Source organism: Engraulis encrasicolus, chromosome 2, assembly GCF_034702125.1.
Source record: "Engraulis encrasicolus isolate BLACKSEA-1 chromosome 2, IST_EnEncr_1.0, whole genome shotgun sequence".
NCBI classification, from domain to species: domain Eukaryota; kingdom Metazoa; phylum Chordata; class Actinopteri; order Clupeiformes; family Engraulidae; genus Engraulis; species Engraulis encrasicolus.
The window spans coordinates 5,268,326-5,340,414 of NC_085858.1; the positions used below are offsets into that span (position 1 = coordinate 5,268,326).

The window sequence follows — 72,089 nt, forward strand, 5'->3', positions numbered from 1 at the left end:
TATGGTCATATCTAGGGATAACCACCTTTATCTTTTTACATAAATAGAGCTTTAATATAAAACCAATTTAACGTCAACCTAATGTACTAATTAATATGTTTTTATTCTCTTTATTTTAAGGCATAGGCATGTAATTTAAGGCACGCACACACACACACACACACACACACACACACACACACACACACACACACACACACACACACACACACACACACACACACACACACACACACACACGCCTCCCTGTCAAAACAGTGATGTATACCACCTGCATTTGGCAGACTGCCCAGACTTGGCCTCTGTCAGGTGCAGCTACTAACACACACACATTCTTCCTTTTCTCCCTAAGTTCTGCTCTGGTCAAAATGGTTCGAGACCCGGCCTTGGCATTTGGCAGACTGCCCAGACTTTGTTCTTCTGTCAGGCGCAGCTGCCCTCACTAACACACACACACACACACACACACACACACACACACACACACACACACACTCCGTTTCTGTGTCTCTGTTCAACATATAAGAATTAAAGTATTAAAAGTAAGAAATGAAACATGCAAATATAATAGAAATAAAAGTAATAATAGTAATATAATTATAATGCAATTAGTATAATATACGGTTCGTTTTTACTGTCCTTTAGGTGCAAGCACTAACTACTCTGTCACTCTATATACCAGATTTCCTCCACAATTGTCTCCCTTTTTATACTTTTATGCTCCATTTGAGTAGGTATGTAATATTCCCATGTGTCCCCCATGGGCGTTTTTAGACAGGGGCCAGGGTGGGCCTGGGCCCCTGTAGGATTGGTCCTGGCCCCCCCTAGGGCCCCTGCGCCAGCCAATGATATAAAATAAATAAATAATGTCTAACAGTTTTGCAACATGCATTGACGGATTCCAAGTGGAACACACACAGGAAGGGACTAGGAGGGTCAGTTGTCCCAGGCACAGAGGGGGTACAGAATTGGGTCCCAGTGACATTACACATGTTGGGTAGGGGGGCCTTCGTCAATACTTTGCCCCCAGGCTCGGGTGAGGTGCTGCCACTGCCCCTGCACGCACTCGACCCGATTCGCGCGATGTTCCACCTGCTGCAAGCAGCGACCTGCAGACTTGTGAGCTAGAACTTCTTCATTTTTGGAGCTATCATTGCTGGACTTAAATGGAGTTGGATAACATGCTGAAGTGAGGAAACAATTAGTATTAAGTTTTCTGTAGGTGAGGAATAAGCCGGTTTTAAACGGAATGGTGGCATGCATTCGGTTTGGGCACTTAGGCTACTGTATGTGGCTGAGTTAAAAGGCAATTCTATGTGGTGCTATTTTATTCATTATTAATAGTTCTCAGATTCATAACGGTATTTAATTGCCATCCCAACTGTGTGTGCTGCAGCTAGCACTGCTACTAAGGCTGCTTATGAGTTTTGTCATAGGCTAAAGTAGCCTAGCTTAAAAATGCAATGGACAGACAAGATACATTGCTACATTGCTGTTTGAAATGATTTGGGGGCAAAATAGGAGCGAAATGCATCGCCATATGACACAAACTACCCGACAAAATACCTTCTACGTTGAATTTGGCCTTTAATTCAAAGGAAATATTCACAGAATGTCAGTAAATCCGTTTGTTTTCCGTGTCTTCAGTCTGTTTCGTTTCTGTTCCCACTGTTCTGTCGCTACTAGTCAAGCGCAAGCAAGCAACACGACGCCGGACCTAGGAACCAGTGTTGCCAGGTGTAGAACGTGAAATAAGCAACTAGTGTTGCCAGGTGTAAGAGAAATAAGCTGTTTTGGGCTGTCTTAGAAAAAAGCTGCCAGAGAAATCAGCAGCTGCTTATAATCATTTAACCCTTCTTCATTGAAAGATATACTACTGGGACTGACTGCCCCATGGTGGAGATTTAAGGCTATTTTATGCAATTCTGCATTTTCTCTTATTTGAGAGTTTGTGGAGACTTTGTTGGATAGGGAAATATAAACTGTAAATTATAAAAAATATTATTGAAATGAAAAAGTGATAAAATAGAAATGGAGAGTCATTTAAATGTATGTTTTTCTCTCTTTTTAAAATTTAATTTCTTTTCGTTAGAAAGGTTTTGGGGGAAATCGGCACTTATATATATATATTTTTTAAATGTGCAGATATTGTCATCAAGAAAACTGTGATACACATTTTTTTTCAAAAGCGGCCATCCCTAGTTTGTATGTTCTTGCCATTAGATTTTTTCCGTAATAATAATAATTGGTATAGCACATTTCAAACAAGGCATGTAGCTCATTGTGATTTAAAGGGACACTGTGCAGGAAATGGTCAAAAAAGGTACTGCAACTATGCTGCTCATTGAAACTGGGCTGCCTGTTGCCAAATTTGATCTTTACATGAAAGTTTACTAAGTAATAAACTAATATTTTCTAGTATGGCCCAAGTACAGTAATTTTTGCAGCTAAAAATGTATATTTCTGGAAATTCAAAATGGTGGACCATGGAGAAGATCCCCCTTTTCATGTATGAAAAGTGCAATTTTTCATCATAATCATCATAATGAATACTTAGAATTTGATGCTGGTGGTAAGTATTCATGAAAAAGGTAACATTAGTGAATGGGCAGCATGAATTCTGGAAATGAACAACTAAAAATCTCACACAGTGTACCTTTAACAGTTAGATTAAATATGAAATTGGTAAATTGGTTAACCCATTGATGCCAAATACTGTGTAGGTTATCATAGTGCCAGGATCTGCATGATGTAGCTTTAGACTCATGAAATTCAAAATTTTTGTAAATGAAGAAAGTTTGTATGTTAGAGCTGAATGAATGGGTGATAATACAAAATTAAGCAGCTTTTAATTCAATTAATTACATGCTTAGTATGTGCTTCAGATGCTGAAGCATGTGTTTTTGCAGGTATTTTAGGCAATACTGGGCTTAGAAAAAGGCCGATATTTCGGCAAAAGTAAGGTCGAAGAATATAAGATACATGGGCCCCCCTCAAAACATGTGGGCCCCTGTCAGGCCCCTGTGGTAATATTGGGCTAAAAACGCCACTGGTGTCACCCCCACAGTCTTACAAATAAAAACAGCCAGGGTCCTCACGGTGTACACGGTCCAGCTGCTGTCTCCTCCACACCTACAAAAAAAATATTTTTATATCAAGGTGGGAATAAAGGTTGTACACAACATGGACAGCGGCTGCACGCACAGCAAATCCATGTACTCCAATACCAATGTCTGATGTCTGAAAGTGTTTTTTTTTTTCTTCAAAATTCTAATTGAACCACATCCTGTCTTTGCTATATTATCATCCAATGAAACTAAAGTTGGTGTACATAGATGGAAAGTCAACTAGAACCAAACCACAAATTGCAGATTTCTACTTTCTAAGAACAATTTAAGAAACATTATTTTGTAACATCCCAGCAGATCATATATGACATTTCTGATTCAGGGCAGCATAACATTTTCACAGGAGCGAATGCGTCTACTGTGATAATTCAGTCCTCATTCCTGCCCAGACACAAAAAAATGTTCATGACAGTAATCCATATTGTCAGCAATCCTGACAATAGTCCATTTGAACGGCACTACTGGTAATTAAATCATATAAAAAGTATTGTTGCAGGGCCATTCAGGTTCATTCTGGTGGTCACACTTTAATGCTTTTCATCATGTAGTGTACATGAGATGCTTACATTTCACAATGACTTTGGCCTCTGCTGAGATAATGCCCAGGGGACTTATAGCCACACAAGTGTAGTTGGCTGACTGCTGCACATTCTCCAGCTCCAATACACTTTGTCCAAGTGGCGTTGAGTCCGTAGGCGTCGGGTATGTCGGTGTCAAATAGAACATCGGCGTCCGTTCCACAGACCCGAGCACCCATTTGACGTAGGGCGTTGGCGTCCCCACTGCCACACAGGTGAGGTTGACACTTCCTCCTGGCATGACCTGGTGGTTGGTGGGGGGGACGGAGAAGCGAGGGGGCACACGGCGGTTCTCTGGACGGTCCAACAAAACAAAAATATTGAATAAAAAAACACAATGCTTGGTAGTACACAATACACATACTGCAAGGCAAAAGGAAACAGATGGAAAAGTACATGTGCATGCCTTTTACTTTTAGACTTGATAATGTATTCATTTGCTGAGACAGCGGACTTCAGCTATCAATCAGACCAGGGAAATCTAAAGCAAGTCTCGCACAGGGCGGGTGTTTTTGACTTTATTTATGATAGGACAGTGAAGGTGGTGACAGGAAGCGAGTGGGGAGAGAGAGATGAGGAAGGGCCAGAAAAGGGAATCGAACCCGGGTCAGCCGCATGGTAGACGAGTGCCCTACCATTTGGCCATGGCAGGGCTAGACCAGGGATATCAAAAGCAAGTTTCACACCTCCTGCTATTTCTGACCATGACAATGAGCATTACACATAGGGCCAGTGTTTAACTTAGTACAATGGAATAATTACTACAACTATGAAACCATAAATTACGGCGAAAATACTCAATATATTTTGTGTGCGTTTGTGGATGCCACCAATTTTTAAAGGCATTTGCAATGCATTTGGGGAAATCGGTTGTACCCCTCTGTTTGAATTGTGCCCCCAGAAACCTCAGTTTGAAGGGGTAGAAAGCCCTTATCCTTACCCCTACCCTTCTGTCTGAACGTGAATTGGGATATCCCTACCCCTACATGTGAAGGCGCAAAACGGAGGGGAAGGTTAAAGGGGTAGGCCTAAAGCTAAAGCCTGGCTTACACTGTGCAACTTTTGCCCCGACTTTTTGCTCAGTCGCAGGTCAATCGTGAGTCTCGCATCGTGTAGTGTACATGGGGTAACGACAAGCGATTTCCAATCACGATCGTGCAATCGTAGGGTCGCAAGAAAATCAAAACTTTGAAACGTTTGAAATCCTGATTGTCCCTCGTGAGTAAATCGCACAGTTAAAGCAGTGCTACGACCCGATTTGGCACTTCTCATGCACAAATTGATAGGACAGACCGGATGGCTGTCATGCATTGATTTGCCAAAGAAGGGTCAGACAGCATTTCATTAATGTCAACAAAATGGCAGTTACAGCGCGAGAAATTCTGAAACCGGAATATATCCTCTTTAGTTGACTACAACAGCCATTCTCTAATCTCTCTAGTATGCTGTTCAGTCACGAACACTCACTGAGTAAAACGGAACCAACTCCCGCCTCGTCATTCATCGAGCCTGTTTGATCCGTCCTGCCTGTTGTGGCCATCCGTCCTGCCTGTTGTGGCCAATCCCCACTCCCGATGTGTGTGCTTCTTACTCTGTTGAGGCCTACATTTCTAAATGTTAACAGTGCTCTGCCAACGCTTTTACATCTCAGTCTGTAGACTACTCTCGTGACTCTACTATCACTCACTGCGTTACAGCGTACAGACTTCAAAGCCACTGCTGTCACTCCCCTCTTCCGAGTCAGCAGCGGCGCCCTCTGCGACTCGGTGAGACGAATCCTGACTGAGTTGTTGGTAGCAGCAAATCCCCTACGGATCGGATCAACGCTTAAGTTTAGTTTTTGCCACGAGTGTGCAAATCGCAAGGCAACTCGGCAGCAGAAGCGAGTGGTCATCTGCTGCTCGCCTCCTGTCTATCCCTGCTCAACTAGACTTCTGCTCCCAAATATTTGACTTTTAGTCTTCTTAAATACAAACACACATTATTTATTGCAAAATCAGGAACATGCCGTGTCACTGCTGCCAAAGGCTGTTCGAGTCGTGGTCGCATGTTGAGGAGACCCAGGTGGGTCAGATCGCAGCATGAGTTTAGGAACTGTGACATTCATAAAGTGAGTTTTGTTGATCAAACTGTCTTACTCTTTGATTTATCAACGTGAATTGATAAATGGGACAACAAGGGTGAGGCGCATAGCCACTTAACGGCAGAAATGCTTTAAAAAATACATTATTATTATTTATTTTTATTTATTTTAAATAAGTGATCCGAGTGATCCGTCTAATCCGGATACCCTCCTTGGAATGATCCAATCAATCCGGACGCCTCAAAGATTCGAGTTAAGCACCTCTCATTCGAGTTAAGCACCTCACATCTTGAGCGCATTCTCATCTCCAATTCGGGTGCGCAGGTACCCTCCTCTGCAGATCTGGGAAACATGCCTGTCGTGTCGCACAGCGGGAGCATTCTGCTCGCATCCGATTGTCGGCTCGAATAGTGTGAGGTCGTGAGATGTGAACTTTTAAATCGTTAAATTACCTCGTGCAGTGTGAGAAGCAGCTTAATACCCACGATTGAAAATATCGCACAGTGTATGCCCGCCTTAAAGGGACACTGTGTGAGATTTTTTGTTGTTTGTTACCTTTGTATGTTACCTTTTTCATGAATACTTACCACCAGCATAAAATTCTAAAGTATTCATTATGACTGGAAAAATTGCACTTTTCATACATGAAAAGGGGGATCTTCTCCATGGTGCGCCATTTTGAATTTCCAAAAGCAGCCATTTTTAGCTTCAAAAATGACTGTACTTCGACCTTACTAGAAAATATTTGTTTATTACTTAGTAAACTTTCATGTAAAGATCAAATTTGGCAATAGGCAGCCCAGTTTCAATGAGCAGCATAGTTGCAGTACCTTTTTTGACCATTCCCTGCACAGTGTCCCTTTAAGGGGTGAAATGTGATTCACACGCAGGCTTGGTATATACAGCATCGTTTAAGGAAGCAGATATAAAGGGACATGTGCAGGCCTTTTTAACAGCATGATCAAGTAGCCCCCTGCCCCTGTACTGCCAACTCATGTCTTACCTCTCACATAAAGGTTGGCTGGAGCAGAGAAGCGAACACCTTGAGAGTTGGATGCTGCACACTCGTACTTCCCCTGGTCCATTTCCTCTGCTTTGTCAATCTGCAGAGCATCTAGAGAGGGGAACACACACACACACACACACACACACACACACACACACACACACACACACACACACACACACAAACACACACATACACATACACACACGCACACACACACACACAGGCAGTATGGACAGTATTGCAATTGCTTAAATATTTATAATACAATTATTAACACAGTATTTCAGTTACAGTATATGTAATTGAACACGTTGGTGCATTTTACAAGATTGGAAAAAGTCTAGGCTAAAGTAGTTTGTAATTAAATACAATTAATATTAATTTATTTGTAATTACATTATATATAATTCTATTCAATTATACTTAACCCATTTGCGAAATGTCGATGTTATAACCTTATTGTCACCAACATTTTAATGGCTATGTCTTAATCTGTTACTTAAGGCCCCCCGTACTGTCATAGCAATGTTGTTATGATGCAGTTGAGTATGTTAAGGAAATACTGAATAGGCCCGCCGGCGACCCCATCTGCAGTAAGAGGCTACTATCGAGGAATGAAATATTGTGTATTTCACAATGCAATACTTTGCACTATATAGAGTACTTCATACACCAGGCAGATCAATGTTAAGTTGACATGACTTGTTTTGCCAAACTACACGTGAGGGCATTCCAGTTCAACCATGCAACCGTCTGAGGACCGTGAAAATGAGAATAATTTCTGACTGACTGAGCCAATCAGGATCGCCGGGTGGGATCTCCATAGATGGGCCAAGTTACGGCTCTTCTGGCACCTGTTGTTCTCAGCTGCGTCACGGGTTCAATGCAAGTGACTGAAGTGCCAAGTCAGTAAAGAGGACAGGATGGTAGTCAAGTACTACTAAGATGTCAGTAAGCACTACTCACCTGATTTCAGCAGTGTGATGCGTCCGCCACTTGTACTGGGATCGACTGGCAGGAAGTCCTTAAACCAGGTGATGACAGGCTCTGGCTCGCCACTGGCGGTACACAGCATGGTGGCTGTACGTGAGCGCTCCACCACCTTCAGTTGAGGACCCATATCTATGGTTGGGAAGCCCTGGGGAAGCTTGTCCTCTGAGACAGAAAGAGTCATGCTTTCCATGAGTATAAAATGCTAATAGCAGTAGTTCTCAACCTTATTTGAACAAATTCCCCCTTGGCCTCATCATAAGCCTGCCAGAGCCCTCTTGACATTATCATAAGCCTACCAACACCTCCCTTATCATTAAGATTTTGTAGTTGCACTCCCTGACGAAGCAGTTTCTGCTCTGGGCAGACAGGCACTTCCTCTCACTGAGGGCTTTGCATGTGAAGGAATTCTTAATGTCGGAGCAGATGTGCTTTATGCCTCACCTGTGCAAGGAGGCAGCCCCCAATGGCGCCCCAGGGGAGCAGTGCTGCGGGACGGTACCATGCTCAGGGTACCTCAGTCATGGAGGGGAATGGGGGAGAGCACTGGTTAGTAGTAGTGGTAGTAGTGCTTACCTGTGCTTCCAACTAATCATGCACTTACCTGTTAGTATTGTGAGTTTAATGGTGACAGATGCTTCTCCTTCTGTGTTGCGGGCCACACACTCGTAGTTGGCCTCATCCCGTGTGGCTCTCACAGGCTGGATCCTCAACACAGCTCCTGCACCCTCATCAAACTCTATGACCTGAACAACAAGTACAGAGCACAGTGAGGAGGACAAAATAACAAGTGCATTGCATAATGAGGAGGACGGTAACACTTTATATAATGTCCGCTTATAAAGCATTAATAACACTTAGTAAATAATGAACAAATGATGAAGAAAGCATTTTCAAATGTTTGTAAATGACTTGTAAATGTTTGTAAATGTTATGTTAATATCTTATTTTTATTAAATATTTACAAATTGTTTGTAAATCACTAATAATATTCTGTTAAAAGATTTGTGAAATCGTGAACATATTATTTGCAGATATTTTATAAAGTATGAACAAAATGTAGCTAATAATAAAAACATTTGTTAATGGTTTGTTCATCATTAGTTAATTGATTATTAAGTCTTTATAAGCTGACAGTAAAATAAAGTTTTACCAGGAGGACAAACCAAACAAAAGCAATCCGAGACGCCAAACAGCCAAAGAGTGTGTGTAGACATTTGTCCGTGTTTGGCGCCCCCTGGAGAAAAACACACAAATCGTGCGTGCACTGACAGATAAGCACGCAGATGGTCATTGCCATACCTGCCAGGTAATTCATATGCCTTTGTCAGTAATTTGGACTTCATCGTGTGCGTGCGTGCGTCGTGCGTGCGTGCGTGCGTGCGTGCGTGCGTGAGTGAGTGAGTGAGTGAGTGAGTGTGTGTGTGTGTGTGTGTGTGTGTGTGTGTGTGTGTGTTTTTCCATGACGTACTTCAATACGGGGAGAATTGATTTTCTTTCCATTTTTCCTCCACTCAACCTGTGGTCTGGGTTCACCTGTTGCCTGACACAGAAAAGAGACTGTTTCCCCTGACACGACTATCTGGTCTTTGGGAATCTGGATGAATCTTGGATTGTCTGAAAGAGAGGAGGTGAGGGAAGACATTTTAAGCCCTGGAGTGTGTTTCTCGAGAGCATAGTTGTTAGCCATTTCAACGGGAAATTGCATTGCAAAAAAAATAAGAGAAACACACCCCAGAACTGTTGTCAATTACAAGCAAAAAAAAGTGACAAGATGTCAGACAGCCAGGGAACCAAGCATTCCACCCTGTCAGTGACAATCGTGTGATTTGTCTGGCTCGTCAGGCTAGTGTTGCCCTTATTCAGAGATGTACTCAGTAAAAGTAAAAGTACCGTTTCGGGTGCACTGTTACAGATGTAACTACTATGTGATATCATACTACTAGTGTTGTTATTACATCAGCAACAGCAGTCCTACTTCTGCACTATTACCTCCGCCAGGAGGTTATGTGATCGCCCGAGTTTGTGTGTGTGTTCGTCACGCTGCTATTACATGGCCTGCCACAGGGCGCGCAAGGACCACTGAGGAGGAGCCCTGAGCTGGTGTACCTTCACGCAGCCACACCGGGGCAGAGCATTGAAGTGAAATTCTTACCGCAGTCAAAATCGCTATCAAAATGCAGCCTTAGCTACAGCCTCGCAGATCGTTTAAGTTCACAATACTGTCACAAAACATTCATATAAAATGAAGCTCAAAGAAAGGCGCGCGCGAATTGCGTTAGTCCGCGGTGATTTGCTGCTTCCCCAATCCCCGCGCACTGAAGCCATCAGCACTACAAAACATTCCATAGACTAGTTCCTAGACTTCATGACGAATGAACGCTGGAGATGCGGCGAACAGTGATATTCAATATGAAATAGAGAGCAGGCCCGGGTGCCGATCATCTGCCCACAGCGCCAAGACCAACTCGCAATAACCCTCATGAATGGATTCCCATAGGCTACATGACTTGCTATTCACAGGTAGGAGGAACTTCTCCAACAAGTGTAGTGTCGGGGTAGGCAATGATTCCGCTAGCTGCGACCAGTCGAGCCGACATGACTCTCACTAAGCAATTGCGTTTGTAGCACAACGTTGGTGTCAGGATATTGAAACAGCTAGAAATGATACAAGTGGATTTACCTCTGAAAAGTTGACATGTGGATTTACCTCTTGACATTATCATAAGCCTACCAACACCTCCCTTATCATTAAGATTTTGTAGTTGCACTCCCTGACGAAGCAGTTTCTGCTCTGGGCAGACAGGCACTTCCTCTCACTGAGGGCTTTGCATGTGAAGGAATTCTTAATGTCGGAGCAGATGTGCTTTATGCCTCACCTGTGCAAGGAGGCAGCCCCCAATGGCGCCCCAGGGGAGCAGTGCTGCGGGACGGTACCATGCTCAGGGTACCTCAGTCATGGAGGGGAATGGGGGAGAGCACTGGTTAGTAGTAGTGGTAGTAGTGCTTACCTGTACTTCCAACTAATCATGCACTTACCTGTTAGTATTGTGAGTTTAATGGTGACAGATGCTTCTCCTTCTGTGTTGCGGGCCACACACTCGTAGTTGGCCTCATCCCGTGTGGCTCTCACAGGCTGGATCCTCAACACAGCTCCTGCACCCTCATCAAACTCTATGACCTGAACAACAAGTACAGAGCACAGTGAGGAGGACAAAATAACAAGTGCATTGCATAATGAGGAGGACGGTAACACTTCATATAATGTCCGCTTATAAAGCATTAATAACACTTAGTAAATAATGAACAAATGATGAAGAAAGCATTTTCAAATGTTTGTAAATGACTTGTAAATGTTTGTAAATGTTATGTTAATATTTTATTTTTATTAAATATTTACAAATTGTTTGTAAATCACTAATAATATTCTGTTAAAAGATTTGTGAAATCGTGAACATATTATTTGCAGATATTTTATAAAGTATGAACAAAATGTAGCTAATAATAAAAACATTTGTTAATGGTTTGTTTATCATTAGTTAATTGATTATTAAGTCTTTATAAGCTGACAGTAAAATAAAGTTTTACCAGGAGGACAAACCAAACAAAAGCAATCCGAGACGCCAACCAGTCAAAGAGTGTGTGTAGACATTTGTCTGTGTTTGGCGCCCCCTGGAGAAAAACACACAAATCGTGCGTGCACTGACAGATAAACAAGCAGATGGTCATTGCCATACCTGCCAGGTAATTCATATGCCTTTGTCAGTAATTTGGACTTCATCGTGTATGTGTGTGTGCGCGCGTGCGCGCGTGCGTGCGTGCGTGCGTGCGTGCGTGCGTGCGTGCGTGAGTGAGTGAGTGAGTGAGTGAGTGAGTGAGTGAGTGAGTGAGTGAGTGAGTGAGTGAGTGAGTGTGAGTGAGTGTGTGTGTGTGTGTGTGTGTGTGTGTGTGTGTGTGTGTGTGTGTGTGTGTGTGTGTGTGTGTGTGTGTGTGTGTGTGTGTGTGTGTGTGTGTGTGTGTGTTTCCATGACGTACTTCAATACGGGGAGAATTGATTTTCTTTCCATTTTTCCTCCACTCAACCTGTGGTCTGGGTTCACCTGTTGCCTGACACAGAAAAGAGACTGTTTCCCCTGACACGACTATCTGGTCTTTGGGAATCTGGATGAATCTTGGATTGTCTGAAAGAGAGGAGGTGAGGGAAGACATTTTAAGCCCTGGAGTGTGTTTCTCGAAAGCATAGTTGTTAGCCATTTCAACGGGAAATTGCATTGCAAAAAAAATAAGAGAAACACACCCCAGAACTGTTGTCAATTACAAGCAAAAAAGTGACAAGATGTCAGACAGCCAGGGAACCAAGCATTCCACCCTGTCAGTGACAATCGTGTGATTTGTCTGGCTCGTCAGGCTAGTGTTGCCCTTATTCAGAGATGTACTCAGTAAAAGTAAAAGTACCGTTTCGGGTGCACTGTTACAGATGTAACTACTATGTGATATCATACTACTAGTGTTGTTATTACATCAGCAACAGCAGTCATACTTCTGCACTATTACCTCCGCCAGGAGGTTATGTGATCGCCCGAGTTTGTGTGTGTGTTCGTCACGCTGCTATTACATGGCCTGCCACAGGGCGCGCAAGGACCACTGAGGAGGAGCCCTGAGCTGGTGTACCTTCACGCAGCCACACCGGGGCAGAGCATTGAAGTGAAATTCTTACCGCAGTCAAAATCGCTATCAAAATGCAGCCTTAGCTACAGCCTCGCAGATCGTTTAAGTTCACAATACTGTCACAAAACATTCATATAAAATGAAGCTCAAAGAAAGGCGCGCGCGAATTGCGTTAGTCCGCGGTGATTTGCTGCTTCCCCAATCCCCGCGCACTGAAGCCATCAGCACTACAAAACATTCCATAGACTAGTTCCTAGACTTCATAACGAATGAACGCTGGAGATGCGGCGAACAGTGATTTTCAATATGAAATAGAGAGCAGGCCCGGGTGCCGATCATCTGCCCACAGCGCCAAGACCAACTCGCAATAACCCTCATGAATGGATTCCCATAGGCTACATGACTTGCTATTCACAGGTAGGAGGAACTTCTCCAACAAGTGTAGTGTCGGGGTAGGCAATGATTCCGCTAGCTGCGACCAGTCGAGCCGACATGACTCTCACTAAGCAATTGCGTTTGTAGCACAACGTTGGTGTCAGGATATTGAAACAGCTAGAAATGATACAAGTGGATTTACCTCTGAAAAGTTGACATGTGGATTTACCTCTTGACATTATCATAAGCCTACCAACACCTCCCTTATCATTAAGATTTTGTAGTTGCACTCCCTGACGAAGCAGTTTCTGCTCTGGGCAGACAGGCACTTCCTCTCACTGAGGGCTTTGCATGTGAAGGAATTCTTAATGTCGGAGCAGATGTGCTTTATGCCTCACCTGCGCAAGGGGGCAGCCCCCAATGGCGCCCCAAGGGAGCAGTGCTGCGGGACGGTACCAATCTCAGGGTACCTCAGTCATGGAGGGGAATGGGGGAGAGCACTGGTTAATTCCTCCCCCCACCAACCTGGCGGGTCGGGAGTCGAACCGGCAACCTTTAGGCTACAAGTCTGACGCCCTAACCGGAGCGAATCATTATTGACGGGTGGCTCCCAGCTGATGACCCTGCAGTTACCCTGTTGGCACCGTAGTAGTGCTTACCTGTGCTTCCAACTAATCATGCACTTACCTGTTAGTATTGTGAGTTTAATGGTGACAGATGCTTCTCCTTCTGTGTTGCGGGCCACACACTCGTAGTTGGCCTCATCCCGTGTGGCTCTCACAGGCTCAATCCTCAACACAGCTCCTGCACCCTCATCAAACTCTATGACCTGAACAACAAGTACAGAGCACAGTGAGGAGGACAAACTAACAAGTGCATTGCATAATGAGGAGGACGGTAACACTTTATATAATGTCCGCTTATAAAGCATTAATAACACTTAGTAAATAATGAACAAATGATGAAGAAAGCATTTTCAAATGTTTGTAAATGTTATGTTAATATTTTATTTTTATTAAATATTTACAAATTGTTTGTAAATCACTAATAATATTTTGTTAAAAGATTTGTGAAATCGTGAACATATTATTTGCAGATATTTTATAAAGTATGAACAAAATGTAGCTAATAATAAAAACATTTGTAAATGGTTTGTTTATCATTAGTTAACTGATTATTAAGTCTTTATAAGCTGACAGTAAAATAAAGTTTTACCAGGAGGACAAACCAAACAAAAGTAATCCGAGACGCCAACCAGTCAAAGAGTGTGTGTAGACATTTGTCTGTGTTTGGCGCCCCCTGGAGAAAAACACACAAATCGTGCGTGCACTGACAGATAAGCACGCAGATGGTCATTGCCATACCTGCCAGGTAATTCATATGCCTTTGTCAGTAATTTGGACTTCATCGTGTATGTGTGTGTGTTTGTGTGCGTGCGTGCGTGCGTGCGTGCGTGCGTGCGTGCGTGCGTGCGTGCGTGCGTGCGTGCGTGCGTGCGTGAGTGAGTGAGTGAGTGAGTGAGTGAGTGAGTGAGTGAGTGAGTGAGTGAGTGAGTGAGTGAGTGAGTGAGTGAGTGACTGAGTGACTGAGTGACTGAGTGACTGAGTGAGTGAGTGAGTGAGTGAGTGAGTGTGTGTGTGTGTGTGTGTGTGTGTGTGTGTGTGTGTGTGTGTGTGTGTGTGTGTGTGTGTGTGTGTGTGTTTTTCCATGACGTACTTCAATACGGGGAGAATTGATTTTCTTTCCATTTTTCCTCCACTCAACCTGTGGTCTGGGTTCACCTGTTGCCTGACACAGAAAAGAGACTGTTTCCCCTGACACGACTATCTGGTCTTTGGGAATCTGGATGAATCTTGGATTGTCTGAAAGAGAGGAGGTGAGGGAAGACATTTTAAGCCCTGGAGTGTGTTTCTCGAAAGCATAGTTGTTAGCCATTTCAACGGGAAATTGCATTGCAAAAAAAATAAGAGAAACGCACCCCAGAACTGTTGTCAATTACAAGCAAAAAAAAAGTGACAAGATGTCAGACAGCCAGGGAACCAAGCATTCCACCCTGTCAGTGACAATCGTGTGATTTGTCTGGCTCGTCAGGCTAGTGTTGCCCTTATTCAGAGATGTACTCAGTAAAAGTAAAAGTACCGTTTCGGGTGCACTGTTACAGATGTAACTACTATGTGATATCATACTACTAGTGTTGTTATTACATCAGCAACAGCAGTCCTACTTCTGCACTATTACCTCCGCCAGGAGGTTATGTGATCGCCCGAGTTTGTGTGTGTGTTCGTCACGCTGCTATTACATGGCCTGCCACAGGGCGCGCAAGGACCACTGAGGAGGAGCCCTGAGCTGGTGTACCTTCACGCAGCCACACCGGGGCAGAGCATTGAAGTGAAATTCTTACCGCAGTCAAAATCGCTATCAAAAAGCAGCCTTAGCTACAGCCTCGCAGATCGTTTAAGTTCACAATACTGTCACAAAACATTCATATAAAATGAAGCTCAAAGAAAGGCGCGCGCGAATTGCGTTAGACCGCGGTGATTTGCTGCTTCCCCAATCCCCGCGCACTGAAGCCATCAGCACTACAAAACATTCCATAGACTAGTTCCTAGACTTCATAACGAATTGTGACAGATTGGTCTACACCCCTCAATCTGACTGATTTTGGTCCTTTGTCTGTGACTGGCTGGCCCATTACTGGCAGGACTTTTATGTTGATAAATGTAGTTTTTGGACGTGACGTGGGTCTCTCTTTCCGCCCCGCCGTTGTTTTGCCGGCAGAGGACGCCGGCTGGCGTGTGAGCTGCTGCTAGCCGTGATCATTATCCGGTAGATTTGGTACCTTCAGGTAGGCATTTAACATTCATACTTTATGATGTGTCCGATCGCCGTATTGTCTGAATTACGGACCTGACTCTGTGACTGTATTCCACTTCTAGCCACTTTTGGCGTGGAACTGCACTCTGCTGTGAACTGGCTTTCACTTCGCGCTGCCTATACTGCACCGGTGTTGCCTCTCTTGGGCTGGTGTGTCGCCCCATCATCTGTGCCCAGTGGCAGGCCTGATTTGTGGTGCTTACGCCGGCCTTGGAGTAGCCAAAGGGGTTGGCCCCTGTGTATCTGACTGCAGTCAGTGGATGGTAAGCCTGCCTATGCTACGTTGATGTTGTTGCTCCGATGGTAACGATGACCTTAGTCACTAAATCTACATCACTTTCCTCAGTGTGTGGTCCAAATTGCGATTGTTCCGAACCACGGATCCATGATCGGGTTAGCGGTGCCTCTCTGACGCTGTGGGATTGCTGGCTGCACTCCTCGGAGGTTGCTGTTTTGTTGCCGTCACACTCTGCGCCGGTTCCGACTGGCTCCACCTGCTCGTCCTACTTTTGTTTGGTTTAGTTATTTTCATTTTCTGGCCCGTTTCTTGGGACGCCAGCCTCCTCGCTGCGCACTGCGCAGGTCTAGTTACCTGTGTGTGTTGTGAGTGCGTGTGTGTCTGTGCGTCTGTATGCGTGTGTGGTTATCATCCTCTAGGCACGGCACCAGGAGGCAAGTGTACACCCCCTTCAGTCAACCTACGGCGGTGTAGTTCTCCCCTCTCTCTTGCTACACGAAAGTTAAGTTGCATCTAGTCATCACTGTGTATGTAATACATTAGTATGTGTCATTCTCGCTATTGAGTGTCTCTCTCTTCTCTCCTCCCTGGATAGGTATGGAGTTGCCATAGCGCGCCGGTCTTCGGGTGGTGGATTCCCTCACTTTTCCATTGCTGTGTGCACTTGGGTGACTATTACTATTTTGCTGTGTGTAGTAGTAGTAGTAGATGTGTGTTTTCTTTTTAGTTTGTGTGAGTACTTTATTGTGTGTGTTTATTTTGTGTGGCCTTTTCCCTACTCTTTATCTATCCCTTTTCAACCGTGCTGCTATTGGTTAGCCTAAGCCTAGCTTTCCCCCCCCTTTAAGAGTGACACCATTGCCCTGTCTCCCCCGTATTGGGGCGGTTCGTACGATGGAGTGTAGCCTCCCTTCCTCTCTCGCAAAGGTGCCGTGCGTGTGTGTGCGTGGTGTGTGTGTGTGGCCAGTGGCCATATTGCTCCACATAACGACCCGCCTGTGGGTGTCTAATAGGGATCAGTGCAATATTGTCGAATGCAATTCATTCATATTGTATTTTCTAATGTATTAGTATTTGTCCTTTGCATCACCACTGCACATTTGCACCTTTGAACTCACCTGACCTCAATGACCTGGATGTATATTTTATTGATCTGTATTACTATTGTATTTGTGAAAAGAGAATAAACACGAACTTGACTCCTGCCTAAGAGTGCTCCGAACCTGTGTCCTGGTTTACTAATTTGGGGGGTAATTTCACTCCTAGGTTGTCTTCCCCCACCCTAGGTGGCGTAGTCGTGCAAGAGCTGAGTTGAATGTAATTAACTGTAAACGTGCCACTGTTACAGAATGAACGCTGGAGATGCGGCGAACAGTGATTTTCAATATGAAATAGAGATCCGGCCCGGGTGCCGATCATCTGCCCACAGCGCCAAGACCAACTCGCAATAACCCTCATGAATGGATTCCCATAGGCTACATGACTTGCTATTCACAGGTAGGAGGAACTTCTCCAACAAGTGTAGTGTCGGGGTAGGCAATGATTCCGCTAGCTGCGACCAGTCGAGCCGACATGACTCTCACTAAGCAATTGCGTTTGTAGCACAACGTTGGTGTCAGGATATTGAAACAGCTAGAAATGATACAAGTGGATTTACCTCTCAAAAGTTTGTTTAGCCTTACGAAATAGCCCAAAACAATAACTGACACTCCACAACCATCCATGCATGGCCACTGGATAAGGGGATTCTTGGACATTTCATTCTGATTAGGCTAAGTGAACGGCTCAAAGTAGCCTACAGTAGGCCCTATGTTGTCTTGTTATTACAAAAAAAATATATAGGACTATATATAGGCCTATTACTGCGCTCTGGGTCCGCTGCACTGCTGTAGAATATGTAGGCCTACTATGGGTGTTGGCCAATGAAAATTGTGCTTTTTAATTTTATTTTGTTTTAGATGGTAGCCTAATGAAAGGCATGCTGCCAATCATCAACAATGTGACTAATATGTAGCAATGAGCTTCAAGGCTTAAGTGCAATTGCAAATCTCAGAAGGCATATAGCATGAACAATCACTTTGCCAATAAAACAATCAAAGGTGAACTAAACAGTCCACAGCTAGAGGACATGGAAATGATAAAAGAGACAGATAGAACTGTAATTTGGTTACGACTTGACGGTTCAATTGCCTGAACACAAATGCTATGTAGACTATAGGCCTAAATGCATGAAACCACATCATGACTCTATACCTATGTCCAAAACAAACTGAACTTCCTTGGCGGAGGTCTGCGTTCTCTGCATGCATTTCTAGTTATATTTTATATACATTTCTTCCCTCATTCAGAAATATCATCCTTAACTATTGATGGAATCTGAATATTGCCCCCATTCTCATATACAACATTTCAATGTCCATGCATTGTTTTATCCTTTATTGAACAACCCTCTCTTAGTTTGTAGAGGCAATAAAGGTGCAATTGTCAGTAGGCCTCTATAGGGGATATTTTGAATCACTAGATGGCTATTGGGTCGGACTACCACTGTATGTGACATCATTCAATGTGACCTCGCTTCCTCCTGTGAGGGCTCTGTAAACTTAGATACTGGCCTTGTTCTATCTCCTTTGCTCTGTACTTGCCTAGCTGTTAACATCTCTTTAAGGAGGGAGAGAGGGACCAAAGTCCCTTCCCATAAGTCATTTCACTCCGCAGGCAATCTTGGCAAGACCATGGGCATCAAAGAATGAACGATTAAACAGGAATGGGACAACTGAGCGATACACAGACCATATGGGTGGAATCGCAATGAAAACCAGATTATAATGGCTATCTAGGATTGGCCGTATATATGAAAGCAACCCTGCAAATCATCATTTTCCTATTGATGTGTTGTGAACTGCACATGTGTGGAATTTCACGTCATTCACGTTCTGCTTCGCGGTCTGTGCGATCAAGTGGGTGCGGACTCTGCAGCAACCCCATGCAAGTAGCTACCCGATGTGAGTCGCACATGTCATCTGCAACCGACCGGCGGAAGCAGATTCCGAGGGCATACCCATTGGATTTGAGCAGTCGTAAAAGCTTATGTGTCGAGACGGCGAGATGATTGGATAAATGACAGCGCAGCTCAGCAAGCAATTGGCTCTTGTTACCAGACAGGTGACAAAGGAAACACTTGACTAACAATTGATAATGTACTGTACTCTTTTGCTGATTTTGACAGTTCTCTTCAACTGTCAGGCCAGAGATCTCCAATGCAAGTTTCACACCTATATATTATTTCCAGCATCAGATGAAAGCACAAGAACAAAGGGCAATCTCACACATTGAGAGGACCACGAAACAAAAATGTTGAATAAACAAACGCAGGCTTGGTATATACAGCATCGTTTAAGGAAGCAGATATAAAGGGACATGTGCAGGCCTTTTTAACAGCATGATCAAGTAGCCCCCTGCCCCTGTACTGCCAACTCATGTCTTACCTCTCACATAAAGGTTGGCTGGAGCAGAGAAGCGAACACCTTGAGAGTTGGATGCTGCACACTCGTACTTCCCCTGGTCCATTTCCTCTGCTTTGTCAATCTGCAGAGCACCTAGAGAGGGGAACACACACACACACACACACACAGTTTACTTCTTTATTTGGATTGACAGATAGACATTTATCATAGCACAAGCCAAATTTTATAGGAGTTTACACAAAACTAAAAGAAACTGCGCACTGAGTGTCTTAAGGATACATGTGGCACCTCCGTCTCCAGATGAAGAGGCTCCCGATTATGCTGGATACTGAGCAGAATTTGGTCAATCTTTTTGCCTGTTGTTTAGGGAGTCCACAGATCTGTAAGCCACGCACACACATTTTATGTACATGGCCTAAACTACCAAAGATTAATGTTATAGTTTTACAGGAATAGCCACAGTTGTTTAATGCATTACACAATGGTTGGTATTTCAATATTTTGGAGGAAAAGCACGTTTCCATGTAGTTGTCAAAACAACAACCAATTTCTACCAGAATAATGGATTTATCCTGTTCACTGACTAATGTCAGATCAGGTGTATTGGGTGAATGATTGATGACATCCCCCAATGTATCACACTGATCATTTGTTAGGGAAAACCAATCCACTGCAACAAGTCCAGAATGGATTGAAGGGAAGTTGTTTGCATTGCGCAGTTCTTTTAAGACACACACACACACACACACACACACACACACACACACACACACACACACACACACACACACACACACACACACACACAAACAGATGGAAAGTTTTTTTTATTATTATTATTAACACACTTTTAAATTACATGTAGTTAAATACATTGGTCTATTTTGTATTTTACATTTCACAAGACTGGGAAAACTGCAGGCGAATGTAGTTTAAAACAAGGCCGACAGGCGGACAACAGATGCGTCCCTCTATGCCAGTTCCAACCTCCCCCCCTCGTTCATTTCCATTCTGATGAACCAACATAGCTGAGCACAACCCAACACTATCAGCCGAAGTGTAGGCCTATCACAAGACCGTGAACATTAAGTGACACTCACAGTGGTGTTGGTGTGCTGTGGAGAAGGAACGAAGTTGCCTACCACTGTCCAAACGCAAAACAATGCCGAAAATTGAATGCCCCCCTCAGTTGTCTCACAATGCAATCAGCTTAGCCTTGCCGGTTTGGTAACATATCGTATACGTTTTGACATGCATTCGCCTTGAGGACACAGGAAGGAACTGAAGGAATGCGTTTCAGACGGACAAGGAATGCGTTTCAGACGGACGGACGGACGGACAGACCCTCTTATAGAGATGCTGGGACGCATTTAAAAATATATTACAACTACAAACCCCAACTCCATAGAAGTTGGGACGCAAGGTTAATTGTGAATAATAACAAAATACTGCCATTTTCAGAAGTCTGGTTCTGATTAGTTGGAGAAAGGTACAAAGAAAACAGGTCCGTGTATCATCCGATCATTCAATCATTCCATTCAATATGGCAAACGGAAAACGAAATAATGACTCCATATTTTGTTTTCCCGTTTTTCCATATGGCCAAAAAATAGGGAGTTATGTTGATTTTCCTTTTCCCAACTCAAAACAGAACAAGTAATAAACGAGAAAACCAAAACGAAATAACAACTCTAATTTACGATTATTGGTCTCATTTCTCGCGGTGCTTTTCTATTGCTCGCCTAAGTAAGACACGATAGTGCACAAGTGGCTGCCAAACGCGTTGCTTTACGCATTTCCCTGAGGCCTATAATCAGCCTGCTGATGCGCCTACTCCACAGAACATCTTTCTGTTCTACTGGTAGCCCCTTATGTCGGTGCCTGTGGGTGGTAAAGATAGCCTAACTCCTTTACGCAGGTCCGTGTATATTTTCGTTCATTCATTATTCTATTTCGGATATCACACGAGAAAGGAATAAGGACTTGTTTATGATGATTTACGCTTGAATATCACTTGTGAAATGGAACCAAGCGCCATATTTTGATATTTTGTAGGTACTGAAAATGAAACGTTGAATCTTAGAAAAGAGAGAAAAGCAATAAAGAAAAACGTCCTTCTGAATTGCGTCTTTTGTTTATTCAGAATTCGGGTGCCCTGAGAGTAAATCCTGGAAGGCTGGTTGAGCCTTCATTGCATGGTTTCTTTGGAGGCAAACGGACTTTGCAGGCATTGTTGATGCAATATTCAGAACGTTGCTACACTTCAAAGATGTGGTCGATCTGTGATGACTGTGCGAGGAATTTGTGTCATGAGATGGTTGCGTAGGCTATCCATATCAAGCAAGCGCCAAAAGCATGTGCATACGCCCCACCACCATTGAGTAGGGCGTCCCAGAGGAGGAAGAATGGTTTACTGTCTATATTTTGACTTAAACTTATCAACCAATTTAACCTTCGCAACGACATTTCATGTGCTTAGGCCTGGTCTTAAGACTTGATTGTATTTGGCCATATAGCCTATTATAGCGTTCAAATCCAACAGAAGTGCAGCTGTGCGACCAGGAGAGATATCTTCGATGGGAAGGGGTAGACCAACTGTCATTGAGAACATTGACAGTTCTTACGATCAGCATCAGTTTCCCAGTTCATCTCCAGCCTTTAGGTGTATACCCGGACATATTGCTTTCCAACAATATCACTAATGTTCCAAATACACCAAAGTGAAATGTGTATTCAACATGCGTAAAACTTGGTATGGAGAGCGCGCGCTCCAGCTCATTACACTTGCCAGAATACGTAACAGTTTGCGTGAGAACACTGCTTTTGACCGTTTGCTCCCTAATGCATATTACTACATGTGAAAGGGTATAATAGGTTATTGATTCCAGAGACTTTAGCCTTTATTTAGGCTATAAAGTTGAGTCCATAACATAAAGGGAACTTCATCTCTATTTTATAAGGCGGACGCACGCTCCAATACAGGCCTAACCATCACGCGTGCTGCGCATAGGCCTACTAGCCTGTACATCGCAAAAATGTTTTTCATCATTCCATTATTTTTCTGTTGTGTCTCTGGCTCCAGCTACTGTTCTGTGTGTCGTTTGGTAGCTAGACCTTTTCTGATGCGTTTCAGACGGCAAACTTTCCTTCCGGGTAAACAGAGGGGGAGGGGTCAGTCAAATGAAATTCAATAAACGAATAGCCAAATATCACAAATTGAAAAACGATCAAAAATTTTGTCATTTTTTATAATGCTATTATGGTATGAAGTAACACATGCAGAAAACAAAATACAGCCATTTCTGCTTGTATTGCTTTAATCAAAACAAGAAGTTGCACCCTTTTTTGAATTTCATATTTCATTCCAAAATAGAATAATGAATGAACGAAAAAGTACACGGACCTACGCACTGTGTCCGGTCCAGTATGTCCCCATAGGCTAACTACATTAATAATTGTGACTATTCAATGTGCTAAGGCTCCTTCCACTAGATCATTTTATTATTACAGGTGGAATGACGTTTTGACCATTGGTGCGTGAATCGGAAGAAACTTTTCTTCAACTGCTTGGTACCGTCCTATTCCTGGGAACTGCCAGCGAGGTCTCCTCCACAGTTTAGGCGTATCTGGTTGCTATTTCTGCATGCCACATCAGCATTAGGCTACTACTTAAGCTACTGTAGGCGAACATTTGTGAAAGGTGCTAGGCGTCTCCATCCGACCGACCTCTAGGCTACCTCTGTCATAACACCATGGAACACCTCCCTGGTTTTGGATGCGTTACGCATGGCCCCATTTAAACGTGGACCTGAAGTGTCTTTCCATTAAGATGATAGGCTACTATCCCTCGCTCTGACCACTACCCTACCCTACCAAGCGAGTCGGGTGAGTTACAGGTTACATGTGCTGTCTGTCAACCCAGACTGCGCGCAATTTGCCCCAAATGGCACCATGGTCAACTTGCATCTCGTCAACTTGTATCAGGGAGGTGTTCCGTGTTATGACAGACAGAGATAGCCTAGAGGTCGGTCGGATGGAGACGTCTAGCACCTTTCACAAATGTTCGCTAGTTGCTTAAATAGTATCCTAATGCTGATGTGGCATGCAGAAATAGCAACCAGATACGCCTAAACTGTGGAGGAGACCTCGGCAGTTCACAGGAATCAGTAGACGGTACCACGCAGTTGAAGAAAAGTTTCTTCCGATTCACGCACCAATGGTCAAAACTTCATTCCACCTGTAATAATAAAATAATCTAGTGGAAGGAGCCTTAGCCCATTGAATAGTCACAATTATTAATATAGTTAGCCTATTGGGTAGACATAGCCTAGGACCGGACACAGTACAGTGCGTAAAGGAGTTAGGCTATCTTTACCACACACAGGCACCGACATAAGGGGCTACCAGTAGGACAGAAATATGTTCTGTGGAGTAGGAGCATCAGCAGGCTGATTATAGGCCTCGGGGAAATGCGTAAAGCAGCGCGTTTGGCAGCCACTTGTGCACTATCGTGTCTTACTTAGGCGAGCAATAGAAAACACAGCGGGAAATCGGACCAATAATCGTAAATTAGAGCTGTTATTTCGTTTTGGTTTTCTCGTTTATTACTTGTTCTGTTTTGAGTTGGGAAAAGGAAAATCAACACAAATCCCCATTTTTTGACCATATGGAAAAACGGGAAAACAAAATATGGAGCCGTTATTTCGTATTCCGTTTGCCAGATTGAATGGAATAATTGAATGATCGGATGATACACGGACCAAAACGGTCCGTGTAGGTCCGTGTACCATTCGGGTCCGTGTACCACTCGTTCTTTTGTTTTTCGATTCAGAACCAAATAACAAAAAACGAAAAAACGGCTGGTTATTTCATTATTTCGTTTTAGTGATAAACGAAAAAACAAATTTTGATCTGTATTTCCAAATTTTATTTTCTACTTCATTTCAAAATAACGCCAATGAAAAAAAGGTTGACGTGCTATTTTTAATTTTTGATATTTTCATCTCTCGGCCGTATGTGCCCCGGAAGTTATAGCGTATAAGCCGACCTCGATTAAACAGGTTAAACTCATAACTAAATCCATACTGGATGTTGTCAGAAGAGGTGTTTTGAAACATATATGTGAAATGTACAGTCTAAAACAAATCCAAACGGCAATATTTTTATAAAAATCTATCAGTTGGAAGCTTTCATGGCCTGACGCGCCTTGCCTGAATGGACGGGCGCCCTCTGTCCATGGTGCTGAAATCGCGGCACCAAAGATTCTTTTAATTCTAATGTCTCTGGCGACACTACTCTTATGTGTGAAGCTAGCACGTTACAGTTTCATGAGTGAATACGTACAGACAGTCTACAAAAGACCAAACAATACAACCAATCAATACTATTGTACACTTTGCCGACATAAGGCTCTCACATGGGCGTCACAAAACAATCCACGCGACGGGACTATTTTGATTATATTCCTTCCAAAAAAATTAAAAATTACACAAAAATCAGTAATTTGCATTGTCCGTAATTATACCAAACTAAAAAGTATACACGTAGAAGATAGTCCACGTTACAAAAATGCGAGCCATATCACAAATGTAGGCCATCCAAAATGCTGGTTTACAGTAAATTGAGGCAATTACCACAAAATCAATAGCATCAGTTTTACACTGAAAAATGAAATATGAGCTAAAACTTCACCCCCTATCATCAGTACAGAAGGTTACATTTCTGAGTAGCTCTAGGTGCGATCATTCTCTCTGGCATTTGCAGCTGGTGCAGCCCTTGTATTGCACTGCGAGCTGTCCACGTGTGTGGTGCTAGGTGTGCACTGGCAGCACTCATCGTTGAGTTTGGGAGATGTCTTTAGTGGGAGTATTTGAATGTGTAAAAACACGTTGAACACAGTGGCAATGGCCATTTTCAGTAAGCTTGGGGAAGTATAGCCTTGCGCCCTACTATTTGTAAGCCTATGCGTCTTGTTTCACCATCGTACTTGCATCAGCACATTACACTTGCCAAAATAACGTTGATGTGGTGCTGACATTTTACTGAAGCCTAATATCTCAACCAAATCGGGAGTAAATTGAATTAAATTTAAGTCTCTCAACATGGCTTGCCATTCCATGAGGGATAAGGAGAATGCAGCGCACACACACGGTGCGTTACTTTGATAGATGCCTGTTGTGTTAAGTGCTGCGCCACGCATTGTGTAGGTTTAGACAAATGACAGTGATAAACATATCCAGGTCAAAATTACTATCAGGAAAAGAGAGACAATGACAAAGGGAATGAATTCGCCAGGAAGACAGATTTTATTTGGCAAACTAGAGACTTTCTAGGGTTCATGACAAAAGAATGCTCTGCATTAGATCTGATGGCTAGTGGGGGAAACGTCAGAGGGCAATTCTTTCCGAGAGTCCATCAACAACACAATATCAAAATGTCATGGTGGACGCGACCACCTGCCACCAATAGTCAGCTCCTTTCGGTTCCTAGAAAACAGATGCCTTAAATAATAATAATAATCCAGATCCCATTCGGCTACTATAGGCTATCTCCATATTGTTCCATTAGACAGCTTCGCTGAATAGCCTAGCTGTAGTAAGCCCACAAGACACCAAAACAGTGTTCGGTGGTCGTTGTCTATTACAAAACTGTTAATAAAACCTGGGGTCTTCGGGTAGCCTAGGCCTACGACATTTAAAACTATGTCAGTCGTGCGCGCTGTCAAATGAGAGCCACTAGAAACGCGGTGGGGCGCAACATCGTCCTGTGTTTCGCGACATCGCCAACGGCAGGGACAAACGCTAGTACTTCCGGGGCACATAAGGCTGAGAAATTAAAATATCAAAAATTAAAAATAGCACGTCGGCTTTTTTTTATTGGCGTCGTTTTGAAATGAAGTACAAAATAAATTTTGGAAATTCAGATCGAAATTTTTTTTTTCGTTTGTCACTAAAACGAAATAATGAAATAACCAGCCGTTTTTTCGTTTTTTGTTATTTGGTTCTGAATCAAAAAACAAAAGAACGAATGGTACACGGACCTTCACTGGAAGAGCAATTCATTATATAGTTTTAACTGTTTATGCCTTCATTTTAAAACACATACATTTATGGATTCGGTAAATTAATTGTGATGAGGACAAAACGCAAATCTTACATCCACCACAACCTGAGATATAGCATTGGAATAGTAAGATACATTTCAAGGTATAACTATTTGTATTTTTTATTGAAGTGGAACATTATCTGAAATTATGCAGAAATTTTGATGATTGGAATTTTGCAACATTTTATTAGAAAAAACCCAAAAGGTGTGGTGGAAATTACGGCGTTGTGGAAATTACTGGTTGTGGTGGAAATTACAATGAATGGCCCATAGGAAACAAATCTTTCATTTTAAACCTTTATGAAGCACCCAGTTCCATTCAACAAATAATTTTAGTATGTTTGAACCTTTCTTTTTTTTTTTAAAAAAAAGAAGACAACTTCATATGAATTTCACATAATATATTGATGCAACATGAACAATATTTTGAAACCGCACATAAACAGTAATCTTGACTGTAGGGATGCAATTTAGCGATTAATTCATTAATAACTTTGCCTCTCTCTTCACAGAAAAGGTAACTGCCATCAACAAACAATCTTGTAATCCATCCAGTCACAACTCGCTACCCCCGGTTAAGGTCCTTGCTACCCCCGAAAGCAGTAGTGTAGTAGTCCTACTACATGGTCACCTCTGTCTGCCCTGGCCAATGGCTCAACTCTATATGAATTTACTAAGCAGTGGTAAGAGAAGCCATTGGAGCAGATAAGATGGCCCAATGACATGGTGTACATGGAAAATAGGAGGGGCCCCAGCACCGACCCTTTGGGCACCCCTGAGGATAGGCAATGAGATGAGGACAGGTGACAGTAGTTAGGCCTATAAACATCCAAAAAGTCCAAAAAGTGTTATGTTTTACACTAATACTACATTGTTGTATTAATGGAATGACATAAATAATATGTGAGAGAGCAAGGGTGTGTGAGGGGATCTAAGAATTGCACCTGGATGCATAAATGTAATTTCCACCACACCATTGTAATTTCCACCCAACAGTGCAATGTGATGGAAATTACGGTGGTGGAAATTACAATCTGACAGTATTTGGGGGAAAAAGTCTATGAACCTATCACATAATAGCTAAAAAGTGGTATCTAGTGTTTTATGCATACAAAATACATCTCCCTGTGTTAAAAAAACAACTATTTTACAAACAGAATTGATGTTACGGTGTGTTTGGAAATTACATACAATAAACATATTTTCATTTCAAGCTATATTTTCCATGGCTTTTCTGCAGAAGTTGATGGATGAAGTAAAAATTCCCTCCATGTAAGACATGTGCTCTGATGTCACTGTTAATCTCCATTGAAACTACTCAAAAAAATATTTCATACAACCTTTTTAAAAAGGCATTACAGTGTTGTGGTGGAAATTACGGCAATAGTATGGGACACCTACATTCAGTTTAAAAGAATGCATAAAATGTTGTCTGACATTAAAGACCCCAATTATGGTTTGATTATTTTACTGATGTTTTATTCAATGATATTTGAAAACATTGGAAACTAGAATGGGCACTCGGTAGAGCGCAAACCTTCGCCTACGCCACTTATTTTTTTCTGGCCATCTTCAAAGTGTGGGGCATAACATTCTCCAAATTTTGGTGTTAGTTTCATTTAAATCGGACCGGAATATCGTAATATTACATTTTTGGCCCAGTCTTGACCTCTTATTCAATTCAGCATGCACACGTTGTTCTGGCATATAGTGCTTGGCAAAGAAAAACGTTGTTGACCTTTTCGTGACCTTGACCTTGACCTTTGACCCAATCACTCCCAAAAAGTAATCGATTGTTCCTTGGGTCATGACCAATCATCCCACTAAATGTCATAAAAATCGGCTCAATTTACGTTTTTGACCTTTCCGTGACCTTGACCTTGACCTTTGACCCAATCACTCCCAAAAAAAGAATCACCCAAAAACACGTTGAACACAGTGGCAATGGCCATTTTCAGTAAGGTTGGGGAAGTATAACCTTGCGCCCTACTATTTGTAAGCCTATGCGTTTTGTTTCACCGTCGTACTTGCATCAGCACATTACACTTGCCAAAAGAACGTTGATGTGGTGCTGACATTTTACTGAAGCCTAATATCTCAACAAACTCTCCCCCTTAAACCTCACTCCCATCCGGGTTACGGCACCACTGTGACGGAGGTCATCTTGCACCTGTTCACCCCCCTCGGGGATCGAACGTGCGATCTCGTCAACTACAACGGTCCGGCAATGGGAGACACAGTACGATACCGCTGGGCCAAGAGACTAGTCTCTCGGCCCAACGGCACGAGACTGTATGAAGCTATCGGAGGGAGGTTTACCAACGTTCCACGCCAACTCTGTGCTAGTTAGCCTCCGTTACATAAGGAGAATGCAGCTCACACAAGCGGTGCGTTCCTTTGGAGCCCTATCTCACGTCATTTCGTGAAGTTTTCACGTTTCAAGTTCATTTTCGTGGTGCATTCACGTTATTGCCCGTTTTTCGTGGTTGGACAACGAAACGCTGCCTATTCATTTGAATTGCCCGACTGCTGCTATGGTTATCCAAGCGTCTGCAGGGGCGGGGAGGGGGTGCTGACAGAACACTGCTGATACACTCGGGACTCACTAATTCGACCCCCTTTCGGTACTTGTGCCTTATGTCATACGACCCTAAACCTAAACCTAACCTGAACCTAAACCTAAACCTAACCCTAACCTTAACCCTACTTAACCCTAAACCTAACCCTAAACCTAACCCTAACCCTAACCTTAACCCTAACCCTAAATTGCTTGTTTGAAATGTTTGGTGACGGTACCGAAAGGGAGTCAAACTAGTGGGTCGCTACGCAGCAGTCGGGCAATTCAAATGAATAGGCAGCGTTTCGTTTTCCTGGTGAACCAGTAGCCTGTAAGTAACAGGCTACTGGCACACTGCCCTTTCACGCCTCTCCGCAGGCGTGGTTTAGTCAAAAGATTCTTGCACGTGGTTGGAGCAACCTCATATGAATGACATGACACTTCGACCACTCACGTTGAAGCTTTGTGACGTAGGACGTGTCATCGAAATTCTTCCAAAACCATTCTCTGCTCGTCCTTTAGAAAATCAACTCGAGGTATTTTGGATAACACCGCTGAAATTGCTTTTTCCATCCCGACGCATGATAACTCCTCGCACGCCGCCATTACTGTTGTGATTCAAGGAGGGGGCGGGCACAGCCGAACTACCCTGGGGGAGGGTGTCGCGTTCGATAAACGTCATACCCACTGAAATCCCTCCCTACGATCCTGATTCGTCGTGCTGCCCCGGTTATTTCGAAAACGGAGGAGGAGAGCGAATCACTGGTGTACCAGAAGGTTTGTGTAGCCCAGCCCCCTGGGCGTCAACACATAGCTTCTGGTTCACCAGGAAAGCGTTTCGTTGCCCAACCACGAAAAACGGGCAATAACGTGAATGCACCACGAAAATTGAAGTTATTTTTTCGTGAATACTTCACGAAAGGCGTGAGATACGGTTGTCCTTTGATAGATGCATGCTGTGTTAAGTGCTGCTCGCACGCATTGTGTAGGTTTAGACAAATGACAGTGATAAACATATCCAGGTCAAAATTACTAACATGAAAAGAGGGACAATCACAAAGGGAATTAATTCGCCAGGAAGACAGATTTTATTTGGCAAACTAGAGACTGTCTAGGGTTCATGACAAAAGAATGCTTGGCATTAGATCTGATGGCTAGTGGGGAAAACGTCAGGGGGCAATTCTTTCCGAGAGTCCAACAACAACACAATATCAAAATGTCATGGTGGACGCGACCACCTGCCACCAAAAGTCAGCTCCTTTCGGTTCCTAGAAAACAGATGCCTTAAAAAATAATAATAATCCAGATCCCATTCGGCTACTATAGGCTATCTCCACATTGTTCAATAAAACAGCTTTGCTGATAATCCTAGCTAATAGCTGTAGGCCTAGTAAGCCCACAAGACACCAAAATAGAGTTCGGTGGTCATTGTCTATTTCAAAACAGTTAATAAAACCTGGGGTCTTCTGGTAGCCTAGTCCAACGACATTTAAAACTATGTCAGTTGTGCGCGCTGTCAAATGAGAGCCACGAGAAACACGGTGGGGCGCAACATCGTCCTGTGTTTCGCAACATCGCCAACGGCAGGGGCAAACGCTAGTACTTCCGGGGCACACAAGGCTGAGAGATGAAAATATCAAAAATTAAAAATAGCACGTCGAGCTTTTTTCATTGCCGTTATTTTGAAATGAAGTAGAAAATAAAATTTGGAAATACAGATCAAAATTTGTTTTTTCGTTTGTCACTAAAACGAAATAATGAAATAACCAGCCGTTTTTTCGGGTTTTTTTGTTATTTGGTTATGAATCGAAAAAAGAAGGAATGGTAGGCCTACACGGACCGAAAACATATCAGCCATCAAAACTGACCAAAACTATTGTTTTGTGGGGATATTCATGAATAGGCCTATACTATGTAAAACCAACGTGTCTCAAAAGAGTTGGGACGGGGACAATAAAACGCAGCAAATGTCGAGGAAGACTAAAAACAAAACAAAAGACAACACTTAACAGTTAATAGCATTAGCCGATGAGATGATTTTATATAAAAACAGTGTTGATTCCTATCTTGGACATCAACAGCTTAAATGGTAGGTATTCCTTGTCATGTTTTGCAATGTTTTCCTTTCTGTAGTGCTTACAGTGTGACAGGTCTTGACCAAAAGCCTGCCATTTTATGTCCTGCTGGTCCTTATGTTGGAGTTAAACTGTTACTAGTAGAGAGTAATTTGTCCTCCTTACTATGTGGCAGTAATCAAAGATCTCCCTTCAAAATGTATTGCACTAGTGGCTTTTCATGCTGTTAACCCATTTATTTCATTTAGTACTGTATTCAATTCTACAGGTGAGTTAGAACAGCTTAACCAATGTAGGCTACTACTGCACCCCCATGTTATCCTGGAGGCTGACTTTTGAAGTTAGCACTAACACAAGTTGCATGGTCAATTTTCACTGTAGCACAGGATGTGCAAGACTATTATTTTCAAAAATAATTGACTTCTGCAACTGCTGCTGACTTCTGTAAGCAAAGGACAGTTTCCCATGTCTTCTGGGTCTATTTCAAGTGAACTCGAGTGGATAGGGGAATGTTAAACCCCTCTATCATTTGCACACATGAAGCGTCCTTAATATGGTCAAGTTTTCACTAGCTTTAATTCTCTGCGGCTAGAGTGAGACTACAGCCAATATATATTTCATGATGTCATGAACCTATACAATGATTTTAATGACAAAAACATGTCTTATATACACTCAATCACAGTAAATCAAGGGAATTCAAAACTTTATGTAATAACTATGGTAATTGTTCCCTCTGCATCTTTAATTCTGAGTGACTCAGCCTCTCTGTGATTGTCTTATACCTGGACATTCAAATGGTTCATCAGTACAATGCATGTTGAAATGTTCTTCCTTGTTGTTTTATCTTATTTGGATGTTTATAACATTTCACTGATCCCCGTCCCAACTGATATATTGTCTTTTCACTATTCTCCATCTAAGGAATGTATTTTGTGTTTTGAAAATGATAGCATTTTGATTTTATTCTCAGTTTAGGCCTACCAAACGTCCCAACTTCACCGGAGTTGGGGTTTGTACTATTAGAATGTATGATTATATAATGTATAATTATATATAATAGTCGAGGGGATATTTAATGTATAATTATATATAATTAAAATTGATATTGATGTACTGCATTATGTGTATTTCAGCAATGCAAGACAGACTTATCTAGGGCACTTCATACACCTGGCAGATCAATGTTAACCTGACTTAATGCCATTTGGCTGTGGTTCGCCAAACTACACCCAAGGGCAGCGAAACATACCAGCTGGCAAGAGTGAGGTTAAATCAATGTGGTTTCCAAAGACATTCATTTACAAATTAAATTAGATGTCAGTAAGAACTACTCACCTGATTTCAGCAGTGTGATGCGCCCGTCACTGGCACTGGGATCGACTGGCAGGAAGTCCTTAAACCAGGTGATGACAGGCTCTGGCTCGCCACTGGCGGTACACAGCATGGTGGCTGTACGTGTGGGCTCCACCACCTTCAGCTGAGGACCCATATCTATGGTGGGGAAGCCCTGGGGAAGCTTGTCCTCTGATACATGAGACAGAGAAAGAGCAGTGTTTCAAGTGAGTATAAAATGCTCATGCTGTGGTTCTCAACCTTATTTGAACAAATTCCCCCTTGGTTTCATTATAAGCCTGCCAGCGCCCTCTTGACATTATTATAAGCCTGCCAACACCCCCCTTATGATTAAAAATACAAAATAGACTGATGTCCTACATCTGCAACGAAGTGCCCCAAGGTCTGAAGAGCCCCAGTTGAGAAGCAATATGTTAGAGCTTGAGTATAAAAATGCAAGAGCATGCTTGATGAGCCAATCCAATCAAATAAAAGTTCAAAGATGTTGTTTTAGTGAGGTGTGACATGTCCAGAACACAGGGTTCTCCCAAGTCCTACGACTATTCGTGTGGCAACTGCACATGTGTTAGTGTTCTGTTTGAGGATTTATCAGAAATGAACAAGAGCAATCAGAGATTGCAACCTGGCCTCCTGGCCAATAGTTCAAAAGCTCAAAAGTGTTCCTCATATGACCTCAGAAAGTTAATAGCAAAAAAAGTAGCATGTAATTCAAATGCCGGTATTAAAACGATACAGTATGTTGATGACGTTTGAATTGTGTCACAGGCTTCACATATGTCATTTCTGATATTTTTATATGATTTTTCATACCAAACACCGATCTAGCAGGATGTGTTTTTTTTCTTACATTTTTCATGAAGACGACGTCTGTATAAAATATCAATATTTTTGCATGAATCATCTCAATTTAGTTAGCAGCCAGTGGTCATGCGCAACCAGAATGCATTGACATGGCAAAGTGCAGCACTGCTCGATCAAAAATGCCCCCATTATTTACATCAGAGAAATTAGAATACAGGGAGAATGTTCACACTGATTGGTTCCTATTGTAGCCAGTTAGCTTTGCATGCATATTGCAGTCCCTATGGAGTGTCCACTAGTTGGCGAGCGTTGGTAAGTCCTTCATGTGGGAAAATGTATGGAATGGAAAAGGGAGCCCATATGCTAAATTGCTACTTCTATTTCCAGTCACAAATCTCACGAAAAAAACATTCCTGGTAAGCACTATGACTGGTCACAAAGCTCTATTTTTATGAGGCCAAACCCATAAACATTAGCGGGATGCTAGTGAGTACAGGTCGAAATCTTCTTCCCTGCTGTAAAACCTGAAAGATTTGTCAACACAGCCTATTGGTGGTGTTTACCAATAGTCTGTATTGACACATCTTTCAGGTGTGTAGTAGAAGCCCTAGATGTGTATAGAAGTCTTCCATACACATCTATGGTAGAAGCAAGCTGTAAGCGAACGTGACGTAGTTCTGCGTTCACGGGACCGATGCAGCCAGATGATTGGATCACTGGCAACGCAGCTCAGCAGGCACATTGGCTCTTGTTACCAGAAAAGCGGGAAATGTGCGGGTAGACGCCATATTTGCGTTACGAATCTTCACCGTTGATTTCTATGGACACCTAACGATTCTGACATATCTCCCCTTCCTAAAAAAATCATTATAAAAAGTCATTATATGTCCCGGGTTACATATGTGCTGTTTTAGGTACTAAATTTAGATGATTCATGCACAAATACAACATTCTAAACAGAATGCATTGAAATGGCAAAGTGTTTATGTGCTCTGTTATAGCAAAATCAGCACTGCTCCATCAAAAACGTTTTTTTCAACCAAGCAGCAAATTTGCTAGGCAGCGAGCATGCTCACTGTGTCCGAGAGAAGCATCCCGGTTAGAATTTCCGTTCACAACGCAGTTTAATGGAGTGATCTCTGCGCGACAGTCGTGTCACATGGCGTTAAACCATCGCGGGAACAAAAGTTTTGTCAAGCAGCCAAGCAGTACCACAAGAGCTACTGCTGGGCAGAAGACCTCCTCCATGCCATCCAAGTAGGAAGCAGCGTTTTTTATGTCTTGGGAAATCACGTTAGAAAAAACTGTCCAACTTGTTTGCCAAGCAATCAACTCCACCTTTATTCGACTAAGCAGATCTCGTGTTGATCGAGCTTTTTTTTGCTTGGTTGCGACCGTGCCTAATGATGTGTGCTTGGCACCACCTGTAGGAGAGGCAAAGCATTGGGCAGATACACAGACAGACAGACAGACAGACAGACAGACAGACAGATAGTGGTGGGTCGTAGTTTGACTTCCCAACATTTTGAAAATGCTGTTTGTTTCCATATTTCTCTATGATGAAGGGTATCCTAACTGGGCTCTTACCACTAAGTATTGTGAGTTGAGAGGTGACAGATAGTTCTATTTCTGTGTTGCGGGCCACACACTCGTACAAGTACTTGGTCTCATCCCGTGTGGCTCTCACAGGCTGGATCCTCAACACAGCTCCTGCACCCTCATCAAACTCTATGACCTGAAGAACAAGTTCCTGAACAACAAGTGCAGAGCACAGTGAGCAGGACAAACTAACAAGTACAGAGTGTGACCATAGGCAGAAACTATGTAACAGGTGGGTCCAGAAAAAAATCTGACTGCCCCAAATATGGGGTTGTAAGGTGATATATTATAAGATGTAGATTATAATACAGCTTTTGAAAAAGCTCTGGATTATAAAAGAGCTTTTGAAAAACTCTTCTGAGCTCAGCCTAATTCAAAACATCCATAACTTGTTAAATGAGGCACGGTTTCAAACATTAATTCCAACTGCACAGCCACTGTGTGCAGTTACACAGGTGCAAAGTGTCAGATACAAGAACCCCATGGATAATGCAAGCAGCAATGTAACACTTATGTACAGTCATGTAACGTGCTTATAAATATATATAATTTTTTTTACCATATCCGCAACATGAAAACAGGTTGGTTTGGTGGCCAAAAAATATTCTCATCATGAAAACAGGTTGGATTGGCAGGCAAATCATGAAATTGAGAAACAATGGAAAACCATGACTCTGTGGCCAAATTAAAAATCATCAGAACGGGACACCAACATGATTCATGGCAGTTGCAATATAATATTATTAACAATTAAGCCCATTTAGAAGAATGCCTAATAGAAAAAAAGTAATAAATGGTCTCACTGGTAGAGCCCTGTAGAGAAAACACACAAACAGCGGTGGACTGATAGACGAACACAGACAAGGTCATTGCAGTCCCAATCCCAACCCTTTCCAAGGGGCCCACATGACTTTGTGTGTGTGCGTGCGTGCATGTGTGTGTGTGTGTAAAAAACTGCCCACCTGTGTGTGTGTGTGTGTGTGTGTGTGTGTGTGTGTGTGTGTGTGTGTGTGTGTGTGTGTGTGTGTGTGTGTGTGTGTGTGTGTGTGTGTGTGTGTGTGTGTGCGTGTGCCCGTGCACATGTGTGTGTGTGTTTGTGCGCACATTTTGCGTGCGTGCATGTGTGTTACGTGACGTACATGATATACATCAGTATGGGGAGAATTGATCGTCTTTCCTTTTTTTCTCCACTCGATCTGTGGTCTGGGTTCACCTGTGGCATGACACACAAGAGAGGCGGTTCCTCCTGACACGACTATCTGGTCTTTAGGAATCTGAATGAATCTTGTAGGCTCTGCAAGACAAGAGAGGAGGTGAGGGGAAACCTTTTAGGCCCAGATCTGTTGTCAGTCACAAGCAGGACAAAAAGAAAAGAAAGAAAGAAGTGACAAGATGTTAGACAGCCAGGGAACCAATGAGAGCATTGTGCCATCTCAGTGAGATTCTGATGACAGAAGGAAATGACCAATATTATAGTGTATTGTTATTATTACAATGTCACATTAGTATACTATATTATTAGCATATACTATGTAGTATATCCCTCTAATTCAATAAGCCATTACTTAATTCATCCCGGACCACGGCAGAATAGGATGTCACAATACTTCATTACAGTGTATTATAATGTTATTATTACACTATGTTATATTGCATGATATAATCTAATATTATAGTGTCCTAGTGCAGAGCCCATTGGGCCTATTCTTTCATGTTGTTTTGTACTGTACTACAAAAATATTGACGGTGTCTGTGTGTCAAACACACAGGATGAGTGCAGAAATGATGAGCAAACACACAGGCTCTGTTGTAGCCTACCTGAGGCGCCAGAGAGGCTGGGCAGAGACAGCAGGAGTACGGTGAGGAGGAGGAGGATCAGAGGAGAACGGCCGGGTCTGGAGGTCAGCTTGGCTGGAGCCGAAAGGCCTCCTACTGTCTGGGGAGTCATGACCTAATGCATAATAATAATAATAATAATAATAATTTTTACCATAGGCCTCTGGGAATAAATGTGATTTTAGGTGCTTTTTGAACAAAGTCAGTGTGGGGGCTTGGAGAGGTGGAACAGTCTACCCCCACACTGGCTACGTTCAAAAAGCACCTAAAATAACATTTATTCACTGAGGCGGCCTATGGTCCTTAACCACACTGCCCCAAGCCCCGCTTTTACCCACTCCTCTCTTCTCCCCTCTGTTCCCCTACCCATCTCCTTTTGTAAAGCGACCTTGGGTTACATGAAAGGTGCTATATAAAACCAAGGTATTATTATTATTATTATTATTTTTTTTTTATAGCTATTATTCTGTTTTGGGTTGTGACTGTCCCACTGTTTCAGATATTGTGTACTGTGTCTTGGGCCATTGGCATATCTGTGTCAAAATCAACATTGTGTCTACCTTCAGGTTCACTTCACTTCAACTTCACTTTTGGACTTGGTAATGGAGTCGTCAATATAGGCATTTAGGGTTGAACACTGGCATTTAGGGTTGAAATCAATTCGATTCAATGTATCAATTCAAGTTTTCATTAGCATTCCCGGAGCTTACAGAGAAAAATAACCTGATCAGGATATTGAAGACATTAAGAACATCTTTAACAACAATATTAAGAATGAACACATTCTCTCTCTCTCTCTCATTTCATACACAGAAAGGCAACTTGATGTGCTTCACAAAAAAACAATAGACATAGAACAATGCAAATGTTAAATACAAGATGGTAAAAACAAAGTCAAAACAACACAATATGATATTAAAAGAAATCTTTAAACAAACAAAAAAACTAAGTTAAAAGCATGGCATGAAACGGTGCACGTACAGTATGGTGGCAGATTGCCATTAAAATAATAAGACAGTAGCCTAATAAAAACCATATTGGAATGCATCACTAAAAAGCTTGGTGTTATGTCTGGATTTGAAAATGGGTTTTAATGTGTGTGGGGGGAGGTTACAGTATGGAACCTACTGTGTCCTGTCTGTGTAGAGATTCTCTGCCAATTTATACCCTAATTTCTTTTTAGGATTATATATACTGTAGCTATCACTCTGTTTTGGGTTGTGATTTTCCCAGTGTTTCAGATTAGATATAGAATATTGTATCTTATATAGTAGGCCTACATATTTTGTGCATTTGACACATGCATAGAACCTTTTGGGCTCAAAATAATGGCTCTGGGACTAAAACCAAAACACAAATCCAGCCTATTATTTTGAATAAAATGGTACTCACCTTGTTCATCTAAGCAGAGTAACGTTGCAAAAGTAGACTGCCTTTCCACAGGGAATGCTTGTTATTCATGTCAAGACAAGACCAAGGGTGGATTCCAATATGCACACTCCCATCCTCGACCTGTACTTCTGGCCTCGTGTTTCACTGACGAGAAAACAATAAAGTTTCCCTGCTGTTAGCCTAGCCACAACAACTTTTTGGGGGAATATTCTTCATTCACCATACTGATTGCAAATGAGAAAATTACATTAGAACTGCACTTTTTCAAGATATTGAAATACACTTCTGTTGTCATGGGAGCAAGGGAGGACGGGAGTCCGCATATTAGAATGCACCCCAAATGTTCTTGGCTGTGTTCAGATAGCATGGGTGTTGGTTTGACTATTAAAGAGGGACACTGTTTGGTTGATGCGGTTGGCATTTGAATGTTATTGGCTGTCTGCAGGTCTTCTCTGGTCAAAAAGCTGCAAGTTAGGTTGAGGCTTTTGGGCATAACTGTACAACAGCATCCAATCAGGCTGCTTGGTGCTCTGAAACAATAGTATCAGCGATAACACAGACATGTTGATCATGCTGCATGGAAAACTGGAATGGCAAGATGATACAGCAATTTATTTTCTATAGGTTCACAAATATACCAGGGTATGCCACATGCAAGCAAGAACTTTTTGCTTCACTGTACTCAAAACCAGTACGTAATAGCCTAACTTGGATGTAACAGGCATTACCAGAGCTGTCGGCTGTATCCCTTTTTAGTGTGCTGTGATTGAATCCAATCTGATGGGACAGAAAGCTGTTGCACTGATATAATAAAGTGAGAATTGGAGACAGGAGAATTGTGCTACTGTGAGGCAGGCCGAAAAAAAATGAAATACAAACTGCCCTAATATAATGGCCATCAGGAGTTGGCCAAGAAAGTTGTTGGACAAATATTCATCATAGAATAAGGTAACAAACGTTTAATGGCATTGAGGTCGTGTAACGCCGCATTATGTAATAACGGTGCAATATGTAATAATGTAACAAATTATTACATAATGCGGTGACAATTGCCGCATTGTGTAATAATTTATGCATTTCGTAATAAATTTCTTGAACGCATTTCGTAATAACGTTTTTCTCATCTTGTAATAAATTATTACAAAATGCGAAATTTATTACGGAATGCGGCCGCAACTTTTTTTTTTTTGATGGAAATGTAATAACATGGTGCATTATGTAATAAACTATATGGATATGTATTTTCTGCACTTGGATTCACTAGGCACAACACACACATAGTCTCAGTGACATGGTAGTCACTGCCCTCTCTCTCTCTCATTCTTCTCAGTTCTCAAACTGCTCAAGAGTCACGAATGATGCCGTTAAAACAGTTAAGAAATCATTTCACAACGTGTTGCGTGCAACGAGGCCAGCGAATGTCTCGCACTTTCTGCTACATTACACCAATTTACAGCGACATTAAATATGTGGCGCGAGAGAGAGAGAGAGAGAGAGAGAGAGAGAGAGAGAGAGAGAGAGAGAGAGAGAGAGAGAGAGAGAGAGAGAGAGAGAGAGAGAGAGAGAGAGAGAGAGAGAGAGAGAGTGTGTGTGTGTGTGTGTGTGTGTGTGTGTGTGTGTGTGTGTGTGTGTGTGTGTGTGTGTGTGTGTGTGTGTGTGTGTGTGTGTGTGTGTGTGTGTGCGTGCGCGCACGGAGACAAACCTGGCCCATATTGATCTTAAGCCCCATCTTGGCTCTTTGGAAATATTCTTACCATTACAAAGGCTATTTTAATATTTTCCCCCAAACAACATGAATCAAACCCCAGGAAAAGACCAACCATGACTCGTGGGGAGCTGTCCATGCTGGTGGTGCTTAATTTTTCCCCGATATTTGCCCGTGGAGTAGTGAGTCTTTCATGTCTGCCTACATGACCTTGCGCGCCAGGGTCTGACCATGGTGCTTTTTGCTTTTTAGCACCCGAGAAAAATGCCACTCTTGTTAAAAATGACATAGGTATGCTTACGTCCTATTCAATTCAATTTCAGTCCACTGTTCAGTAGGCCTATTAGGCTGCAATCAAATTCAATAGCCTATGCTCATCCACATGCACGCGAAAAACAATAACCCAAGCGGCGGGACTAATTCGATTATATTCCTTCCAAAAATGTCCGAACGTCACAAAAATCAGTTATTTGCATTGTCCGTAATTATACCAAACAAAAAGGTATCAATAGAAGAAATCAAGTCTTCAGTTTCGATAATCCACGTTACAAATCCTCAACAACAGCAAGCCATTCCTTCTCTGCTATGAGGCAGGCAACGGAACAAGTGCAGACAGTAGGCTATATGACCACGTTGATGCTGCACGGCTTGAAAGGATTCTGTCTAAATTAAATATCTTGGATAGCCTATATAGACCTAGGCCTAACTAGATTTGTTGCAATACAGATTCATTTTCTATAGCCAGAAGTGTTCCGTTGGACTGACGAAACCGAACACGATCAAGTTTGCAACTTCTTTCCCTCATGCGCTGTCCGTCAGCACCACCTGTCATTGGACCTGAGGGAAAAACTCTCGCCATTAGGCCTATGTGCTGTTGCACTGTTGTGAGGGATATCACCAAATAATTTAGATAAAAGTCAGAACATTATTTTGGCAATGAAAGGCACACAGGTGGCTGGAAGCTCAAGCAGTCTTCAGTCTGTTCATTTAAGTTTGTTGGGTGCTCTTGGATATCGGGTATCAGTTCATGTAGAGAGAAGAGTTCATCCAGGCACTCCAAAATAAGGTGTCCAAACGGGAAGTTACATTAAAAAGCCTTAAATGGTACTGGGCTGGGGTTACATTAAAAAGCCGACATGTTTCGACCTCACCAGGTCTTCATCAGGGCTAGGTTCACCATTGAAAAGAAAGGCCTCCCTTAAATAGTGACATCACCACATGTGACCCATTACGCACTACACACATTTGCGCACACCAGAGAAAACAAAGATTAAAAAATAGCCTGGGGTAATAAGTGATGCCACAGAAAAAAATGACCAGAAGTACAAATAAGCATCACAAAAAACAAGTAAAATCAATATCCTCATTTAGACCAGGATAGCGCATGGCATCCAGTTGGTGTATCCAAAAAGTCTCCCTCTGATTAAGTCTTTTTAGCCTGTCCCCACCCCTCGGAAGAGGTTTGATATGTTTGACGCCCTGTATGCGCAGCAGAGAATCATTTTTACCATGGTATTCATTGATATGTTTCGCCATGGGATAGTCAAAATTGCCCACTCTGATAGCATATTTATGTTCTGCTAGCCTATCTCGCATGCGCCTTTTTGTGCGTCCGATATAAAAGAACCCTTCAGCGCAAGGACAAGTTAGGCGGTATATGACAAATGTAGAATTGCAATTGATGAAATCTCTCTGTCCATATTCTCTCGTGGTTTTAGTATCCACAAAAGATTTGGCTTGTGTAACATTTGGGCAGTGGGTGCAGTTCATACATCTATGAACTGTCGTAACAAATAAAGGACGGGACTGCTGGTGGCGATGATGTTTCTTTTTGGTCAATAACCTGTTGCGTTGTAGGGAGCGCGCTTCACTGTATGCGTTTTGGATGGCTTCCTTGGAATATTCATTAACTAATATTAACTTTCTGGATTTGACGATATATAAAGACGCGGAGGGACAGCTGCACACCACCTTATTCAGAAAGGCGACCTCTCGGAACACCATTCTGAGAGCGGATTCATTCCTACCCCGCATCTCATTAGAAATATTCCACACGGACAATTCCAGAGATTAAGGCGTATCTGTGATTTCGAAAATGATTTTCACGAGCAGGCCGAGCTGATGGAGAAAAGATTCAGTGATAGAGCCTATCACCCTGAAGCCATCCAAAACGCATACAGTGAAGCGCGCTCCCTACAACGCAACACGTTATTGACCAAAAAGAAACATCATCGCCACCAGCAGTCCCGTCCTTTTTGTTACGACATATAGTAGGCTACACAAGCGACGCGGATCAGGCAAATTATTAAGAACAATTGGTCCATTATTGAAAGTGATGCGCAACTACGTGAGGTGTTCCCAGAACCACTCATGGTGTCTTTAAAGAGTGCACCCAGCCTAGGAGATAAATTAATGCGCTCTCACCTACAGGTGAAAAAGAGAGAAACCTGGCTGCGTAAACCCATTGGCACCTATAGATGTATGAAGTGCCCTCACTGCCCAAATGTTTCACAAGCCAAATCTTTTGTGGATACTAAAACCACGAGAGAACAGGACAGAGAGATTTCATTAATTGCAATTCAACATTTGTCATATACCGCCTAACTTGTCCTTGCGCTGAAGGGTTCTTTTATATCGGACGCACAAAAAGGCGCATGCGAGATAGGCTATCAGAGTGGGCAATTTTGACTATCCCATGGCGAAACATTTCAATGAATACCATGGTAAAAATGATTCTCTGCTGCGCATACAGGGCGTCGAACATATCAAACCTCTTCCGAGGGGTGGGGACAGGCTAAAAAGACTTAATCAGAGGGAGACTTTTTGGATACATCTGGATGCCATGCGCTATCCTGGTCTAAATGAGGATATTGATTTTACTTGTTTTTTGTGATGCTTATTTGTACTTCTGGTCATTTTTTTCTGTGGCATCACTTATTACCCCAGGCTATTTTTTAATATTTGTTTTCTCTGGTGTGCGCAAATGTGTGTAGTGCGTAATGGGTCACATGTGGTGATGTCACTATTTAAGGGAGGCCTTTCTTTTCAATGGTGAACGTAGCCCTGATGAAGACCTGGTGAGGTCGAAACATGTCGGCTTTTTAATGTAACCCCAGCCCAGTACCATTTAAGGCTTTTTAATGTAACTTCCCGTTTGGACACCTTATTTTGGAGTGCCTGGATGAACTCTTCTCTCTACATGAACTGATACCCGATATCCAAGAGCACCCAACAAACTTAAATGAACAGACTGAAGACTGCTTGAGCTTCCAGCCACCTGTGTGCCTTTCATTGCCAAAATAATGTTCTGACTTTTATCTAAATTATTTGGTGATATCCCTCACAACAGTGCAACAGCACATAGGCCTAATGGCGAGAGTTTTTCTCTCAGACAGGTGGTGCTGACGGACAGCGCATGAGGGAAAGAAGTTGCAAACTTGATCGTGTTCGGTTTCGTCAGTCCAACGGAACACTTCTGGCTATAGAAAATTAATCTGTATTGCAACAAATCTAGTTAGGCCTAGGTCTATATAGGCTATCCAAGATATTTAATCAACGTGGTCATATAGCCTACTGTCTGCACTTGTTCCGTTGCCTGCCTCATAGCAGAGAAGGAATGGCTTGCTGTTGTTGAGGATTTGTAACGTGGATTATCGAAACTGAAGACTTGATTTCTTCTATTGATACCTTTTTGTTTGGTATAATTACGGACAATGCAAATAACTGATTTTTGTGACGTTCGGACATTTTTGGAAGGAATATAATCGAATTAGTCCCGCCGCTTGGGTTATTGTTTTTCGCGTGCATGTGGATGAGCATAGGCTATTGAATTTGATTGCAGCCTAATAGGCCTACTGAACAGTGGACTGAAATTGAATTGAATAGGACGTAAGCATACCTATGTCATTTTTAACAAGAGTGGCATTTTTCTCGGGTGCTAAAAAGCAAAAAGCACCATGGTCAGACCCTGGCGCGCAAGGTCATGTAGGCAGACATGAAAGACTCACTACTCCACACTACTCTATATCGGGAAAAATTAAGCACCACCAGCATGGACAGCTCCCCACGAGTCACTTATAATGGTTGGTCTTTTCCTGGGGTTTGATTCATGTTGTTTGGGGGAAAATATTAAAATAGCCTTTGTAATGGTAAGAATATTTCCAAAGAGCCAAGATGGGGCTTAAGATCAATATGGGCCAGGTTTGTCTCCGTGCGCGCGCACACACACACACACACACACACACACACTCTCTCTCTCTCTCTCTCTCTCTCTCTCTCTCTCTCTCGCGCCACATATTTAATGTCGCTGTAAATTGGTGTAATGTAGCAGAAAGTGCGAGACATTCGCTGGCCTCGTTGCACGCAACACGTTGTGAAATGATTTCTTAACGGTTTTAACCGCATCATTCGCGACTCTCGAGCAGTTTGAGAACTGAGAAGAATGAGAGAGAGAGAGGGCAGTGACTACCATGTCACTGAGACTATGTGTGTGTTGTGCCTAGTGAATCCAAGTGCAGAAAATACATATCCATATAGTTTATTACATAATGCACCATGTTATTACATTTCCATCAAAAAAAAAAAAGTTGCGGCCGCATTCCGTAATAAATTTCGCATTTTGTAATAATTTATTACAAGATGAGAAAAACGTTATTACGAAATGCGTTCAAGAAATTTATTACGAAATGCGTAAATTATTACACAATGCGGCAATTGGCACCGCATTATGTAATAATTTATTACATTATTACATATTGCACCGTTATTACATAATGCGGCGTTACAGGTCGGCTGCAATGTTTCAATATTACAGTTTTCAATCAAACAATCAATCTAAAGACGCGCACACACACACGCACGCACGCACGCACGCACGCACGCACGCGCGCGCGCGCGCACACACACACACACACACACACACACACACACACACACACACACACACACACACACACACACACACACACACACACACAATAGACACGCAATGAGGAAAAAATGAGAAGCTAAATAGGGAACTACGAATTAGGCCAACATGTAATTGACGATGAACAAATAAGGTGGGGGGAAAAAAGTGGTGGAAAGCAATGGTGGATTACATTCAAGGGTCAAATGGGACTAGGCCAAATTGTCTTGAGTATTTCCATGCATTATTGAACTAAACCTCACACAATGTCTCGTCTATAATCTGCATCTACCCACATAGTCTATCTACACTACTGGTCAAAAGTTCAGGGTCACCACACTTTCCAGCCACCATTCTTTTCCCCCTGACAATTCAGCTTATTATTTTATTTTTTTGTAAGATAATGTTTGGGCTTTTTATGTCTTAATTGAGCCTAGGACAGTGTGAGAGCGTGACAGGAAATGAATGGGAGAGAGAAAGGGGAAAGATTGGCAAAAGAATCTTTGGTGGGCCCCAGATTTTTTTCACATTTCAAAGTGGGCCTTGGTGTTCTGAAGTTTGAGAATGGCTGGCCTAGTAGACATAGTGTTACAACTGCAAGACCACTTCTAGGCTTCTTTATAGGCGACTCTGTTCAAAACTATCAAGGTGCTGTAGCCTTCTATCCACATAGCCAAAGAGGAAAAACGACTTCCTACATTTGCTTAGGATCGGGCGGCCAACTGCACATCATAGGCATGCCGGTGCCATTTTCTGTCGTGCCTAGGATACCTGATTCTCGCCAGTTCCGCACAGGTGGCGAGCGCAGCCAGCCAGATCTCACAGAATAATTCTAATAACAGACAGTGTGAAACGGGCGTCATGCACAAATGACTGAAACCCTTTTCGGTCAATCTGCGTTGGATTACAAATTCATTTGATAAATAAAATGGCATTTCAGACAACCGTGGTAACTCACATTGAGGAGTCACACATTTGTGGTGTAATTTAATATGGACCATTATGAGCATTACCTACCAATGCCACTAGAGGGAACTCTAGGTCCTGTAGTGTACAGTATGTCACATAAATCTCACATAAATGTCACATAAAAAGACTCAAAACACATCCAGTCAGTGTCAAGATGGTCAACACCTGGACAGAAGAGGCACAGGATACCCTGCAAGGATGCCTAGAGACCACTGACTGGAGTGTTTTTAAAGAGGCCACTTAGGACATCCATGAGTATACAGAAACTGTGAGTGACTACATCAGCTGGTGCATGTCCACATGTGCTTCCCCTAGGGCTGTGCGTGTGTTTCCCAACCAAAAACCGTGGTTCAATGGGGATGTGAAACATAAGATCAGGTTGCGGCAGGAGGCCTTCAAGACGGGAGACCAGGTGGAATACAAGAAAGCATGTTATGAGCTGCAAAAGTCCATCAGAGCAGCAAAAAGGGCTCACTCTCAAAAACTGGAAAGCCACTATATTAGCCAGAACACACGCAGGATGTGGCAGGGAATTCAGTCAGTGACAAATTATAGGAGAACAACAACATCTACAGACTCCAGAGACACTACCCTTCCAGATAGGCTTAACACCTTCTATGCCAGGTTTGACAGACTGAACGCAGACAATCCTATAAAAGCCCCCTGCGACTCCACCCTCACAGCCCACCAGGTGACTCACACACAAGTCCCGAAAGTCCTGAAGCAAGTAAACCCCCACAAAGCCACCGGACCGGATGGGGTTCCCCCCAGAGTGCTGAAGGCCTGCAGTGAACAACTGGCTGGTGTGTATACAGACATTTTTAATTCATCTTTATCTCAAGCAGTTGTCCCACATGTTTTTAAAAAATCAACTATTATACCAGTTCCAAAAAGACCAGACAAAAAAACTCTTAATGACTTCAGGCCTGTGGCACTTACATCAGTCGCCATGAAGTGCCTTGAAAAACTGGTCTTAGCCCATATAAATTATACAGTCCAGGACACAACTGACCCCTTTCAGTTTGCCTACCTTCCCAACCGATCAGTGGATGATGCAGTAGCAATAGCTTTACACCACACACTGGAGCACCTGGAGAGTAGCGGAGCATATGTCAGAATGCTTTTCCTGGACTACAGTTCTGCCTTCAATACCATCCACCCAGGCAGGCTGATTGAGAAACTGACAGACCTTGGCCTCCCAACTCACACCTGTAACTGGATTCTGGACTTCCTTATAGAGAGACCACAGGTGGTGAGAATGGGGGGGCGGGTGTCCTCTGAGCTCACAGTCAGTACGGGATCTCCACATGGATGCTGCCTCAGTCCTAAACTCTTCACACTGTATACCCATGACCTTCTCTCAAGCCATGACAACACCATCATCATCAAATATGCTGATGACACTACCATCCTGGGGCTCATCAAAGAAGGGGACGAGTCAGGATACAGGTCTGTTGTGAACTACATCGTTGACTATGGGGAGACAAACGACCTCATCCTCAACACAGACAAGACGAGGGAAATTATAGTGGACTTTAGAAAACATCCTCCTCCCCTACAGCCTCTGCACATTAAAGGGACAGAGGTGGTGAGGGCTGATAGTCATAAATTCCTAGGCATCCAAGTAACATCAAACCTGAGCTGGAGTCTGAACACCACATCCATCGTGAAAAAAGCCCAGCAAAGGCTGTACTTTATTAGGATGCTTAGGAAGGCTGGACTGAATTACCGCCCTCTTACCCAGGCCTACAGAGGACTTGTAGAGTGCATCCTCACAACAGGCATCACTGTCTGGTATGGCAACATCACTCAAGCTGAAAGGAAGTCTTTGCAACGAATAATCAAGACTGCGGAGAGGATTATAGGCACAGCACTTCCCTCCATGGACTCCATATATGTACAGCGCAGCCATAGGAGAGCAGAGAGAATCATTAAAGACCCACTCCATCCAGCTAACTCTCTGCTCAAACACAAGAACTGCATATACAAACTGAGACACAGTAGAGCGGACAGCATTCCTACCAGAAAAGCAAGGTTTTTCAACAGTTTCTTCCCAGCAACAGTGAGGCTGATGGCAAAAAAGAACATTTGACACCTTTTTTATTATTCTTTTGATCTCTTTGATTTTTATCACTTTTTAATGTATTTTTCTATTTAATTCTATTTATTGACTCAGAGGGCCTGCACAAGAGTTCCTATGTGCTTGGACTACTAGTTCATGCACAAATGGCAAATAAAGTACTTTGAACTTTGAACTTTAAATCTGAACATCTCACATTTTTGCAGATGTGTAAGTATATCTTTTCATATGACAACATTAAAGAAATTTCACTTTGACACAATGATTAGTGACCTGTTAACATATAAAACCACTTAAATTTGTTGTTCACTCACAAAAAATCTAAACTAGAACAGTGTTTCCCACAGAAATTTTAGAAACTATGGGGGCAGCCGGGATTTTTTTCCCGGGGGGGGGAGGCTCTTTTCACGCGGGCCTTTTTTTGGGGGGGGGGGGGGGGGTTGTATTCACGCAGTGTAAATGCAAAATGGCAAAACAATGAGTAGCCTACAGAATGACATTGGCGCATGGAGAAACTATAGGCCTAGGCCTACATTTCAGCCATTTATATTTTGAGAAATAAGGCTACATAACATTTTACCCATGATATTAGTGAAAGTGAAAGTGAAAGCCCATTGGGAAACTCCAACTCCCATTGTCATTGTGACACAGCACTGCACAGCACACAAGTGAACACTGCACACAACGAAATTGCATTTATGCCTCACCCGTGCAAGGGGGCAGCCCTCAGTGGCGCCCCATGGGGAGCAGTGCGGTGGGACGGTACCATGCTCAGGGTACCTCAGTCATGGAGGAGGATGAGGGAGAGCACTGGTTGATTACTCCCCCCACCAACCTGGCGGGTCGGGAGTCGAACCGGCAACCTCTGGGATGCAAGTCTGACCCCCTAACCGCTCACCCATGACTGCCCTATTAGTATATATTAGTAGTACATTGTCATTTATATATATTTAAAAAAAAAAATGCAGTACAGTGAATAATTTCTGTTTACAACACAGTTTCATTCGTCCCTCCAGTAGGGGTCTATGTAATGAAAAAAATAATAAAGCAAAATAGGAGCAGAGATAAGAATTTAAGAGTACTGTGAAATTGTTAATGCATAGACAAAAAGGGTCTAAGAGGGTAGGCTATGCCTTTTCCCCACACACACATAGGCGTACACATTCTACATGAGGTGTGCTGGTCACAGGGTCAGTTTTTCAAAATTCCTCCCATTAAAAGGGCTGAACAAAATATTACACATGTATGTTTATATTCACATTCATTACACATTCATTTCTATATGCAGCCCGATGTCTCCTCTGCCGTGTCAATGAAGGCCTGTCACCTAACTCATTACAACTGTAAAACAAAGCCTGGGGAGTGTTAGTAAACTCATCCCAACTGTCCCTTCTCTGAAGGTTTTTTTTATTGCTCCCAAACCCAAGTTAACTACAACAACTGGACTAGGCTTTTGATCCCTGTCTTTCAAGCACTTGTGGTTTTCTCTATAGGATGTATTTACTCCAGGAGGAAACTGCGAAGGAAATCGTAATTCAAATCGTTTTTAACAAAAACGGAAATCGTAAAAAAAAAAAAAAAATAAAAAAAAAAAAAAATTTTTTTTTTTTTTTTTTTACATTTTCGGAAACTATGGCGGCCAAATTTAAACTATGGCGGGCCGCCATAGTTTCCTCAATGTATGGGAAACACTGTAGAAAATCAAATACAGCCATTAATGTTTGAACATGTACCCACAAAAGTGAGTACACCCCAGATTAAAATCTGGTAGAGAAGGGGCCGTGTTGGCCCGAATCCTTTCTAAATGAAAAGGGATTAAAAGGGAGGTCATCGGTGTACGTTTCAACCTTTCTTTTCATTGAACTTTTACATTTTGAGTAGCTTCAATAGATTAGTGTAAGAATTGAATGAAATCCTAACGAGAGTATCATGATCTGCTAATCTAATTGGTTCTGATTGATCCTTGATCTGAAATTATTCAGAGTGACAAAGATGCAGTAAAAGCTAAGAAATAGGGGGAAATGCTTAATCACACCACTGTATTTTATGGTGCTGTGCACTGTAGAGGCATCTTTATACTAGAAGGTCAGAAGTTCCACAGAGATGTTCCATCGAGACGCTCCACTTTTTTTGGTCTTTACTCTGCCCATTTCAGTTCCAACTGGGGTGATTCTTGGAATTTCCTCAGACGTGGTTCCTAGCGTGCAAAGCCTAGTTCCAACTGTGACATGTTGTCCTGTCTGTAACTGATTGGCAGTCATGTGCAATCATTCTAAATTCCCCACCCATGCACTTTAAAAATCACGGCTTTTCTACAACCAGTTTTTACCCACGACAAATGTAAATGAAAATGGGATTTCCCTCCTTTGACTTTCATCTTTTTGCTTAAATGAATAATCAGTTCAGTATTGTACAGAATATAAAGTATTTTATTGGATATAAATAATTTGCAACACTCCATATAAAAAATATAAAGTAAAACGTATAAAACCATGGTCAAACACCTTGCTGAATAATAACAAACACACGCAATGTGCTGGGGCCTATACTAAGACGTTGGTTCAGGAGTCAACTACGGTAGGTTAAGTTAAGAGGTATATCATCTAATTAGATTAGATTAGATGATTTACTTCTTAACTTAACCTGGTTTACTCCTGAACCAGCTTCTTAGTATAGGCCCCTGATGTCATCATTGGCAGAGGTGTCAAAAGTAAAAGTAAAAGTACTTTTGTGGTGTAATTACAACACCAGCACATGGCATTACATAGCTGTTACACCATTTACACCATTGTACCTAATGAGATAGATAGACTGTGTTGTAACTGAAAAACACTGAAAACCTAACAAGGACCCACCACAAACTTGATCCAACCAGAGCAGAGTTAGCTGATCACAAGACAAGTACACAGGTATACTGGTTACTCAGATAAGTTACTTATGTTGGAAGGAAACTGTTTCTTTTTTTTAACTTTGACTTTTGACACCTCTGATCATTGGGCATCATATTCCTCCATGACGTTCAGCAGAGTGTCCATAGCCTGCTGGAAGTCCTGCGTCTCCACACCGTAGCGTTCATACCAGTGCAGGTAAGCTCGCACATCCATCTTCTCTTTGGAGCGGCGCAGCGTGTGGTCCAGCAGAGACGTGACACTGCTATGATTGGAGCACACAGTGAGGAGCTGAGCAGCTCCTGATGATGAGCCTGTCATCTCATTACATGGATCTGAAAAAAGAAATCATGCAGTATATGTACACAAAATCAAGATATGTTTTATTGATTGATAAGTAGGTGAGAAGACCATAACAATGGTCTAACAATGTTTTTTTCCCATTTGTTAAGCACTTTGAGTTACATGCCTTGTATGACACAGTGCTATACAAATACAATTATTATTATTATTATTATTATTATTATTATAAAAAGTCATGCATTTCCAATAGGACCAATAGGTTGATAGCAAAATGGTATTGAGCGGAAATAGTTGGCCTGGCCATCCCATCTCCAGCCCCATAAAGAAAACATCAACAGTGACAAAGTACAAGATACCGTACATACAGAACATATTTATAAACATTGTCTGGTATTGTATTCAAATGTATTCATAAAATCTCCCTGATAGAAAAAGACAACTAGTAGTACCTGTCCAATGATCGATGGGAAAAGGGTTCCATGCTACACACCGATGCCCTCGCTTCAATTTGTAAAGGGCACGAGATGTTGCAAAGGACTTGTCCTGGTCGCCTCTTGCCACTGCCAGAACTGCCCGACTGGTGTACTGAATTCAACAGATAAGGATGTGAGCAGGACTTACATATCCATGTCACACATTGACTACTGCAACGCAATTCTATACGGTATCCCAAGCAAACTCACCGATTTAGACTTCACAGCCTATTACAACTATAATGCGTCGATTACACTGGCTTCCAATATCTCAAAGGATCAATGTTAAAATACTGAACTTAAAAAACTTTTGACTTCAAACATCACATATCTATTACAGAGTAACAAACCATCACATGGTCTAAGCTGTTCAAATGTAGAATTATTGGTCCAACCAAAAGATCTCACTGAGCACATTGGGAGCCAGGTCTTTTCCTATGTTGCTCCTTAACTATGGTCCGCCCTACAAACTGAGGTAGGATCACGGGACTCTGTTTCAAGATTCAATAGTGTACTGAAGACCTGTTCAAAGCAGAATAAGGACTTAAATTCATTTCATCACTCTGTCTATCTTCTGATTTTTCTCATTTTATTTTCATTTTAGTTTGTTTTTTGTTCCTAAGGTGATCTTGAGTGTTCTGAAAAGGCGCAATGTAACAAATAAAATGCATTAAGATGTTATTATTATTATTTCCACATGTTCTAACTGTGACAGGAGACATTTGGTCATAAGAAGGGATCATTTCAGCATGAATGGGATGAATGGAACAACTGTACCAGACGTGATGGCTGATGATCTGAAGGACTGGAAGTAAGTATGCCCACAACAGTGTTTATACTCATACATTCAAGACTTTATGTAGTAGTAGCACTACAGTAAATGCAATGTCCAAGAAAAACACACTAAATTATCACAATGGGACATAGGATCTGAAATCAGTGTGTGAAGGATACAGATTTCCCTGCAGGAGAGAGCTGTGGTACAGATTGGAGAGTGAGTCCTGCCAAACGGTCCCATTTCTGCTTTTCTCTAGGAAGAAAACACGAGTAAAAAAGTAGCTTACTTAAAATGATTCAACTTTTGGCTCATGTATTTAAATCAACCTGTGAAACTTTGGCAGAAATGTTAATGATGGCAGATGTGTTGCTCAATATTTCAGTCTTTAGAGTATGTGATCGTCTGACTCTTTGTAAGAATGGTCAGGTCAACTCATTTGTGATGATAACATTCTTACAGAACTTTTTAACAAAAGGTGTTTGAAAGCAACTTTGGCAGAATTAAAAACCCCAGGGGTGCATTTCTTGAAACCATAGTTACATAGCTACTACAAAGCTTACACCAGAGAGAGTGGATAAGATACGTACATAGCTTACACAACTATAAAAGTTGCCAACCGGCTAACAACTTTGATTTCGGGAAACACAACCCAGGCTTGTGGTAACATTTTAAATACACTTAACATTCTACTTTCTACAACAGTGGTTCTTAACCTTTTTTACTTAATGCACCCCCTTTCCTGTGCCGAAGACAAGCCGCGCACCCCCAACACAAACTTCTGCACGTGTACATGCACTGAAAATTTTTTTAAGTGATTAATTACAATGATTCTTGCTTGAGACATTAATCAATACCTTAATGACTTAAAATGGGAACCATAACATGTTCTAATTTGGTCTTAATTTGACCTAACTATAGTGTTTGCAAGCATAATTTTGGTCACAACTTCAACACAAACAAAATTCTATGTGTGACGGAGGTCATCTTGCACCTGTTCACCCCCCTCGGGGATCGAACGTGCGACCTCGTCAACTACAACGGTTCGGCAATGGGAGACACAGTACGATACCGCTGGGCCAAGAGACTAGTCTCTCGGCCCAACGGCACGAGACTGTATGAAGCTATCGGAGGGAGGTTTACCAACGTTCCACGCCAACACTGTGCCAGTTAGCCTCCGTTACATATGCACCCCCTGGAATCTGGCGCACCCCCAGGGGGTGCCCGCACCCCAGGTTAAGAACCACTGTTCTACAACATGAGCACAGAATAGGTCCTCTAGCTAGTTATGGACAGCATAAAACGAGGCCTTAAAGCAGTGTTTCCCAACCTTTTTTGACTCGCGTACCCCCTAAGCCTTTTTGTTGTACCATGAGTACCCCCTATCCCATGCTCTCTATATATTCCTTTATCCCAGTATGACTATACTCTATTCAATTGTCATTATCACATTTTTCCGCGTACCCCCTGAGGTGTGCTCGCGTACCCCTAGTGGTACACGTACCCCTGGTTGGGAAACACTGAGCTAGAGCAGTGTTTCCCAACCTTTTTTGTCTTGTGTACCCCCTATGCCTTTTTGTCCTAAGATGAGTACCCCTCACTCATGCTCTATTATGGCAATGTGACTATTCCCCATGCATTTTTTAATTTTTTCCACGTACCCCCTGCAGTGTGCTCGCGTACCCCTAGTGGTACCCGTACCCCTGGTTGGGAAACACTGCCTTAAAGGATGCCTACCTGGAGCTGGCCTGGGTGATGGATAGGAGTTTGGCAGAGGGCATCGGGCACACTGAGCGGATCAGCTCCCATGGTTCCATTCCCAAACTCAGACCACTGTATTCAGGCAAAAGCACAAACACAGATGCCATCATGCGGCCAGTCAAAGATCATACCACAATCAGCTGATGCAGCACAACCACAACAGCTGTATTTCTCCTATGGTGTAGTCAAGGACAAAGACAGCATGCAATTAATGTCGATAAGAGAATGTTAATAATGATTTATTAGTAGAAGATATGTACAATCACTGTCATTACATTAAAAAATACTTTAAATAACTATATTCACTCTGAATCTTGAAATGAGAACCTACTAACATTTGTTAACACATAAACAACTCAGTTTCCCACCTAGCCGTTGTCAGGCTATTGACAGGGAAGAGAAGTCCAGCCATACATGATACAATATGTCTGTTCATGAATGAAAGTGTGTCTTGGGAGACGCCACTACTGAGTCCAGATGTACAGACAGCTTTGTTCTGATGGACACCACTGAGGGCATGGTCATTGTGAAACAACAGAATACCATCACAGCACCTACAGAAAAGATACAGCAGATGGTACAATGACATTAATAATGTGTTTTGTCCACATATGTAACTTGATTGATGGTTCATTCATTTATCAAAAATAGAACAAAATACATTTTCATATTCAAGTCCAATTGCCGTAGCAGAAGAGTGGCAATTGAAATGGTCCGTGGTGGCTAAAAGGCACCCTCTACTGGTATAGCATAGAAATTGCAGTTGATTTGCCTCATTTGACATCACAACTAATACAGTTGTAGCAAATGGCTCGTTCCCCAGCGGTAGGAACTTCCCAATATGCAACCAGGAGTCAGCTACCTCCCACTTGAAAGCGTTCCAACCAGCAAGTCAAACAAACTACAAGCATGGAGGGACAAAAATCCACTTCTCAAAGATGGCAGCAATGTAAACAATGAGGTGTGAACAACACCATGCGTTTTTTCATTTAGCCGCATTTCATCTTTGAAAGAGGCAACACCAATATAACTACACCTTAGAAAGGTTCACCTGCGGTTTTGCAACCGATAACCTGTCCGAATCAACTCTATTTGTCTTTAGAATGATGATTGCATAGTAATGTGCAAGATAAACTATTCCTAACATTGTATGCTGCTATTGCTGTGATGACATCACGATTGTCAATGGGAGGAAGTCGGGGCACTTCGATCTGGCCCCAGCTTGAGACATTCCGCTTCAACAGGCGTTCCAATGCATTTCTGCAAGTAGGAGATCAGAAACATCCCATCTCCCACCGTTGGGGAATGCGCCAATAGTTAAACATTCCAAAAGAGGACATCGGCCATGGCACTGGCCCTCAGTTGTTTTAGTTGCTATCTATAGTTCAAGATTTACATAGAAGATAAGAAAAAATAGGATATGAAAGAGGTCTTTTTCATATTGTTCACACTAATGACTAGACCACTGGATCAGACCCATAACAAAGCCCATCAACACGGCATGGGGACTTTTCAACAGTTCTGACAAAAACTAGTATCAACAACAACAAAAACGTTCACATGTAAGTAAGACACAATACTGCCTTAAAAACAAACAAAAGGTAGAGTTTCCCACTGTGGGCTAGTGCAAATGTCATGTGTAAACCCATTGGCAATGTTTAGATGACTGCATGGCTGTTGATCTTATGCTCACACTCACTCTGACTCTCACCTCTCTCTCCCTCACTGAATCAAAGAATAGTTTTTTGGAGGAAAAAAGAGGCAGAATCAATTTGTGGTGCTTGATCTTCATTCCGTGATGCTGCACCACACAGTGGTCTACAGGTATGTATGGGGAAACAAAACAAGGTGCTATGCATTGTGTGATCACCCCATAGAACGTTAGTGATATACAATCTATGGATCACCCTTAATTATCTTATAAGCGGGATAACGGCCTTCGAGGTCGACCGGTTATAGAAATTAATGGCTTGGCGGAGGCAACTTTGTCTCCGCGCTGCGCGCGTCGCCAAAGTTCGGAGCCGCCGCCTCGCCATTAATTTCGTATAACCGGTCACCTCGTCGGCCGTTATCCCTTACTTATTATATGGTTGTGACGTCATCGGTCGAATGCTCCATTCATTTCAACGGGGCTCCCCAACGTTCGCACGTCTGTTATTTTTCGATAACGGACGGGTTGGTCTATAACAGACCGCTGTCAATGGCAACAAGACTTTTCACTGCTAAAGCGACTTTTCAACAAGACTCTAATCAGCTGCTGTGATAGACTACACCTGTTGTCCTGGCTACCTAGCTGTTGCCTAGCGGTGTTCCACAACGGCACTGTTTTGTTTTGCGCAGCAACAATCTTAACATTAAATAGGCCTAAAGAAATGTCCCCGCCATGTGTGAATCATTTAAGTATATCCATATAATAAGCGGGTTAACTTTCGGCGAGTCGGTCGCTTTGTGGAATAGCAGCACTTCAGAGAGAACAAGACCCCTCCGCTCCGCGTCGGGGTCTTAAGATTCTCTCTGTCGTGCTGCTATTCCACGGTAGCGACCTTCTCGCCGAACGTTAACCCTTACTTAACCTTAGTACCTGTGCAGTGCATCCAGGCTGAGCAGCGTGTTGTAGTGCTGAAGAGGGCTTTCTCCACTCTGGTGGGGAACCACAGACACGCTGAGCAGATGACTCACTGGATACTCTGCACGGATCTCCTCACAAAGTCGAGAGCCCAGTCCTGAGGAACAAAAAAATAAAGTCACTGATTGGCCGATTAATGATCTGGAAGAACATGACATGACTACACACATGGAACACAACTACAAGGCACAAGCACAAAACAAAATACATTACCGGTAAAGACAAAAAGGGCTGGAAAATGGAATAGTTGTGTAGGCTGCTAGGCGTGACACCATCGCCATGGCCGTGCGTAAAGCTGCATTTTATGGAGACAAACATTATGGGTTTTGTTGCCGACACGCCTCGTTTGTTGTGGTATAGCGTGTGATGCTCTTTAGTCTTTATGCTTTTTATTAACTTGACATGTTGGGTTTTTGAAGCAGTCGGTTGGCCTATCTGTCGTCGAGGTTATTTGGGTGACGCACGGTATCATGGAGTAGGCGTAACGCCAGAATGTTATGAAACAATACGTAGTTTAGTTTGAATGTATCATTCATCGTTTTTTGGCAAAGTCACTTTGCCCAGTGGTAAACTTCGGTAGCGGTAGCGGCAGTCACAACCAAAGCGCTCTTGGGGACGCAGCTTTCATGTCGTCACATCACTCACTGGCACGGGAAAAGCTAGAATGCATTGAAAGAATACACCAAATATGATAGAGGGAATCGACGGATCGGGCGCAACCTGTCCCGATGGCAACCCTATGCGGTGCAGGCAGAGACCAGTGCAGTCAAGGATTAGGGCCTAGTCCCCGCTGTATAGCTGAGCTTTCTGAACCCTGGTTGTGAAAAATGGTGCAAATATGACATACAAAAAGGACTGTATAATGGGCTGGTCCAGGGAAAAATAGCAAACTGCACAGGTTGTCCGGTTAGAACAAAAATGGATAATCCCCAAAGAAAGGACACACACACAAGTTTAAAGGCCTTGATGAAACCGTGAACCGTGGTTTACTAAAATAGAATAAAAATAGAAATACAAAAAGACATAAGTAATCATATATACATAATAATCATAATTAACACAATAAACACGAATGCACAACATTCATGAATAAATGGAAAAACAATATATACAAATATATACAAGTGAAAAGGAAAGGGAAAAATAGGGGAAACTGCCTAAAGCAAATTTCCTTACCCAGACATAAATGTGTAAATGCCTACAGCAAAGAACACAAGTCAACCCAATGAAAAACACAGCGAGTGTGTTTAGTAACAGAAAAGGAGCGCGGCTCCTTTAAGAGAGCTGGTCTTGCACTCTTGCGTTTCTACAGCGCACAGAGAACAATCGGTGACGCAGCTCTTTGACTGAGCACGGACCTATGTAGCCACTACTCTGCCACAGTAACAGATTACTGCACAAATCTGCACTCTGACAAACCCGCGGACATTGAGAAACAGTAAGTGCTATTATACAAACATAACAAAGTAAGACACAACGGAACACAGAAACGGTAAACACATACTCGCGCTGCCGACGCAATGTTGCAATGTAACAAACAATCGCGAGTACACACACAACACAGTAACAACACAATAACAGCAACTTACATTCTCAAAGACGCACGGTCGGTACACAGGCAAAGCAATGAGGACGATAGGATCCTGAATCGCCCGAGACACAAAGAGAGAAGTAAGAATAGGGAGAAGAGAGAGAGAGAAAGTCGGATCCAACATTAACAATGCGACCATAGTCCTGCATGGAGTCCCCGTTGGTCACTTCTGCGCTGGTGGGCATAAGTCCGACCCCCTAATAAGGGTGTTTTTGGCGCGAAGTCTATGTAAATGAGCTCGTGTCCAGCTCGTGCACGAAAGTCTGCACCAATCACAGGTGACAATAACAGCGTGTGCAGCGCTCCTGTGCATGTCCACAAAACGTCACTGGTACAGACACAGACACAGACACAGACACAGACTCAGACACCCTGACGCCAGAATTCTGAACAGCCGCCCCCAACTTTGGCACAAAGTTGTGTCCATGAATGTGAGGCGTCAGACAGAAGAGTCCTCCGGGAGTGCTGGAAGTCTCACCAGGCGTGAGACTGGGCGGGTGTAGGTCCGGTCCTTGACCTGCACCTGTGCTGTCCTCACTCTGCCATCTGCTCCAGGGATGACAGTAGTGACCTTACCCACAGGCCACAGAGCACGTGGGAGCTGGGGGTCGACGATCATCACGATGCTGTCGACGGCGAGGTCCTCTCTGTCCCGCTGCCACTTGGAACGTGTCTGGAGTGTGGGCAAGTAGTCCCTGATGAACTTGGCCCAGAACTGGTCCGCGAGGACTTGGCAGTGCCTCCACCTGCGCCGACTCAGGATCTCGGAGTCAGCGTAGACCACCTGTGGCATAGATGGGTCACGCCGCCCCATCAGCAGCATGTTGGGAGTGATGGGATCCGGGTCTGCGATGTCTGATGAGGTGTATCCCAGTGGCTTGGAGTTGATCATGCCTTCCACCTCGATCAGGACTGTCCTCAGCACCTCCTCAGTGACTGACTGTGCACCGAGTGTGGTGTGAAGAGCAGACTTGATGGAACGGATCTCTCGTTCCCAGGAACCACCAAAGTGAGGAGCGTGTGGGGGATTGAACTTGAAGTCAATCTGCTGACTGGCCAGGTGGGACTGCAGTTCAGGGCTGAGGGCGTGGAACGTCTCCTGCAGTTCAGAGTGGCCACCTCTGAAGTTGGTACCCTGGTCGGAAAGCAGCTCGTGGGGCTTGCCTCGGCGCGCGATGAAGCGCCGCAGGGCCATCAGGAACGCATCAGTGTCCATGCTGGCCAGAAGGTCGAGGTGCACGGCGTGGATGGTCAGGCACTTGAACACAATACCCCATCGTTTCTCGGTGCGTCGGCCGATCTTGATGAGGTACGGCCCGAAACAGTCCATGCCAGTGGAGTAGAAGGCTGGCTTGTGCAGTCGCAGACTGGATGGTGGTAGGTCAGCCATTCTTGGGATCACTGGCTTGCCGCGCCACTTAAGACACTCAGGACAGTTGAGCTGATGCTTCTTGACAGCTGCTCTCCCCCGCAGGATCCAGAACCGTCGGCACAGCTCAGCGAACACTCGCTGTGGTCCGGGGTGCGCCAGACGAAAGTCGTAGTCGCGGATGATGAGCCGCGTGACTGGGTGCTTAGGGTCTAGCAGGATGGGGTGCAGTGTCTCCTCTTCGATGGCGTCACATCTGCGCAGACGACCTCCTACCCGGATCAGCTGGGCCTGCACGTCGTACTCTGGAGACAGCATGAGGAGTCTGCTGTCACTGGAGACTGGCTTCCCTGCTGATAGCAGGGCGAGGTCATCTGGGAAGGAGTCTCTCTGCACCTCTCTGAAGAGCGCCATCTCTGCGTCCTTGTAGTCCTCTGCGCTGAAGCCTGTCTGCTTGGCCGCCCCGTGACAGGCTCTGACTGTGGCCTCCAGCAGCTCCGGGTACAGGCTGTAGTTACCTGCATCAGGCAGTGGGGGGTCGGAGGTCACGGTGATGTGGCCGCAGAATTGAGTCTTCCGCAGCTCAGCTGAGTCGTCGGCCGTCTGAGGTGGAGGCTCTGGGCGAATAGGCCATGATGTCTCGTCCTGCCACAGGAAGGGTGGTCCGCTACTCCAGCGATGCTCTGGGATGAGCTGAGACAGGGTCAGCCCTCTGGTGATGTCATCAGCTGGGTTGTCTGATGTGGGAACATACCTCCAGGTGCTGTCCTCTGTCAGCTCTTGTATGTCCGCGATCCTGGTGCCGACGAACACCTTGTAGCGGCAGGACTGGGACTGGAGCCAATCGAGGACCGTGGATGAGTCTGTCCAGTAGGTGACAACGGTAGTGGCCAGGGAGAGCTCCTTCTTCAGGACAGAGCCCAACTGAGCCCCTGTGTGTGCAGCACAGAGTTCCAGTCTGGGGATGGACTGCTGTCTGACTGGGGCCACTCGGGACCTGGCTGCCAGGAAGGCAACTTGGATGTCACCGGCCTCATACACAGTCCGCAGATAGGCCACTGACCCGTAGGCTCTCTCCGATGCATCCGAGAACACGTGGATGGTCTGTGCAGCGACCTGTGTCCCCAGTGTGGAGTAGCATCGGGGAATGGAGATGGAGGTGAGGTGTTGGAGCTCAGTCTCCCATGCGTGCCAGGCTCGCAGTATGTCCTCTGGAAGCTGTGGGTCATCCCAGTCCCTCTTCTTGTCCCACAGGCGCTGGACGAGGATCTTGGCCCTGGTGGTGAAGGGGATGAGCAGTCCCAGAGGGTCGTACTGGCGGGCGAGGACACGGTAGATGGTCCGCATGGTGGGCTCAGCAGTCTCAGTGGAGCGGAGGCGGTAGCTGAGGCTGTCAGACAGGCAGTGCCATAACAGCCCCAGGGCCCTCTCCTGAGGGTCAGCTGCGTCGTGGGAAAGCCAGAGTTCACTGCTCTCTGACCGCATCTCAGCTGGCATGTGGCGGATGAGCTCTGGCAGGTTGGTGGCCCACTGGCGTAGCTCGAAACCACCGGAGAGGAGTAGAGGTTGCAGCTTGCCGATCAGCTGCTTGGCTTCTGATGTGGAGGGGAAACTCTGGAGCAAGTTGTCCACATAGAAGCAGTGTTCCACGGAGTGTCGGGTGTCCTCCTCTGGGCTGCTGTGATCCAGCACATGCTTCTGGAGGGCGAACGTGGCGCAGCAGGGACTGCATGTGGTCCCGAACAGCAGCACTTGCCATTCGTAGACAGTCGGGGCTCTGCTACGGTCCAGGTCTCGCCAGATGAAGCGGAGGTAGGGCTTGTCCTCAGGCAGGAGACGAACCTGGTGGAACATCCCTTTAATGTCACTGCTCACGGCGACCGGATGCTGCCTGAAGCGGAGTAGCACACCCAGCAGAGAAGAGCCGAGTGTGGGTCCAGGATGTAGCTGCTCATTCAGGTTGCCGCCCTGGTAGGAGTATGAGCAGTTAAAGACGATGCGGTCTTTGTTGTTGTGGGTGACCATGTGGTGAGGGATGTACCAGGCATGGTCACTGGACTGGACCTCAGCTGAAGTGAGTCTGTTGACGTAGCCTGCGTCCACCAGCTTCTTCACTTCATGGCTGAATGACTCTGCCTTGGGAGGGTCCTGTGACAGCCGCTTCTCTGTCCCACGGAGATGGCCCAGGACAGCCTCCAGGGGTGCGTTGAGCTGTGGACCGCCTGTCTTCCACAGCAGGGGGGTGGCGTACCGCTGAACGCCGTCGACTGCCACTCTGACAGTCTTCTCCTCCAGCATCCTGACAGCTGCTGCGTCCTGCTTGGACCGGGTGACGACCTTCTCGTTCCTGTACGGCAGCACGTCCATCTGCCACAGCTTGGAGACGTTCTGTAGCAGCTCCGCTGATGGTGCTGGTGTGCTGGTGAACGCGCAGGTCGTAGTGGAGGACCGGTGCTTGACAGCTTTAGCTGGGCCTTGCAATGTCCATCCGAGCCGTGTCTTCAGCGCCATAGGACCGCCTGGAGGGCCTACGTGCACCGGCTCGATGGGGACAAGGAGGTCTGGATAGTCCGAGCCAATGAGGAGGAGTGGCTGGACTTGGGTGAAGGAACTGAGAGGCAGACCTCTGAGGTGGCGGTAGGTCTTTCTCAGTGCCTCAACTGGGTGTGAGTGGGGGGACAGTCCAAGCTCGGGTGATGTGAATGCCCGCTGTATCTTGTACTGCCTCTGTGGGTGGCTGGCAGACGACACAGAGAAGCTCACTGACATGCCAGGCACCGTCCTGATGTCCTGGCGGATGGTGCGCAGGGCTAGCTCCTCCTTCTGTCCCCGTAGGCCGAGCTGCTGCGCCGCTTGGTGGAGGAGCATGGTGCGTTCGGAGCCGTCGTCGAGGATGGCGTAGGTCTCCATCTTCTTGCCCCCGTAATGCAGGTGCACCTTTACCATCTTCAGCAGCACATAACTGCCTCTCCTCGCTGGGTTGAGGTAGTAGTTGGCTGGCTGGCTGGCTGAAGACGGCGTAGCAGTCTCTGGCTTGTTGTGTGCATTTACGTCATGCAGTATCTCCAAGTGCAGGCGGTTGCACTTAGGACACCGGGTCTTGAGGTTGCACTGGGCCGCCAAGTGGTCACGTCCACACCTCCAGCATCTCTTCCCAGCCTTCACCCACTCTACAGACAGTTCAAGGGACATGTTCTTAAACGCGGTGCATTGGTTGAAGTAATGCTCCTGGCTGCTGCAGTATGGGCAAAACTTCTTAGGTCGATCTGCCGGCTGCTGTGTGGGTGCAGATGGCTTGGGCGGCTGCTTAACTGGCTTGGCTGGGGGGTCCACCAGCAGGACCGTGGTGGACCGGGTGGCTGCGGTCTGCTTCCCCCTGGCGCCTCGCTGTCTGTCGGGCTGGCTCGCTGCTGCTGCTTTCGTCGGCTCGTTGGTCTCATCCATCTGAACGCCGACCTCGTGCTCCAGCCAGTCGGCGAAGTCCCGTAGCGTGGGGACAGGTACACGGGCAGGGTCAATGTACCGCCGGAAAGCAGTACGCAGCTCATGTGGCAGCTTGGGCAGCAGCCGTGACACGTGTGAACCCGTACGTAGCTCCAGCTGCTCCTGTGTGCCCATCTTGTCCAGCATCCCCACCAACGCCTGGACCCTCAGGGCGAAGTACCTGAAGCCTCTCTGGTCACCGCTCTTCACCGGGGGCTCCGCCAGCAGCATGTTGATCTGCCTTAGCGCAAGCTTGCGGGGCTGGCCGAAGAGCTTGGTGAGGGCAGCCATAGTGTCAGTGTAGGGGGAGCTGCTGTGGCAGTAGGCGTCCGCCATCAGAGCAGCTTCCTCCAGCTTCAGGTGGTCCAGCAGCACCTGATACTTAAAACGCTCAGTCGCGTCATCAGGCAGGACGTTGTCGAGGGCGAGCTGCATCCTGCTGAACTGCCGTGGGTCGTCCTCGGTGAAGAGCGGGATCTTCATCTTGGGCCCACGGTACGTTGTCTCTCGGTGAGGCAGGGACTGCAGCCGCCGTGGCAGTGGTGGCAGCGCGTACTGCTCCGGAGCCTCTGCAGACGCGTGGGAGGATGGCTGTTGTCGTGGTGCAGTCGGGGGGTGCCGCGGGCTGTACGGCATGGAGTAATCTGGAGTGGCCACGTTGGGCGGTGAGGACTGGTGACCCCGTGGCAGGTTCATGCTCCGCACGCGCTCTGACAGCTCCGCAATGAGCGGCGATGGGTGTAGAAGAGCTGCCCTCTGGTGTGGGGTGGACGTCACTGCAGCCGCTGTGGTGGTGGCGACGCGTGGCCGGGGCAGAGGTGGCTGGTCTTGCAGCTGTGGCTCTGGCTGCGGCGCACGGCGTGTGGCGCTCGCCGGGTGAGCAGGGCTGTGTGTGCTGTCCAGCCGCAGGGGTGACGAGGTGGCTTGGTGGAAAGGAAGCTCCATGAAGAGTGTACCTCCTTCGGCACTGCGGTTTCCACTAGGTGAGTGAGCTCCAGGTGTGACTGTCGGCACCTGAATGTCTCTGGCAGGCGAACGTGGTGGAGTGGCGAGATACTGCTGCATCAGGAACTGCACTTCCCTCTGTAGCTGCCTGGTATCCTCCCTCATCTGCCTGGTGTCCTCCCTCGTTTCCTGCCGCATGTCTTGAAAAGCAGCAAGAAGAATAGCTGTGTTGTCTGTAGGAGGAGATGTATGTCCAGCAGGGGGCGTGTGTGTCACCTCCCGGGGCCTGCTGTCCTCCGTGTCAGACTGGTCAGCAGTGTGTGTGTGTGGGTCATCCTGAGGTAGCCGTCGCTGAGGCAGGTCCACCAAGTAGTCGTCCAGGCGGCGAGGCTGGTGCTGCTCTCGGCGAGGACGGAGGTTGCCATCAGGGTTATCCATCTTTACTGTGCAAAAATGCTATATCCGGCGAGGAGGGCCTTGTGAAAAATGGTGCAAATATGACATACAAAAAGGACTGTATAATGGGCTGGTCCAGGGAAAAATAGCAAACTGCACAGGTTGTCCGGTTAGAACAAAAATGGATAATCCCCAAAGAAAGGACACACACACAAGTTTAAAGGCCTTGATGAAACCGTGAACCGTGGTTTACTAAAATAGAATAAAAATAGAAAATACAAAAGGACATAAGTGAATCATATATACATAATAATCATAATTAACACAATAAACACGAATGCACAACATTCATGAATAAATGGAAAAACAATATATACAAAATATATACAAGTGAAAAGGAAAGGGAAAAATAGGGGAAACTGCCTAAAGCAGGTTTCCTTAACCACACATAAATGTGTAAATGCCTACAGCAAAGAACACAAGTCAACCCAATGAAAAACACAGCGAGTGTGTTTAGTAACAGAAAAGGAGCGCGGCTCCTTTAAGAGAGCTGGTCTTGCACTCTTGCGTTTCTACAGCGCACAGAGAACAATCGGTGACGCAGCTCTTTGACTGAGCACGGACCTATGTAGCCACTACTCTGCCACAGTAACAGATTACTGCACAAATCTGCACTCTGACAAACCCGCGGACATTGAGAAACAGTAAGTGCTATTATACAAACATAACAAAGTAAGACACAACGGAACACAGAAACGGTAAACACATACTCGCGCTGCCGACGCAATGTTGCAATGTAACAAACAATCGCGAGTACACACACAACACAGTAACAACACAATAACAGCAACTTACATTCTCAAAGACGCACGGTCGGTACACAGGCAAAGCAATGAGGACGATAGGATCCTGAATCGCCCGAGACACAAAGAGAGAAGTAAGAATATGGAGAAGAGAGAGAGAGAGAGTCGGATCCAACATTAACAGTGCTACCATAGTCCTGCATGGAGTGCCCGTTGGTCACTTCTGCGCTGAAGGGCATAAGTCCGACCCCCTAATAAGGGTGTTTTTGGCGCGAAGTCAATGTAAATGAGCTCGTGTCCAGCTCGTGCACGAAAGTCTGCACCAATCACAGGTGACAATAACAGCGTGTGCAGCGCTCCTGCATGTCCACAAAACGTCACTGGTACAGACACAGACACAGACTCAGACTGAGACACCCTGACGCCAGAATTCTGAACCCTGGTAACCCAGTAGCGCATGAGAAAAGCCATGAAATCGTACCGACAAAGACTTACAGAATGTGATGGCATGTACTCCAGAGACACCACTCTGTGTACCCTGCAACGGAAGAATTGATTACAGACATAAAAGGTTTTAAAACGGAAGAGCCGTCAGGCCGCCAGGCTCGGCGCCGTCGCAGCGCAGCCGAGCACTGCGGTAAAGTTAGTTTGATATTGGACATTCATTTGACATTCAAAATAACAACTTGATAGATCTGAAAAATAAGCCTTGTGGTACATGAGGGACCTCTGTCTCTATGTTAAAATATTGGTTTGATGACTCAAGGTCAAAAGGTCAAGGAGCCTAATTTGTTTATATTAACATTTTAAATAATTTTATTATTTATATAATTACTTGAGCGCTAAATCTGAAAAACATGTCTTGTGGTAAATGAGGTATATTTATCTCCGTTTTATAAAACTGGTGTGGTGATCCGAGGTCAGAAGGTCAAGGGGCCTAATTCATTTACAACGCATTTTTAATTATTATTTTACTCTTTTTCGCAAATGACCAGAATGAAGAATGACAAAATAAACCCTTGTGGCATATCCGGGACATGTGCCTCTGTGTTACAAAACTTGTCAAGCGACAAGGGTCTAAAGGTCAATGAGCCTAATTGCTTTATATCACTAATTTTTATAATATCATTATTAAAATATCCACCAAAGTCATAAATCTGTTAAACAGGTCTCGTGGCAAATGAGGGACATTTATGTCTGTGTGATAGACCTGGTGTGGTGAGCCAAGGTCAAAAGGTCAAGGAGCCTAATTAGCAGAGATGTGGACTTCTGACTTTTGACTTGAATCAAAAATGACTCGACTAGAGACTTGACTTGCCAATATTAGGAATGACTTGTGACTTGACTCGACTTGTACGCTATTGACTTGAGACTTGACTCGACTTGACAGTTTTAGCTTGCAATGACTTGCAATAGTGCTAAGTCAATGAATATATCATTTGTTTGCATTTGTGTGTGGAAAAAAATGCACGAAAGAAAGAAAAAATAAACGATTTACCTTTAACCATAGTCACAAAGGGTGCTAAAAAAAAAAAGATCAATTGTGGGTTGAATGGTCACCCAAAAAAACACGAAAGCCTGTCTGCAGCCGTGGTGTAATGGTTAGGGAGTTGGTCTGAAGATCACAGAGTTGCAGGTTTGAATCCCACCCTTAGACCCACTTCTCCCTACACCTCCATCCATGACTGAAGTGCCCTCGAGCAAGGCACTTAACCCACATTGCTTCAAGGACTGTCGCCAATATGTGCGTTGGATAAAAGATAAAAGTAATTTAATGAATAATTATGAACCGTGGTAAAACCATTGTTACTTTTCAGAGTAAAACCATGGTTCAATTTATAGTTAAACCTAGTAAAACCAAAAACCATGCCGAACCATGCTCAAAAAAACATGAAATCATGCTACCATGGTCGATTTTCGTAAGGGACATGACTGGCGAAGGGGGACATGCAAAGCAGTGTGTAGAGTGTTGGTCATTATTAGTGACATGTCTCGCAACGCAATTACGTTCGTAACACGTTGTTGTCACGAAACTGAAATAGCAACAAATGATAGAAGTGGATTTCTAAAATAGCTCCCAAAAGTTTGCTTCGCAACGTTCAAAAGCCTTAAAGGACCAGTTCAGTCCATTTCAACATGCAGTTGTAATGCTCCCACTACTCTAGACTTGTCAGTACCTGAGGGGTTTTTTTTCTTCTTCCTCAGCCTTTTCCGAGATCTTGATCATTGTAATGGGGGCAGCGCTTTGTTTACATTTTTAAAAAAAAAACATTTTTATTTATTCTCAAAAACATCCGAAAGGTTATACAACATTACCAGACAACTAGCAAACAGCGGTACCTTTTGGGAAAATATTTGGAGTAGGCCTATGTTCATTTTTTTTAAATGTAAACAAACGCTGCCCCCATTAGAATAGCTCATATCTCGGAAAGGTGTTAGCCGATAAATGTGGCATCACCGGGTACTGACAAGTCAAGGGTAGCGTGAGCAATACAACAGCATATTGAAATTGACTGAACTGGTCCTTTAAAAAGAAAGAGCCGGAGAAGACAGCCAACACTCCAAAACGGCCACCATCCACTTTGCATTGCATCATTGAAATGTAAAGTGGGCACGGCCACGCAGCATGCGTCTGGCGCATTTGACATTCAGCTAGTGATTGGACGGCACAAAGAAAAGTTTGCTTGTTATTGAAAATTAAAATAGCCTACTTGTGCTACGTCTATGCTAATGCAAATATTAATATGGCGATACTAAAAGTTATATTTGAGATAAGTTCTGCACTGCAGTTCATAACAAAGGCATGTCTTCTGGATTTTTTATTTTTTTAAAAACTTATATCGTGCAGTCCAGTCAACAAGTAGGCCCTAGACCCCGCTGTAGGCCTATAGCTGAGCTTGCTGAAACCTGGTAAACCCAGTAGTGCGTCGTTTATTGGTTACAGACATAAAAGGTTTGAAAACGGAAGAGCCGTCAGGTCGCCAGGCGCAGCGCCGTCACCATGAAGCCACCAAAGCCACCTAGGCCGTGTTTTATTTGCCTGGTTAACACTAGACCTAATCACAAGTGAAACAAGGCCGGCAGGCGGACAACAGATGCGCCCCTCTATGCCAGTTGCCACCTTTTTTCCCCCAAACGCCTGTCAACAGGCCGACCGGTTCCATGTCGTGGATCGTTGCAATGCAAACGCCCCTCCATCCGAGTACGAAGTCAACATCTGTGTCAAATATTGCCTGCCGACTTCTAAATCGTACATATCCGCGAGTTTCTGACGAACCGAAATAGCTGAGCACAACGCGACACTATCATACACAACATGATAAACTCCCCTTCACGTTTGACATAGTCATGGGCCGAAGTGTCTCATAGACACTCACAGTGGTGTTGGCGTGCTGTGGAGACGGAACAAAGTTGCCTCCCACTGTCCAAATGCAAAACAATGCCGAAAATTGAATGCCCCCTCAGTTGTCTGTCTCACAACGCAATCAGCTTAGCCTTATCGGTTTGGTAACATATCATAGACGTTTTGGATTGCACACATTCGCTCCAGGCCAAAATACCAACTCTGCCGCATTGTGGACACAGGAAGGAACAATTGAAGGAATGCGTTTCAGACGGACGGACAGCGGACGGCTGGACGGACAGACCCTCTTAGATGCTGGGACACATCTAAAAATTGTCTTTCAGATCGAAACGATTGTGTAGCACTAAAGGCAGTATGGGAGTTCCCAGGCTAGCGTTTTATGGAGACAGACAATTTTGGTGTGTTGCAAGGATCAATGTTGTCATCAACAAGGTTTGTTGTGGTAACGTGATGCACTACTCACTCAATTGCATGGAGTTAGAACAGAGATTCTTTAATATCTCTCTACTCTCTCTGGTGAGAATGTTTTGAAAGAACAAACTCGGAAAATATGGTAGATGGAATGATGGGTCATGCGCTTTTTTACCAATAGACTAACCGTGGTTCCGAAGTGCCAAGGCCCCAAGCAGCGCTTGAAAATTGTGCACACTGCCTACAGTTTGTAATTTTTCCCTCTGCGTTCCTGATGTAGCGATGATGGCCCATATTGCTTTGAGGCCACAGGCGTCGCAAAGTGGTAAAGTTACAGAATGTGAGTGACTCTGCTCACTCTGGGGCGACCATAACAAGATCAGTGACTGCCATTTAAAAAGTAGTAGGGATGACCACTGTTTTAAAAAAAAAAAGTTTTTTAGGATGTAGCATGCGGATAGAGAGATCCAAATGTCAACAAGATGATGTTTTACCATATGATGATGATCCACGATCATAGTTTTGTCCCACTCACCAGATCCAGTACCCCCGCTCACACCATGCACCATCACAGTTCCGCCATAGTAATCTCTCTTCTCTGCCTCCCTCCTCACAGCCTCCATGGCCCCATGAAGCAGCTTATCCCCCTCAGCACCTCTGGGTCCATGGTAGCCTAAGAACAGTAATGCAATGTTCACAAAATTATATCATAATAAAATTACAAATACTGTATATGTAACCGAGTGGAAATAGAGGTTTACTTTTAAGGTTTGTAAATGTAATTACAGAGTATGCCACCAGAGGGCGCCACAGTCCCTCTGGAAAATTGAGCTAACCCACTAGCACATGAATGAAGACACACATGGTGTGTTCCATTATTCACCCCCTGTACTGTGTACCTTGTTTGAGTGCAGTGAAGTACCCTTTCCACCCTTCGCGATTCACAAGGCGAGTACATTCCGATTCCCGTTCTGTCTGATACACTTAACGGAAATGACGGTTGGACGCGTGTCATCCGAGTTTACCAACCGTCAATATGCAATTCATCACGGAAGGCACTGTTCGTTATGCTGACACTTCTTTTTAAAGTTACCCCTGCCTCTAATACACATGGCAATTGTCTTTGGAATCAAAACTATGCTGTTATCACGGAGATTCAACCGTTTGACAGATCTGACAATCAACTACGTCACAAACATGGCGGCCGTTGAGTGCGAAAAGTGTACAGTAACTCCACACTTCGAAAAATGGCCGTTTTGGGGGCGTTATCCGGGTAATTTACAGTACACTTTACAGTCGCGATTAGAAATGGAACACCCTGCGTACCCAAACACAGTGCGGAAAGGGCGGACAGTACGAGTATTGGAACACACCAACAGGTTCGTTTTTAGGACACGGAGACAGTATGTTAGGGGAAACGTGCTTTTCTTTTAATAATACAAAATGGTTCTTACAACATCTTTAATATATACAAAATCACATGAGACCAACACAAATACACCTGAGCCAGTAAATGCCTATACCCCCAAGCTTCTAGCTAAGCACGGCAAGACAGTTTCACACAGGAAACACTTCTAGTGAAAAATAAGCATGCAGTGAGAGGATAGTCACACTTGTACTCAAACTTGAAAAGGCCTAGGCTGCTATGAAGCACAGCACACATTGAGCGAAGAAAGCTAGGAGGTCCTGGGGTTACTTAATGGCGGATCAGGCTACTGTGTGCACACCAAAGACACTTAAGAGAAAAGAAACAAAAGAATGAAAATATAAAGCAATCATCATACACACACACCGCTAACCGGAACACTGGCGTTACCTGGGCACTCAAACGCCCATGAACCACACTCAATATCAGGTGTAATTACTCATTCACACATCATCCACACATAATCGGTCCGAAACTCAACCACAAACAACAGCCCACCCAGATGACAGAGTCACTCACTGGATCATCCGGTCACCGTGACCGGAGAGACATGGAGACTAGAGCTACACTGTAGCAGCAGCAGCGAAAAGAACTCAACACCTGAGCCCGACCAAAGTAGGCTGTACAAGAAGCAACACTAGAAGTCTGGCTAAACCAGCTAGGAGCCACACTCAAAGCAGCTTCACGAAGACACTATAAAGGACTGCCACTTTCCCATAAAGTGCAGATCCGTCTGGGCCTGAACACCCGAGAATGGAGAAAGGAAACTGGCAAGGCTGCCCAAAACAGTAAAAGTTGCCACCTCCAAGAATACCTGGTGCCCTGCTTTTAAAGGGACACTGAGATTTTTAGGCGTCTATTTCCAGAATTCACGCCGCCCACTCACCAATGCCACCCCTTCCATGAATACCCAACACCACCATCAAATTCCAAGCATTCACTATGACTGGAAAATTGCACTCTTCATACATGAAAAGGGGGATCCTCTCCATGGTCCGCCATCCTGAACTTCCAAAAACAGCCATTCTCAGCTTCAAAAATAACTGTACCTGGACCATAGTAGAAAACATTTGTTTACCACTTCGTAAACTTTCATGTAAAGATCAAATTTGGCAACAGGCAGCCCAGCCTCAATGAGCAGCACAGTTGCAGCAAAAATACTGGATAAGAGCAAGATATCGCAAAACACGCCCACTCAATGCAAAAGCGTGTGCTCAAGTTGGGTCTCCTAAGGGGGCGTTGTCCCCTCCTGCTTCTTCTCTTTTTGAGACGTGCGCTACCGCCATCTACAGCGTTAAGGGGACTTCATTTATTCTCAACCTCAGGACTCCAAAGGTGGCGACGAAGGTCTCCTTTAGGGGCGTTCACCCGACATAAAGTGGGTACCGGAAAAGAAACAAAATGACGCTTCTTGTTAGATCCACCTTCTTTGGTTGCAGCACCTCTCCTGACCACTTCCTGCACAGTGTCCCTTCAAAGAAAACACCAAATGCTGCCCATTGGTGCCTACCAGTCACATGGTGAGCCATGTCACAGCAGAGTGCTGTTGGGAATTAAAGGCACATGTCTCATTATGCTACATAAATGTAAGTATATATATAAATAAATATAAAAAAGATATTCCTATATTGACCTGTTTGATGTGAAAACAAATATCCATAAGGGAAAATAAAGATTATAATCTAATC

General features: G+C 44.1%; 2 protein-coding genes across 6 annotated transcripts in view; both read right to left on the bottom strand.

Moving 5' to 3' along the window:
• Positions 1-2,750: 2,750 nt before the first annotated feature.
• LOC134466311 (receptor-type tyrosine-protein phosphatase S-like) lies at positions 2,751-38,234 on the bottom strand. 2 transcript variants are annotated; one of them, XM_063220211.1, is made up of 16 exons: positions 38,128-38,234; positions 36,718-36,850; positions 36,039-36,193; positions 34,888-35,050; positions 32,482-32,670; positions 19,429-19,539; positions 14,548-14,693; positions 13,519-13,660; positions 11,824-11,969; positions 10,828-10,969; positions 9,260-9,405; positions 8,393-8,534; positions 7,765-7,953; positions 6,793-6,903; positions 3,695-4,000; positions 2,751-3,132 (listed from the first exon to the last, which is right to left on the bottom strand). In XM_063220211.1, the coding sequence occupies exons 1-16, from the start codon at positions 38,134-38,136 to the stop codon at positions 3,095-3,097; spliced, it is 2,268 nt and encodes a 755-aa protein (XP_063076281.1). In that variant the 5' UTR covers positions 38,137-38,234; the 3' UTR covers positions 2,751-3,094. The 2 variants fall into 2 exon arrangements, with proteins under 2 accessions (XP_063076281.1, XP_063076289.1); XM_063220219.1 differs by lacking the exons at positions 34,888-35,050; positions 36,718-36,850; positions 38,128-38,234 and having other exon boundaries at positions 36,039-36,123.
• Positions 38,235-50,198: 11,964 nt separating this feature from the next.
• LOC134466337 (tubulin delta chain-like) overlaps positions 50,199-72,089 on the bottom strand; it is a 24,425-nt gene continuing 2,534 nt past the window's right edge. For 3 of the 4 annotated variants that reach the window (XM_063220240.1, XM_063220237.1, XM_063220247.1), the window contains exons 5-11: positions 69,511-69,648; positions 56,569-56,710; positions 54,356-54,541; positions 53,964-54,059; positions 52,406-52,481; positions 51,428-51,563; positions 50,199-51,010 (exon numbers count right to left, since the gene is read on the bottom strand). In XM_063220240.1, coding sequence (XP_063076310.1) covers positions 50,778-51,010; positions 51,428-51,563; positions 52,406-52,481; positions 53,964-54,059; positions 54,356-54,541; positions 56,569-56,710; positions 69,511-69,648 — 1,007 coding nt within the window. In that variant the 3' untranslated portion in view covers positions 50,199-50,777. The remainder of the gene's footprint in view (positions 51,011-51,427; positions 51,564-52,405; positions 52,482-53,963; positions 54,060-54,355; positions 54,542-56,568; positions 56,711-69,510; positions 69,649-72,089) is intronic. The other variant, XM_063220252.1, reaches the window with a different exon arrangement.

Excerpts from the sequence above, each read along its gene's own strand:
- LOC134466311 (XM_063220211.1), bottom strand. Across the intron at positions 10,970-11,823 it reads TCAATTCTCCCCGTATTGAA|GTCATAGAGTTTGATGAGGG; the intron begins GTACGTCATGGA and ends CTTGTTGTTCAG. Across the intron at positions 6,904-7,764 it reads CATCACACTGCTGAAATCAG|ATGCTCTGCAGATTGACAAA; the intron begins GTGAGTAGTGCT and ends TCCCCTCTCTAG.